This window comes from Monodon monoceros, unplaced genomic scaffold (assembly GCF_005190385.1).
Source record: "Monodon monoceros isolate NGI ecotype Baffin Bay Population unplaced genomic scaffold, NGI_Narwhal_1 Super_Scaffold_22, whole genome shotgun sequence".
NCBI classification, from domain to species: Eukaryota; Metazoa; Chordata; class Mammalia; order Artiodactyla; family Monodontidae; genus Monodon; species Monodon monoceros.
In genome coordinates this window covers 125,516,229-125,586,735 of record NW_021703779.1, presented here as the reverse complement: position 1 = coordinate 125,586,735, position 70,507 = coordinate 125,516,229, and the positions used below count along the sequence as shown (strand labels likewise).

Genomic DNA, 70,507 nt, shown 5'->3' with positions numbered 1-70,507 from the left:
GGCTACAGTAATCAAAACAGTATGGTCCTGGCACAAAAACAGAAATATAGATCATTGCAACAGGGTAGAAAGCCCAGAGATAAACCCACACACATATGGTCACCTTATCTTTGATAAAGGAGGCAAGAGTATACAATGGAGAAAAGACAGTCTCTTCAATAAGTGGTGCTGGGAAAACTGGACAGCTACATGTAAAAGAATGAAATTAGAACACTCCCTAACACCATACACAAAAATAAACTCAAAATGGATTGAAGACCTAAATGTAAGGCTAGACACCATCAAATTCTCAGAGGAAAACATAGGAAGAACACTCTATGACATAAATCACAGCAAGATCCTTTTTTACCCACCTCCTAGAGAAATGGAAATAAAAACAAAAATAAACAAATGGGACCTAATGAAACTTAAAAGCTTTTGCACAGCAAAGGAAACCATAAACAAGACGAAAGAACAACCCTCAGAATGGGAGAAAATATTTGCAAATGAAGCAACTGACAGAGGATTAATCTCCAAAACATACAAGCAACTCATGCAGCTCAATATCAAAAAAACAAACAACCCAATCCAAAAATGGGCAGAAGACCTAAATAGACATTTCTCCAAAGAAGATATACAGATTGCCAACAAACACATGAAAGAATGCTCAACATCATTAATCATTAGAGAAATGCAAATCAAAACTACAATGAGATATCATCTCACACCTGTCAGAATGACCATCATCAAAAAATCTACAAACAATAAATGCTGGAGAGGGTGTAGAGAAAAGGGAACCCTCTTGCACTGTTGGTGGGAATGTAAATTGATAACAGCTACTATGGAGAATAGTATGGACATTCCTTAAAAAACTACAAATAGAACTACCATATGACCCAGCAATTCCACTACCCCGAGAAAACCATAATTCAGAAAGAGTCATGTACCACAATGTTCATTGCAGCTCTATTTACAATAGCCAGGACATGGAAGCAACCTAAGTGTCCATCAACAGATGAATGGATAAAGAAGATGTGGCACATATATACAATGGAATTTTACCCAGACATAATAAGAAACGAAACTGAGTTATTTGTAGTGAGGTGGATGGACTTAGAGACTGTCATACAGAGTGAAGTAAGTCAGAAAGAGAAAAACAAATACCGTATGCTAACCCATATACATGGAATCTAACAAAAAAGTGGTTCTGAAGAACCTAGGGGCAGGACAGGAATAAAGATGCAGACGTAGAGAATGGATTTGATCACACGGGACGGGGGAAGCGTAATCTGGGATGAAATGAGAGAGTGGCATTGACATATATACACTACCAAATGTAAAATAGATAGCTAGTGAGAAGCAGCTGCATTGCCCAGGGAGATCAGCTCGGTGCTTTGTGACCACCTAGAGGGGTGGGATAGGGAGGGTGGGAGGAGACACAAGAGGGAGGGGACATGGGGATATATGTATACATATAGCTGATTCACTTTCACTTTGTTATACAGCAGAAAGTAACACAACATTGTAAAGCAATTATACTCCAATAAAGATGTTTAAGGAAAAAAAGAAACTAACATACATTGTAAATAAACTATGCGTCAATAAAAATTAATTAAAAAAATAAAAAAAAGTAAAAATAATATATTGGGAAGTGGAAGGGGTATGGATGGTAAACACATTTACTGAGTGGAGAATACAAGACAGGGAAACAACTTGGAGAAGACCTTGAGTTTTGCTTTAGACCAATTGGAATGGAACATGATATTATTAACTATTAGGTCTTTAGTGCCGTCGAGGACATTCTGTGTTCCAGACTCCTTTTTCTACATTTTACATATATTACCTCACTCTTCCTCAAACCCTATAAGGTAGATGACGATGCTGCTGATGGTGATGATGAGTTTCATTTTTAAATGAGGTAACTTAGTCCCGTAGATTAAATAATTTCACACCTTGTCAGTGAAGGAGCAAAGATTTAAACTGGGCAGTTGGGCCCATGAGTCTGGATGCCTATGTACCAGGCTCAGTTGCTGCTAATATTGACTTTGTTGCCTTACAAGGCCCAGTAGGTGATTAGAGGTATGGGTCTGGTGATCGGAGGAGAGGTCTTAGCTGGAGCTGGAGGATTAGCAGTCACAGGCACAGAGTTCATCACTGAAGCCACAGGTGGATGTGCTGGCCTAGGGAGAAGTCACCAGCACACCTTGCCCTCAGCTTCCCAGCATCTGCACATCTATTCATCCAAAGATCATTCAGGAGGACCACTCAGGGCAAATCCATGATGAGGCACCATCGTTACCCACAGGAAGGCAACTGTGTTCCTGCCCTCAGCGCACTCACAGACTGCTGGGGAAGACAGCAGAATTCACAGCCAGCTTGAATAATGCTCAATGGCTAAGAAACCTGAGGGTTGGAGTGGAGTTGAAATGTGGTCCCAGAGAATAGAGATATAGATATACTGATTCTGTTTCTCTGGTAGAATCCTTTAGATAGATGATTGATTGATAAGTAGGTCGATAGATAGATAGATAGATAGATAGATAGATAGATAGATAGATAGATGATAGAGAGATAGAGATAGAGGTAGATTTATTGCAAGGAATTGGCTTACTCAATTTATTGCAGTCATTTTATAACTCAATTGTGGGGCTGGCTAGGCAAGTCTGAAATCCATATGACAGGCCATCAGGAAGGGCAGGCTGGAAACTCTCAAGCAGGAGCTGATGCGGCCATCCATAGGTGGAACTTCTTTCTCATGGATAGCTCAGGTTTTTCTTAAGGTCTTTCAACTGATGGGCTGAGGCCCACCTACATTATCAAGGGTAATCTCCTTTACTTCAAGTCAACCAACTGTAGATGTGAACCATATCTACAAAATACTTTCACAGCTACACCTAGATTAGTGTTTGATTGAATAATTGGGGACTATAGCCTGCCCAAGTTGACAGATAAAACTGTCCGTCAACCACAGTGCCCACATTAGGAACATTAAAAAGCTTTCATTTAACAAATACTGAGCAATCTCCAGGCGTTGAGCACACAGTAGTAAACAAGCCAGATGACAATCCCTGCCCGCTTGGAGCTGACAACCCATCCTGGTCAGTGCTTTGGTGATTGTGCCCCATTAGGGAGGTTTACTTTCTATCTCCCCACAGGAATGTGAGCTGCATGCATCTCCAGAGTTGGGACCACGTGTGATTCTTCACCTGTCTTGCCAGGGCTCAGCACAGGGACTAGCAGCTAGAAGATGTTAAGTAAGTGTTGAAGCAATGAATTTGTCTTTGTGGCCATGAGAGAAAGTGAACATAGATCAGTCACACCAGGCATCTTAGCCAACATCCCTTTTTGAACATTCAAGTGGTACAGAGCCTCAGTGATCACTGTGGCACATTCCATTCCTTTGACATCAGATAGCTCATTTCCCTCAACATAGTCTTTCCTTGGCCTGCCCTAGGAGCTTTTGTGCAGCTGTTATTCTGCAGTAAAACCCACCCTAAAGCTCTTCCACCTTCTGGACAACAGCCTCTGGAGTGCGGCCAAAGAAGTTAGGCCTCTGGTTTGGGAACTCCACTTTGGAGACCACAGTGGACCCCTTTGGCCAAGGCCAGGTTTTCGCAAAATCAATGTATGCTTTGTTTAGCACTCACAGTGCAGAATGGGAAGGCCTGGGCCCTCTGAAAGAAAGACTAGACAAGCATCTTGCTCCATTGCTCTTTGAGCTCTGGGAAGGAATTATGGCATCTGCTACCTTCACAGAGTGGGAAATTGAGCAGCCAAGACAAACATAGAGCCAACTGGGTTCTCAGCTGGTGAACCAAGCCCAAAGGCCCTGGCCCCAGGGGAGCCTCACAAGTTGGAGTAGAAGCAGGACAGCCTTTGCTGACCAGAAGCAGAGGCACAGTGGCCTAGAACCTCCAGGTTGGCAGTGATCTCTAGAAGAATGGGTCCTCTACAGTCATGCCAGGCAAAGCTGTCCTGGCTGATAAGGAAGTACAACAATAAGAGTAGGTGTTTAGGTACTCTTTTGGCAACTTGACAGGGCTGCAACAAAGAAAGGTGTGATTTTGTCTTTTGTAAAATATAGATTGTGACAAAATAGAGATTGAAAAACTGGCCTTTCCATCCCAGATAGTTTGAGAAGCACTGCTCTAAACTACTGGTTCCACGGACTAAGGGTGGAATCAGCAGAGTAGGAACTGGCATCTGTGTTTTTAACCCAACCCCAAGGTGAGTCTCAAGTGTGCTTGTGAACCAGTGGGCCCGTGGTGTAGAACGATCTCCACCCCAAACACACGTGTTCATCCTCCACCTTCCTGTGGTCATGCAACCACTCCTTGCACACCTCCAGGGACAAGGAGGGCTGATGAGTAGCTGGGTCCTGTGAGACTCCACTGATCTGCTGCTCAGGCTGAGTTCCTATTTAGATTCCCAGCCCCTCTTCAAGGAACCCCTGCTATGTGCACCATCTCTGCCTGCAGAACCTACTGCTGGCTTTCTCACTGCAGTCACAGGAGCCACCATGTCCTTTTCTCCCTCCTTTGACCCATGCTCCCTGCTTGCCTGCTGAAGTGTAGGAGAACTTGATTTGTTAAGATCCATTAAACTGCAATGTCACTAGCACTGAGTTGCCATGGCCACCCCTGCAATGTCCCCACATCTGGCTCCAGAGCTACTTCCACTGTCTCCCGAACCATCCTCTGCTTTGACCGTAGCCTCCCAACTCTGCTTGATGACCTCCCTTGAAATGCCTATTGGTCTTCAGCTTTTGCCTCTTCAAAGAAATTCTGGCCATACTGTCTCTTTACCTTGCTCATTTGGGTGGAGACTGGGTGGCAAGTATTTGGGCTTTGGAGCATGAGTTGTCTATGGTTGTTGAATGCTGTATGTTAGCATGGTGTGGTGATAATAGCCAAGGACAGAGGCTCAGAAAGCATGGGTTCGAGTCTCACCCTTCTGGCTAACTCACTGTGCATGTCTGGAAATCCCTACCTCTCTCTGAGCCTCAGTGTCCTCATCCATAAAATGGGGTTGCCTTCCTCAGGGGCTTCTTTTGGGTCCTGAAATAAAACAAAAGCTAGAAAGAAATTTGTCATGGTTGAAGCATTAGCTCCCATGAAGGAGTAGCACTACTCAGGACCCAAGAGGAAGGAGGTCTTCCCATTCTGCCAATACAGTGAGCTTGTTTATATGGGAATTAAGAGAAGAAGAAGAAAGTGAAAGAATAAAGACCTTGCAAGAGGTAAGTCAATTTGTGTAGAAGAGGAAAGAGAAAGACTTGTCCTACCAGATATTAAGATATAATACAAAGTTATAGCAATTTCTTAAAAAGCAATATGTACTGGTGTAGGAAAAAACAAAACAGACCCCAAGAAAAATAATGGAGAGTTAAAGCTGGAACCACAAATCAATAAGCAAAAGAAGGGTTTTTAAGTAAATAGTGCTGAAAAGAAAACTGGCTGCATTCCCACCTCACACTGCAAATAAAAATGACTTCTGATGGATTAAATAACCTAAATATAGGGACTTCCCTGGTGGCGCAGTGGTTAAGAATCCACCTGCCAATGCAGGGGACACGGGTTTGAGCCCTGGTCCGGGAAGATCCCACATGCTGCAGAGCAACTAGGCCCGTGCACCACAGCTACTGAGCCTGCGCTCTAGAGCCCGCGAGCCACAACTACTGAGCCCATGCGCCTAGAGCCTGTGCTCTACAAGAAGACAAGCCACAGCAAGAAGAAGCCCGTGCATGGCAATGAAGAGTAGCCCCTGCTCGCCACAACCGGAGAAAGCCCACAAGTAACAACAGAGACCCAACGCAGCCAAAAAGAAAAATTAATGAAAAAGAAAACCTAAATATAAAAGGTAAAACCAAAAAGGTATTGAAAGAAAATGTAGAATACCCTTAGGCCTTGGAGAGGACATGGATCAGACCGAAAATAAACCCTTCAAGCCATATGAATTGATAGGTTTGAATAAACAAAATTAAGGATTTATATTCATAAAATGATATCATTGAAAAAAAAGATAAATGACTGAGAGGTGAATATATTCGTGATGTCTAAAACCAAACCAACAAGAGGAGATCATTCAAAAAGGAGACAGGAATCTAAATTTAAAAAAAAAAAACAGAAAGCATTTAAACAGACAATTTACATAGTAGACAATAAACCTGGGAAAAGATGCCCAAACTCACTGGTAATCAAGCATATACGCAAATTGGAAAAGACTATAAGATTCTCTTGGCCCCTATCAGTTTGGCAAGTATTAGAAAGTTGGAAAATACCAGGTGTCAGAAAGGACTAGGTGAAACCCGAGCCCCCATGCCTTCCTGGTGGGACTATAAACTGACCTCTACCTTTTTTTTTTTTTAATTGGGGTATAAAAGATTTACAATGTTGTGTTGGTTTCCATTGTAGAGCAAAGTGAATCAGTTATACATATACATATATCCACTCTTTTTTAGATTCTTATCCCATATAGGCCATTACAGAGTATTGAGTAGAGTTCCCTGTGCTATATAGTAGGTACTTGTTAGTTATCTATTTTATATATAGTAGTGTGTATCTGCTAATCCCAAACTCCCAATTTATCCCTCCCCCTCTGACTCCCCACCCTGGTAACCATAAATTTATTTTCTACATCTATAACTCTATTTCGGTTTTGTCGATAAGTTCATTTGTATCATTTTTTAGATTCCACACATAAGTGATATCATATGATATTTGTCTTTCTCTGCCTGGCTTACTTCACTCACTATGAGAATCTCTAGGTCCATCCATGTTGCTGTAGATGGCATTACTTTGTTCTTTTTTAACCTACCCTTGTAGAGAGCAAACCGACAGGGCTTAGTAACGTTAAGTACACGTGTACTCTGTGATCCACTGAGCCCGTATCTGGGGGCCTATCCCAATGCAGGTACTGTCGGGACATGTCCAAGGAGGGCCACTGGGGCATGGCATGGAACTGGGGACAGGCCATTTTTCCATCCCCAGGAGAATGGATAGTCCAAATAGAATTCTAAGCAGCAGTTTGAAGTAACCAGATGTATGTGCAACATGGACTGATCTCAAAATTATAGTACTGATTTTTTTCAAGTAAGAAACAGAACAAGATTTATAGCACAATAATATTTACCCAAATTAAGGACACATACACCAAAAAAACACTATATTTTACAAGAACACATACATATTCAGAGACTTATCTCAAATGCATTAGAGTGGGTGCCCATGGAAGGGGGGAAAGGAGGTGAGGATATGGAATAAAGGAGAAAAAACATAAAAGGAGAACGGGGCCTTGCATACCCCGTAGGTGATTCTAGTAGCCAGCCCTGAAATGAGATGTGGATTTAATTCAACTCTCTGTACCTCAATTCCACAAATAAGTCTTAATAATAAGGATTTTTTGTTTTGTTTTGTTTGCGGTACGCGGGCCTCTCACTGCTGTGGCCTCTCTCTCTGCGGAGCACAAGCTCCGGACGCGCAGGCTCAGCGGCCATGGCTCACTGGCCCAGCCGCTCCACGGCATGTGGGATCTTCCCGGACCGGGGCACGAACCCGTGTCCCCTGCATCAGCAGGCGGACTCACAACCACTGCACCACCAGGGAAGCCCAAGGTTCTTTTTTTTTAAGGGAAAAGAAGGGAGAGGAGAATTAGAGTTGGATGCTTCGTGAATATGAAGTTTACTTTTGGGGTGATCAGAATGCTCTAGAACTAGACAGGGGTAGAGGTTGTATAACATCGTGAATGTACTAAATGCTAATGAGTCGTACACTTTAAAATGGTTAAAATTGTGAATTTCATGTTATGTGAATTTTACAACAATACAAACAAAAAGAGGGGAAAAAAAGTAAGAGAAGAAAGAAAGAGGAGCCAGCCATTCAGGGCTCCTTAGAATGCAGTCCACTCCCCTCACCTCTCCTCACCACAACCCTGTCTCCAGTCTACTGGTCCCCGAAGCCAGGTGCCCCACTACGGCGCAAGGACCTCTATGCAAAATTGGCATAGACGGCAGTGCCCTGGACTGGGGGCTTGAGGCCTGGCTTCCAGCCCCAGTTCAGCCCATACCTCCTTGGGTAGTTAGTCCTGGCCCTGTTTACCTTGCAAGCCATTGAGAAGACCTGGCGGGCTGATGTACAGGAAAGATCTCAGCACCCGACAGAGAGCCGTGCTGCTGTGAAGGATTATTGGGGATATTTATGACCAAGCCAAATTGCTCACAAGGCAATTTTCTCTCCCTTATTCCTTCCTGACATGGCAGTCAATTTCCATTTCAGTGACTTGGGACTTTGAGGATGCAGTATCACAATTCTTACCCTCTTCCTCAGGGCTTGCCAAAAACTTGGTCATCCCTCCTGATGTCAAATTAAAACAACGACTGAAAGACTGAAAGACATGTGATGCGGGGGGTGGCCAGGGGCCAAAGCTCAGAGCCCATCCCTCAGACACAGGATGGCTCCTCCAACAAAGGTTGCTGCATCCCAGAGCCCCAGGCCTATAGCGTGTGTGTGCAGGTTCAGGTCCATGCACCAGGCTGCATGCTTAGGGGCCTCCATCCTGACCCTGCATGGAGATGACCTCAAAGGGGCTGGCTCTGGTAGAGTGGGACACTTCTAGGCTGTGGGACAAGCTGGTGAGAGGCATTAGGACATTTCCTTTCTTTAGACGGGCTGCTGGCAGCTCTATATTTGTTTGGAGGCCCCTGCAGTTCCCTCATTGGTACCTCTGGGTCTCAGGGTGCTTAAGAAGGCAGCCCTCCTCCAAGGTCTTGGTGTTCAAGTCCAGCACCTTTGGTCAGGGAAGGTCAAGGCTGGAGCTGGTAATGCTAACACTCTAATGCATATTTCCCTTTATTAGAAAATTCCTGTCCTGCTTCTCTGCCTGGAAAACTCCTAATCATCCTTCAATACCTTCCCTAATTCTCCCAGACAAGGTTAGTCACTGCCTCCCTGGGCTTCACAGCAAATATTCATTGAGCCCCTGCTGGGTGCCAAGCACAGTGCCAGGACTTGGGAATACAAAAGGGATCAAGACGGATGTGGTCTCATACTCACAGAGCTGGCAGTCTAGTTAGGAGAGAGAGAGACTGAACAAAGGAAGAAATAAAGGAGGACAATATAAGCAAGCAGTGCTGGCCAGAAAATTAAGATGGGATGATGTAACAGAGTGGCTGAACAGCCACTTCAGAACAGGTGGCCAAACCTGGTGACATTTAAGCTGAGTACTGAATGCCAAGAAGGAGCCAGTAGAGATTGGGGGAGAGAGGATGCAGGCAACAGGAACAGCACGTGGCTAACCAAACATTATGAGCCTCTGCCATCATGAAACAATGACAAAACACACAATGCCTTGGGCAAAGTGCCCAACAGCTCAGCTTGTAGTGGGGATGAAAGGGAAACAATGAGCAAAAGGCAATCACCTCCCTTGAGCACTTTGGGGGTTTGCCTTCTCACCCATCAAGCTGCTTCTGCTGGACAAGAGCTCAGAGTACACCAAGCTTAGCATCAATATTTTGTATTATGAAAACATTTCCTCTCTCTTTGATTACTTTGTCATAGTACCTGGACAAACATTTGAAAATTAGTAGACATATTACAATGAGGATAATAGTCAAAATGTATCTCTGAACGTATTGTTTCTTAATGGTTAAAGCAAAGGTATAATGTATGTTTAATAGGCCACAAACAGGCTGTTTTAGTTAGCCTAAAGTTCAAATTAAATCATGTATAAGCCAGAATGATTTCCCCATATTTCAATATGTGAACATTTCTTCCATCATTTTCCCCTTTTAATTGCAAATCTTTTCATATAAAGCATTGATAATCAGTATATTTTTCTAGCTCAGTTGGTAGAGCATGAGACTCTTAATCTCAGGGTCATGGGTTCAAGCCCCACATTGGACGCCAAAAACTGTAACCAAAACTGGGGTCTAGCTGCTCGCCGCTCAAAAGCCATTAAAGAGGCAAGGTTGGTGGAAAGGAAAGTTTGCTTTATTTTGGACGCTGGCAAATGAGGGTGGGAATGAAGGTAAGGGTGGACGCCTGTCCAAAGGCCGACACCCCCTCTGACAATCAGTGGGCAAGAGCTTTTATAGGCAGAGGGAGGGGGCTACATGCAGAAACAGCACAGTCAGCTCTGCAGTCATCTTGAAATTGGTCACCGATGGTCTGACCAGCATCATCTTGATTGTTTTAGGTACAGTTAATCTTCAGTTCCAGGGTAGGTTTGTTTCCATTTCTTGATTCTAGTTGTAGGAATTGTGGCAGCTCGTGTCATGGCTACAGTCTGGTCATCATGCAGTTAACTTCTTCCACCTGGCGAGGGTTTCAGTATCTATAAGACAGCTCACAGGCTGTGGCTCAGAATAGGACCTATAGCCCTTGAGAAGGAACTAAAGTCCTCGACTATGCTTAATGACTATATTATTATGTTGTCTCCTTTGAGTATTTCCTTTGTTTCTGCATTTTCTCACTTCTCTGATTAAACTTATTCTTTGGCTAAAGTTTTTCCACAGACAAAAGGCAGGCGGAGGGCCTGAGGGGCAAGAATCACAGGGGTAAGAGTAAGGAGGGGAGAGCAGCCTTGCGGGAGGCCAGGAAGGGGGGCAAGGGAGGCAAAGGGGGAAAGAGGAAGGGAAGGAGAAAGAAGGAGCAGAGGAAAGGCAGAGAAAGGGCCAGAAAGTGCAAAGACAGCAAGAGAGCTATTGAGGGAGAAAGACGAGAGGGGGGGGAGCAGGAGAAAGAGGGCGAGTGATTGAGAAAAAGAGAGGGAACTGGCAGAAGAAGGAAGGAGGGAGACAGGAGAGAGGAGAGCTAAGAAAGAAAGATCCAGGGAAAGGAAGCCAAAGGGGGGGTAAAAGGCAGGGGAGGACCACTTCAGGTGGCACCTGGGACCTGGGTGTGAGGGATGACGGGCCAAGCCTGTGAAGACCCATTTCAAAGAGGACATGATCGTGGCCGGCTGGCCAGGCTCCCAGGAGACAATGCGGCATTTCCCCAAGAGTAAAGCCTGCACACCGGCATGCTGCCAAGATTCTCTCCACTGCATGAGTGACACTTGCGCCACCCTTTGGAGTGAGCCCTGCCACCCCGCAGAGCTGTACACTAAGCACTGGGTATTGGGTGCTGCCTGCCGTAAGCCACCAGGATAGGGGCCCCGAAGTCTCCCTGCCCCTCCCCCTCTCTCCCTCTCTCCTTCCTTCCTCCCTCCCTCCCTCCCTTTCCCCTTCCTCCCTCCCTCCTTCCTCCCTTCTTTCTTTCTCCACTCAGGACTGGCCACAGCCTTACCTCCCCTGCAAGTCCCTCTACGCCCCAGTGAGACCCACAGTGGAAGCCAGGCAGAACCCAGGTGTGTGAGGCAACACCTCACAGCTGGCCGCTCCCTATACAGCCCTCACTCCTCTCCAAGTTGTGGCTTTGCAGGGCCACTAGTCCAAAGGACTAGGTCTCCCCAAATGTAAGGGGGGACATGACACAGAACTAGTTATGGTCACTGGCTATGAAAACTATCCTCTTAAAATGACAGGCAAATACGAACTAGCGGATGGGATTTTCAGGCCATTCAGAAATGATTCAATACACGGCAACATTTGAAAATATAAAACAAAAAGTTTTAAAAAAAGAAGAAAGAAAATAGGAAAAAACCAAGTTCCAGCCAGATCCAACTCAGAATCTTCAAATGTCACCAATCAGCGCTTACTCCATCTGGCTGTGATGTTATCTCTGCAGTTGGGTAAACAATCCACCAGAAACCCGGGTTTGGGGGCCCGCTGTCACTGGAGGATGAACTCAGGAGTAGCTTCCAGGTCGCTTGCCCTCGGCAACCAGCGTGCTGACCTGCCCACACCACGGGGATCTCCTGAGAAGAGTGTCGAAGCTGTCCTGCAGTGGGCACAATTAACTCTCAGCACGTTTGGGTACCATGGTCATGGCCTCACCTGCCTTGTCTCTGGGCCAAGGAAAACTGTTTTCTGTTCCACAGGGTCAGAACTGAAAAGGAAGAGCAGGACGGCGCCTGTGAAATGAGCTAGGTTCCCGGGACCCTTCTCAGGCATATTTCCTCTTTTCCAGACTCTGTTTGCCAACCCCCCTGCCCCCAGCCCACATCTGCACAGAACTGGTTTATTTCCTGAAACCACTGCTATGCTATGTATACACTGGACACACACTTGTTTCCTAAAGGGCTGTCCTTTTATTTCCTAGGTTTAGTAGGAAACACAGACAAAGCCAAGCACGTTTAAAAATAGAGAAATACACTGGTTTCCTCATTCTTACAACAAGTATTTATTGGCATCTGCTCTGCACCAAGCACTGAACGGGGACAAGGAGATGGAGCCACAAGAGGTGACTCGATTCAGCAGGGCTGGGGGATCTCTGGAGTCCCCCAGATCAGGGTAGCTTTAGGAAAGGTCAGTTTCAACTGGAAAACTGGGGAACTGGTCCCAGCCCTTGCAAAAGAGGGGCCAAGGAGGGGAAAGGACAAGGGCCATGGCTTCAGGGTCCAGTATGAGGAGGCAATGTTCCCAGCCCACTGTGGTGCACCCCAAATAGTTCCACTGTCTGGAGACAGGGCTCCAACTTGGCCTCTCTTTCTAAGCACATTGCATATCCAAGTGCTCCGCGATGAATCGATCGGCAGAGGTGACTCACAGGCAGACAGCCAGCGTGGTCACGGAGCCCTGTCTGCATTCCCAATTTGCCTGCTCGGGTTGTCACTTTGATAATGTTATTTACCAAGCCAGATGCCCCGAATGCCTGTCCCCAGCCCCTACTCGAGCCCTCCAGCCATTGTCTCTGTGCGCCTGTCACATCTTGTCACTGCCTCCCTGAATTCAACAGCTCTGGGCAGCCCATCTACAGACTTGCCTGCTCACTTTTTCGGCCTCAGGAGCCAGAAAGGTGGCCTAGGGGCCCCAGCCCCACCCTTCTCAGAGCGGGTCCCAGAGGGGAATGTCCCACAGCTACACCCCGCCTGTCTTTCGTCGCGCAAGAAGGGGGAGTGCCAACAATGGCTCTGCAGCGTGGCACTGTGTCCCTGGCAGATGTGCTCAGGGACCTGGGCAGTGAGAGGAGGGGGCGAGGGGCGAGGCTCCGCTGGGGGGATGGGGATGGAGAGACCTAGGGCAGGCGTCCAAGAGCTTCCTCCTGTCATGCCCTGTGCCCACGGCTGCGCTTCTCTCCGCGCCCAAGCCTCTTCTCGCCCGGAGACCTTGGGGTGCCCCCGCTCCCTGGAGTCCAGGTGGAGCAAAAGCGTTCCCGCGATGTGGAGGGTTGGCAAGGGCTTGGAAAGCGCCGCGGCCCGCTCCACTGGCGGCGCGAGAGCTCCCCCTCTCTGCTTTGTGGCCGGAGGCGGAACAGCAGCTGGGCGAGCGGTCTTGAGCCCGAAGCAGCCTGGCCAGCGGGCACCTCTAAGATGCTGACCCAAGCAGAGGCTGCTGTTCACCCGACCCCGGCCGCCTGCCCACCCCACTTCGCTGGGCCTCCAAGACCTGGGCCCCAAAGGCTGTCCCCTTCAGCACTGGACGGACCAGCTGTACCCTGGTGGGGCTGGGGCAGTTCCCACCTCCCCAGAAGTAGAGTGCCCCCAAAATCCAGAACAGAAGGGTCTCCAGAGACCTTACCTGTCATACAGATAGGAAAACAGAGGCTGGAAGTTCAAGGCAGGGCTTTGTTCGCGGGCAACGCTAAGAACTTCTGATTATTATCGTGTCACCACTGCTCCCATCCAACACTAGTCCCAAAGCCCCTCTAACCCAGCTTGACCTCTTAAACCAACAAAGAGAGTCGGGCTATGCCCTTGGGACTCAGACCCTCAAGAGTACTACAGATCCCAGGGATACCCACTCCTCCAGCTGGCTTCTGATTCTTCCGCTCCGGGAAGAAGTTGGAAGGACTTGGATGTGGCACAAGCCCAGGTTATGAAACTGAGTTGGCATTTAAATGACCTAACAACAAATTGCCCAATTTAATTTGCTTACTCAATTCAATAAAAGAGAAAAAAGAAAACCCTCTAATTAAATACATTGATCCGTAGAAACTGGCAACTCTGAAGTTCTGACTGGATGTTAGCGATTGGACAAACTTGAGTGATGCAGGGGTGTAAGTGGAAATAAGACAAATCAATTCTCCTCCCAACCCCAGAAGGGCTGCAAGGGGCCCTGAGAAAATCGTTCCTTACAATAAGTAGGAAAACAAGCCCAAAAGGGGAAGACCCCCTTAGAGCACTGCCCAGTTTAAGTAATGTGAGTACAACTAGGCGGAAGGTTCTGGAAACGAGCAGAGCCTCGCCAAGCCTGGAGGAGCCAAGAAAGGATGATTTGATTGGAAATAACGATAATGTCTTCTTCCTCAACTTCCTCACTGCGCTGTACTGCAGGTCTCCAAAGGTAGAAATTTCCAAGTCCCCAGCAAGTTCCTGGGCTCCCAGGCCAGTGCCCATATCAGGACCTCCACATGACCCTAGTCCCAGCCACAGCACTGAGCCCCTTTGGACCTGTGCTTAGCAAACCTTTTAGCTCGAAATGCATCTTCATCACCGTTCTGATTGGGGCTAGCTGTAGCAGGCTTGGTGTCGGGTCCTAAATCGGGACTGGCTTGTCCTTCTAGGGAAATGTCTGCCTTGGAAAGAAGCAAAATCACTTAGTCCTTGGCAGCTCTGTCTCTGCCGGGCGGAGGTGACCAGCAGCTGAACCCACAGCCAGTATGGCAAGCCGTTCCTCCCACCGGGACCAGATGGCACCCTGTGCCTGCCTACGAGCACTCCCTGTTCAGCTGTGGAGCTCTGCCTTCAGCGGGGCCCTATGGGGCCAAGTCCCCACCCACACCCCCGGGCCCAAGTAGCCTCAGCTATGGGGAGGGCATTATGAATTCCACACAGACCTCTCCCCAAGGAGCAAGGAGAAGAAAAGACACAAATACAGATGAGCAATGGGGACAGGGGCATTACAACTGCTTGTAAGGGATCAAAGAAAGCTTTGGGGGGGAGGTGGCATTAGGACTGACTTTGAAGGAGGAGAAGGATGTTGCAGCAGAAATTTGAGGGCGGAAGTGGGTGTAAGCTGAATTCCCTCTGGGGCAGGTTCAGGTGGGTTATGAGTCCTATGTGGCCGCAGCATGCCCAGGGCATATGAGGGTTAGCAGAGAGAGAGAAAGGCTGAGGATATGTGATCTAATCCATGAGAGAGAGAGAGAGAGAGAGAGAGAGAGAGAGAGAGAGGAGGGAGCCAGCCCCGCAGAGAGTTCCAGGCATTCAGCATGTAAATAGCACTGTGATGGCTAATGGCTGCTAGAGATACTGGCGACAGGAGGGGGACCAGCAATAATGTCTGCCTCGGGGGTGTGGACAGTCAAATGGGGTTTGAAACAGACAGTAAACAGGGAAACAAATATACAGAATGATGAGAGAGTGATGAATGCCCTGAAGAAAATCAAACAGGGTGATCAAACGGAACGTGACAGAGCAAATGGGAGCTGTTTTCAATGTGGATCTCAGCAAGGGCCCCTTCAGAGCCCTGAAGACAAGGTCCCAGCCACAGCAAGGTCCAAAGGCAGAGGAATCAAGGCAGAGGAAAAGCAAGGGGCACAAAAACAGGAAGAAGCTGGGCATGAGTGTGCAAGGAATTAAAAGGAGACTGGAGGGCCTGGGGTAGAGCGAAGCTGGGGGAGAGAGGAGTCGGCAAGGCCACAACACACGGGAACTGGAGACCATGTCTTGAGTTTGGATTTTATTATAAGAATAATAGAAAACCACTGGCAGGTTTTAAGCAGAGGAGTGATGTGATAGGATTTTCATTTTTTAAAAACCTCGATGGCTGGGTGGAGAGGATTGCAGGGAGGCAAGGTGGAAACAAGGATACCAGTCTGGAGATGACTGCAGCCATCCAGGAGAGAGCTGGTGGCAGCCTGGACCAGGGTGAGGCCAGCGGAGGCGGGAGAAGTGCATGGATTCTGATTTTATTTTGAAAGTTAAGTAGAGAGTGTTTCCTGGATGGTTGGATATGGTGCCTGAAGCAAAGAGAGGAGTCCAAGATAACTCCAAGAGTTTGGCCTGAGCAACTGGAAAGGTGTACGTGCCATGGCTGACACGGGGAGGGTGGGAGGGAGCCGGTTTGGGAGAAAAGTAATTAAGAGGTGCGTTATGACGGTGTTCATTGTGAAACGCCATGGTGGTGTCAGTTAGGTATTTGGATATTTCGCCATCATCCGTGCTCTGCCTTCATGGGCCATTGGAACAGTTATTTACATAATTCTTTTCTTTAAATCAACCTTAAATCGGCTCTCATTTTTCTTTAGCTCCATGCTAAGGAGTAATATCCATAACATCAAGTGTTTTGTGGGTTAGTAGCATTTTTTCTGAATACAGATTAAAATAATAACCACCAGGTCCCCTTGCAGTTCAACCCTGACATTTCCTCCATACCCAGCCAAGTCTGGGCATCTAGCATACACAGACTTGAACTGAGCCATTTGGCTTTGACACGCAGGAACATCTGAGGGCATTTGAAGGGATCACAGCAGGGCATTCGGGAGAGAGACGTGGTCCCACAGCTCAGTGAGGCTCTGTAAGTAGCCACCGAACTGCCTCCACGGGCCCTTCTCAGCCCTCTGCTTGGGGATGGGGGGTTCACAGAGCAGAGCCCACCATCCTTTCCTTAGGTCCAAGCGCCCTCTGGTGGCCGGGTTCCGGTGCACCGGTGCACTGGGGGCTCCCCAGCTCCTGTTTCTGGAAGAGGGGGACCCTCTGCCTTGGCCTCTCCCTGGAGAAAGGGGCAAGAGGTCAGACTAACTTTAGGCTCCAGACTGAGGGACAGATAGATGGTGCTGAGTCTGGGACTCAGGCGGGGCCAAGGTGGGGCCGGCAGTCTGCAAGCCAGGTAGGAGCCACCAAGGGTCAGACCGAAAGGGGAGGGAAAGTGGTGGGTGGGAGAAAGGGCTCTTGTTTCCTATAGAAGTTCACCAATGCAGAGAAATGCAACTTGATTACCATATACAAATAGGGCAATTTACCTTCGGTGGGTATTTTCAGAGGAAAAGAAAAAATATTCCAATGTAACCATTTTTAAATTAAGAGCAGGGAACATTAGACTGTGCTGAATAAATACTATGACCGGTAATGGAAAATGTACTTCTTATATTACAGCCAGTTACGGGAGAGAAGCGGGGTTGGCGGCCAGTGACAAGAGGGAGAGAGTCATGCTCTTGCCGAGAGAGCAACTGAGAAGGTGGCTGGACAGGCTGACGGAGGGTGCAGAGATAAGCACTGTCTGCTTAGGGTGACACCCATGTGCTCACTCAGGCGTCCACGCTGCATCCACACAGGGGTTAACATTGGTGCACGCACACACGCATTCACACACTCACAGATATTCCTGCTGTTACTCCTTCATCCTCTTCTCAATGAACAAACTGTGCTTAGATGAGAAGAGACCAATTGCCAAACAGAGACTGGCAGTCCAGTGTGCAAGGGAGTCTCGCATAGAAGGCTGTGGTGGGGCTGAGGGAAGGAAGAACTGAGTCTTAGAGGAAGAAAAGGCAGAAAAGAATGATCCATGCAGAGGGAACAGCATGAGGAAAGTCCTAGAAGCCTAAGAGAACACAGGCATTCGAGGCACCACAAAAAATTAGCGGTGACTGAACTCGAGGATGTCTGGGGAAAGGGAAGCCAAGGAGAGAGTGGGAGCTGAGAACCCTAAAGTCTGCGTCTCAAACCGGTGGGCTCCCCATGTGACCCAGGTGTGTCACCTGCTTTGCCCTGGGGAAAACCAGATCCAAGATACAATGTTCACCTGACTGATGTGGACTAAAAGTCATGTACCCGTTGGTGCTGGACTGAGGGTGAACCAGGCTCCAGGGAGAAATGCTGCAGATTTCTTGCTGAAACCAGGGCAACATTCTTCAATGCAGTCAGCCCTCTGCCTCTGGGCCCAGTGCCATCCTAGGGCTACAAAACTAACATCTACTTGCGGTTCTAGCACATGGTGGAAACTGACGTCCTTAGCGCAGCCTTAGCCATGAGAGTCTGGGCAAGCAGCTGGCTGGTCTCCAAGGCTTCTACCTCTTAGTGGCTTAGCCTCTCTGGAAGTGAAGGAGATTAAAGCCTTTTCTTCCAGTCCCATACCAAAAGGGAGGGCATACACAGAACACTGGCCTATCACGAATGCTGCCTCCCTACCTCTGCCACTCTCAGGGATCAGGGCCTAGGCATGGGTAATGTTCCAGATCTCTCCAAGTAAGTCTTCCCCTGATTGAGATTTATTACTACAAGCTAGGGAAGAGGCCAAGAAATTACATTAAATTTAAAAAGAAGTCTGGCTAGAAGAATGAATCCCAATAAAAATGAATGGTGACACCAAAACTCAGGCAACAAAAGAAATAAATAAATAAACTGGACTACAACAAAATTAGAATTTTCTGTGCATCAAAGGACACGATCAGCAGACTGAAAATGCAACCTATGGAATGGGGAGAATTTGCAAATAATATGTCTGTTTTGGGTTAATTTCCAGAATATATAAAGAACTCCTACAACTCAACAACTACAAAAAACAAATAATCCAATTGAAAATTGAGCAAAGAACTAAATAGACATTTCTCTAAAGAAGACAAACAAATGGCCAACAAGCATACAAAGAGATGCTCAACATCAATAATCATCAGGGAAATGTATCTCAAAACTGCAAAGAGATACCATCTCACACCCATTAAGATGACTACTGTCCAAAAAATGCAGAAAACAACAAGTGTTGGTGAGAGTGTGAAGAAATGGAACCCTTGTACACTGTTAGTGGGAATGTAAAATGGTGTAGTCACTGTGGAAAACAGTATGGCGTTTCCTCAAAAAGTCAAAAATAGAATTGCTATATGCTGCAGGAAATTGAACAGACATTTGTACGCTCATGTGCATAGCAGCATTATTCATAGTAGCCAAATGATGGAAATAACCCAAGTGTCCATTGTCAGATGAGTAGATGAACAAAATGTGGTCTATCCATACAATGGAATATTATTCAGCCTTAAAAATGAAGAAAATTCTGACACCTTTTACAACACGATGAACTTTGAGGACATTATGCTAAGTGAAATCAGACAGTCACAAAAGGACCAATACTGTAGGATTCCACTTATATAACATATCTAGAGATAAAAGGTAGGATGGTGATTGCCAGGGCTGGAGGGAGGGAGACCGAGGAGTTGTTACTTAATGGGGATAGAATTTCAGTTTCACAGTTTGAAGAGTTCTGCAGATTGGCTGCACAACAATGTAAATGCACTTAACACTACCAAACCGTGCATTTTAAAAATATTTAAGATAGTAAATTTTATGTGTGCTGAACCACAATTAGTAGAGCGATAGAGAGAGAGAGAGAACTGGTATGCACAAAGGCATCTGAGTCTGCACCTAGATATTCCTGCCCACTAATTAGCACTTGTCCTTGGGGTTCCTGACCATCTGGTGGTACCCACTCAAGTATCTGAGCCTTCAGGAGATCCTCCCCAAATCCGCAGACATAGCCGGCGCTTCTGTAAAGACATGGCTTCTGGCAAATGGAAACATAGGAGTTTTGGTGTGTTCACTTATTGCCCCAGTGAATAAACATTCTCCAAATTCCTCCTCTGTGCCAGGCATGTCTCCAAGGCTACAGACAGAGCAGTGAAGGAGACTGCCTTGGCCCTGCCCTCAAAGAGCCCACAGTCTGGAAACTGGATCCATCAAAATGGACCACCCAGTGTGATAAAGAGCCAGGACAGAGACGCCTAGAGAGGGGGTGATTGATGGCCTAGTGTGGGAGCCAGTTCAGTCAAGGGAGCCTTCTCCAACAAGTTGTTACCTGAGCTGAGTCCAGAAGGACCAGTAGGGCTTAGGCAGGCAGCAGAAGGCAGCAGAGGGGATTCCAGGCGGAGTGGGTCCTGGGTAAGGGAAAAAGAGAAATATGGGGAAAAGAGAGGGGTTGAGGTAAGAAGGGAGAGAATGTCAGCAGCGTGGAGCAATAACCACAAATAGTTCAAAGGAATTTATTAACTCGTAAGTGTCTCTACTGCAGATGTTAACTTGAAGAGTCATCCACCCACCACCAGCCTCAGGGCCTCTTCAGAAATGCTCTGCATAGAGATGATGGTCAGAGCTCCTGCCCACCACCTTCTCCAGCATTGCCTGCTGGCCCACTGCTAGTTCCTCACTCCCTGCTCTGGAATGGACTCGAGACCAGGAGCATCATCATCCCCCTGGTCTAGAGAAGACCTCAGGGGTCGCAGTCCTGGTTGGCAGACAGGCAGACGGATCAACAGAGCAGGACTTGGAGTGAGCACCTCCTACCTGCCCCCCTCCATACTTTTGTCTGCCTTGGAAGACAGACACTGAGGCCAGTGCTAAGTGTCTGCCGCCAGTGCTTGAACTACATACTCATGCAGGGAAATGGAGATATTCAGAAGACATATTAGAAAAGAACCAAGTGAACTGTATATAAAATAGATAACCAACAATAACCTGCTGTAGAGCACAGGGGACTCTACTCAATACTCTGTAATGGCCTATATGGGAAAAGAACCTAAAAAAGAGTCGATATATGTATAACTGACGCCTGAAACTAACACAACATTGTAAATCAACTATATTCCAGTAAAAATTTAAAAAGAAATTTTTTGAAAAGGAAAAGAACAAAGTGGGAGGTGACTAGGTACAAAGGAGCCCAGAGAGATGCTGCTCTCCTCTTCCTTCCTTAAACTTGGACAGGCTGAAGCTTCTGGAAGCCGAGCCAAACACGGTCTGCACTCTGCACAAGATGGGCTGTTAGTTGGACTTGGAGAAGGGCTTCTGGATGATTGAGCCAAAAACCTGCTGACAGAGAGGCTTCTGGGAGAAATCAAGGGGACATGGGGGTGATGCATATATATGTGGGGACCTACACAGTTCTTCTAGCCCCCGGGGTCAAGGCCAAGGCTGCAGAGGCAGCTGGGCCCAGGGCATTATGGCTTCTCAGCAGCAGCTGGCTTGGGGCTATTCATTCCATCTGACAGGTAGGTAGTCGTCCTCATTATTCTGCTTCATCTTGGTTTCCAAAACCATGATGCGCTGCTTGAGCTTCTGCTGGGCCCCTGTGTACTCAGCCAGCAGGCAGGCAAAGCGAGTGTACAAGGTCTCCATGTTGGTTTCCAGCTGTTCTAGCTTCTCCTGCACATCTGCCTCGATGCTGGCTGCCACCTCATTCTCATCCAGCAATCCCTCCTTCATCAAGATCTCCCAGCCTCTCTCCTCCAAGACCCTCTTGGCATCAGGGTCCTCCATCACAGCTTCCATAAGGTCATCCTTGGACAAGCAGAAGAGATCTGAGTAGCCAAGGCCTGGAACTCAGCCCGGGTGACGTTCATGTCGGAGATCATGGAGCCCACGTTTCCCACGATGGTGGCAAAGATGAGGACACCAATCAGGAAATCAAAGATGACAAATAGGTACTCCTCATCTTTTACAGGGGGTGGTGTCTCCCCAATGGTGGTGAGGGTCAGTGTAGACCAGTAAAGGCAATAGATGTATTCCCTAGACAGGTAGCCATACTCAGGGTCAGTGACGTTGGGGTAAACCCAGGTGTCGACCCCAAAACCAATGGACTTGGAGATGGCGTAGTAGATGCAGGCATTCCAGTGGATGATGACCAAGATGAAGAGGACCAGGTTGCTGATGTGGAAGATGTTGGGGTGGCTGGTGCGTGTCTCAGTGTGGTCAAAGAACTCAAACATGTGGGCAAAGTGTAGCAGGCGGTTGAAGCGCAGCTCAGGGCTGTGGATGCCCACAGCAAAATAGATCAGGTCTGTAGGGATGATGGAAGCCACATCCAGCTTGAACCACAGGGTGTGGATGTAGTTGTCCCGCAACATCTTGGTATCTTTGACCAGCAGCCCCTGCTCCAGGAAACCTGATGGAGACACAGCCAACATATCACCTCTGCCTTCAGGCCTGTCCCCCCTGGTAGACTAGTGTTCAGCAAGGGACAAAGTGATCACTCGACTCTCTTTCGCAAGGAGGGGCATAGGAAACTCAGAGCCTGGCTGGCCGTAAGTACCCTAAGAGATCACCCCCAAGTCACCACCAGCCTGTGTCCCAGACAAACATTTGAGGCTAACACCGTGCCAAGAGGGCTTCCTGAGAATGTGGATCCAAGCCTTTGGTCTCATGGGCCATGGTCCTGCCTGCACATCCCAGTTATCCACTCACCCGTGCGCAATCGGATGAAGAGGTCTGCGATGTAGACCACATCTGAGAAGTAGTCCAGCACCAGCCACACTATGTAGTAATCTTTCTGTAGGTCACTGAATCAGGCTCTTCAGGAAGACAGGGCTGGGCTTCACCATAAAGCTAGCCAAGGCCCCCTGAAGTCCCCAAACTCTTTGCCCACTGTGAGCAGGGCTTGGGGTGGCCACCAGAGGCGCTGATGAATCAGTCAGTCTGCTGCCAAGAAGACGTTCACAAGCAAGTACTACTCCAACCCTTATTATTATGTAGACATCACTACTGACGATTACTTGTCTGTCTCACCCACTGGACTATGAGCTCCAAGAAGACAGAGGCCACCGCCTCTTAGTCATTACTGCATGCCCCATATCTTAGCCCAGAGCACATCTTAGCTCAGGATTCAAGTGCTCAACAAGAGTGAGTTGACTGAAAAATGAGTTGTTGGAAGAATGCACACAATACACAGCTGAATAGCTTCCATGCTCGGCTCTTCAACACACACCTATTGAGAACCCAACGCAGAGTACTGGCCAACCCAGATGAGAGAGAGAGCAGTAGCTGGGCTTAGACTCGAAGCAGTGGGAATGAAGAGAGGTTGGAGATGGCAGGAGAGTTTTAGGAGGAATTGACGAGACTTGGTGACTGGATGGGTAGGGGCCTCGGGAGAGGGCAGAAGAAGGGACAGAACCCTGGATGATGACTCAGTGAGCATACAAGTCAAGGGAGGAGCACTGAGCTCTGACTACTTGGTTACACTTAGAATAAAACCCAGCCCCCTCCCCTGGCACACAAAGCCTGTCTGATGCTTCACCTGCAGTCCTCCAGCCACACTAGGCCATCCTGAAACGGGCTTGGCACCTTGCTGTTCCCTCCTCCCAGAATGTTCCCTCCACCAACCTGAAGCATCTAAATAGCCGACTTCCTCTCGTCACTCAGGTCTCAGCCAAGGTACCACCTCCTCAGAGAAGTCCACCCTGAATGCCCTTTCTCTAGTAGCTCCCTGCCTCTGGTCCTTGGACTCATCTCGGGCATTGGTTTGTTCATGTTCACTGTCAGTGTCCCCCACTAGCCTGAGAGCTCCAGGAGCGCAGAGACCACGTGTGTCTTTTTCACCGCATTGTCCCCAGCCCTGAGCACTAGGCCTAGCACCCAGTAGGTGCTCAGTCAAATCCTTGCTGAATGAATGACTGAGGTAGGGGATGGGGGGGCAACACTGTCAGGAAAAGCTACATGTGGAGAATGACTTCAGAACTGAGACTGCAAGAAGAATCTCCATAGGTTGAAAATGGGGAAAGGGAATTTTCTCTTGAGGAAACAGCATGTTCTGATCCAAGAATAGTGAGTGCTGGGGCTGGGGTATGTCCAGAAGGTGGAGCTAGAGAGAAAGGCCAGGTCCAGAGGGCCTTGAAGGCCACGCTGAGCTCTTGAACTTCATCCTGTGGGCAATGAGGGACCATTGAGAGGTTTGTGAGGAAGGCCTGACATCATCAAATCCCAGTTTCTATCAATCATGCTAGTTGCAAGTGTGGAAGATGCATTAGAGAGGGCAAGAGTGTCTGTAAGGAATGGCTGCAGGGCTTTTGTACTTGTCCCAGGGAGAGAGGGGGGCCGGCCTCACCTAGGACAGTATCGGTGTGGATGAGGAAGTAGGAGGAGATTACAGACACCAGGAAAAGGATAGACATGAAGCTTTTGGCAGCATATTAAATCGGGATGGGGTTGAAGGAGCTGGGGGTTAATAGGGAAGAGGGAGGGGCCACTGGCAAGCAGGGAATCCAGAAAGAGGGATGGGTTGGGGTGAGCTCTGTGTCCACAACTGGGACTGGGTTGCTTTGGCCACACCCTCCCAGACCACCCCCTGCTCACCTGGCCACCAGAAGGCACCAGTTGTAGAGGACAGGCATGGCGATGACAAATAGTTCACATTTCTTCCTGAGGAGACAGAGGCCAGGCTTGGGAACTGGCTCCCCAGTGTGGCCCCAGCCCAGCTTCCAGTAGCCAGGGGACCCTGAAAAAGCAACACCTAAGGGTATATGTGGTGTGAGGGACGGGTTGTCTTAGGGCCTCATTTTTCAGGAAGCCACAACCTGGCACTGTGCATCTGAGTAGAGCGTGGAGGGCGAAGAGACCCCACATGGGCCCACTGGCTCTTCTGTCCTCTGGAAGTCTCTTGCCCAGAGGGCGCATGAGGGGTAGTGCTTTCACTGAGGCAGGCTTCAGGCCCTGGGAAGGGACGTCCACAGCATGGTAATGAGGGCTCAGGGCCGGTTCCCACATCCCTCCGGGGAAGAGAGAGGAACTCCAAACAAGGAAGCGTCACGTGCTTCCTGTCCCCGCCCCCGCCCCCACTCCCTGTTTAGTCCCCAGCCTCCAGCTCCCAAATCACTTTCCCAGATGCTGTGTCCTGCCTTGGCAAGAGCTCTTTTCCCCTACTGGCCAGACATCCACAGTCGCCTGCTCATTCCTCAAAGAACAGACCTTCCAGCTCCGCCTTCTCTGGCCTCCCCGCTTGTTCTGTCTCGCTCAGTTGTTTCTGGGCCTTCTCCCACCAGGCAGCCCCCCAGCATGGCCTCTTCAAAGACCCACCCCTGTGCTCACATGGGCACCGGTACTGGCATCCCCTCCACAGCATTCCCTATATGCACCGTCCTCTGTATTTACTGACCGCTAGAACCCAGGCTGGGGCTGGCGCACCATTGGCTGAGCCCTCTCCCTGCCCACATTCAGGTAAGCAGCAAGAGGACAGCCGGCAAGAGGCAGCTAAGGTGAGAAAAGCCAGCAGGGGCTCCTGTGGCAGGTGGGCCACTGGCTGTTAGAGAGGGCATAGGCCCTGGTCAGCCCCTGGCTGTGCTATGAGAAACCCCAGCACACCCTCCGACCACATGCTTGGGAGCCCTTCCAGTCCCACAGGCCAGACAGCTATACTTGCTGCCTTGCCTTCGCCCTCGCTGTCCTTGTCGCCTTTGCCATCTCCTTGCTGTGTCATCACGGTCTGGAGCTCAGGCCCACAGAAATGCTCAAGGAACGAGTCAGGTCTGGGCTCCTCCTCGTGGAAATTCTTGTTGGCCCACTCTCTGATGACCCCCCACCAGGCAGGCAATACTAGAGAGGAGAGAAGAGAACTGCACTGTGGAGAGAGGACCTGCGCCGAGGACAGGGGGATGGTGCTCGGGTGTGACTCCCAACACAGCAGCCTGAGGGGTAAGGGGCGAGTCTGGGAAGACTTCCTGTAGGAGGTGCCGTCTCTGTCGATTGTGAAGAACAAACAGGGGGTCTCTGGGGCAAGATGGAGATGATGCTAAGGGAGGACAGGTCAGGAGGAAGGTTGGCTCAAGCTTCCTGAGTTCCCCATGGGGCCTACAACTCTGGGCTGGAGACCTGGGAGCCCTCTACCTATACCCTTCCGCTGGGAAGCATCTCTCCTCCCAACAGTGCCACAGGCAAGTCTGAAGAGAAACCTGCACTGCCACTCCGAGCCTGCTCACAGGAGCCTCCTCCCGAGAAAAAGTTGAGCTAGGACAGCGTTGACAGTACTTCCCAGAGGTCTTGATAGAGAGGCCCTGTGGGACGGAGAGGACCCCATGATCTGACAGGCCCCATGGGACGGAGGGGTTGCAGCAGGGCAGTGGTGAAACCCACCTGCGGAAGCCACCCCTCCTCTGCAGGGGGGCATCCATCTCTGCCAGCCTCTGTAGTTCTGAGGAGGTGTCATCGTCGGCCGCAGACTGTGGCCTGCAGAGGAAGGAGCAGGGGTGACCAAGGGCTTGTTTGTTTCTTTGTTTTTTGTCTCCTATTAGAACTCTCCCCTCCTAGGAGATGCCTAGAAATCCCATCGTCCTTTTAGAGGCTGTCCTTGAGCCAAAGATTATTTACTCTGTGACAATGAGGCACAGTTGGGAGAAAGTCGCAGCCTCAGGGCCACCTCTGCAATGATCCAGCCTCAGCAGACTCACCTGTTGCTGGTCCTGTGGTCATCTTCGCCATTGACCTTGATGGCAGGAGGTGCATGATGGTTGTGGTTATTGGCTAGGGAGCTCTTCTCTCCATTGGCTTTTTCTGTCATCTTCCATGTACAACCAGGACTCTCACCTGCCAGGGAGAGGCCCAAGAGGGAGGTCACAGAACACCCAGGCACCCATATAAGGCGGGAGGGCCTCAGGTGAGCACTGAGAACAGAGCCAGGGCCCACTTGGCAAACCCCAGCTCCCCTGGGTATTGCTGTGGCAGTGCAGGGCAAGACCATCTGCATCGCCAGCGTGGCAGGCTCCAGGCACCCAGGAGATGCTGCTCTTCCCACCCCCATAGGCAATTTCAAAGGCAAACAGTGCTAAACTGCATGACGTGTTTCTTTTTCTTTTACCTCAGTGAACTTTTTGACATATGAACTAACAGAGGTAAACCAAACCAAAAAAGAAACAGTTTAAGCCATCTTCTGTTGTCCGGCACAGGCTGAAGCTGCTGAGCACCTCCAAACTAGCCACTGCCCCCAAATTCCTGCCCTGTGGGAGGAGATGTAGCTCCTTGGCCCAAAGAAGCTGCCCCCATCCCCAGCTCTCTGCTTCTCCTCAGGTGGGAGTCCTATCTCTCACTGACTTTTTCACCAGGGGCAGTGACTCTGGGGGTCCTTCTTTTCTGCTCTGATCACATTCTCTCCGGCACCTCCAAGCTGAGGAACAAACGGTAGCCCGGTGGATGGGGCAAGGAGTGCGGAAGAGAGAAGGGAGAGCTCCCATGGGCTCTATAGGCAGTGGTCCAAACCAGGACTCTCTCCTTTGGGCTATGGGGAGCCTTGCAAGTGCTGAACAGGAGCATGACAAGGACGGCATTATATTTCAGAAAGATCCTTCTGACTGCTAGGTGGAGACTGGATTAGAGGGGAGCAAGAGGGGAGAAGTCTGGAGAAGATGGTGCCAGTGAAGCCCGAGACAAGGGGCAAGGGATTGGGCGTGTGGAGTGAGGGAGAACGAGTGGGTGAGGCCACGCAGGAAGGATCCTGGAGAACCCCAACATTTAAGAATTGAGAAGAGGAGGAGTTATCCACAAAATGGACTGAGAAGAAGCATCCTGAGAGGGAAAAATCCAGAAGAGAGACAGGAGATGGTGTTCCACCGTGTGTTTTGCATGGGGTCAGGGAGGACAGGATGGCTCTTCCCTGCTGAGGCATGCCCCACCAGATTTGGTCAGAAATGATGAGCATACCCCGCGGATTACCTACTGCTGGAGCTCATCATCCCAACCCCCTCCCCAAGCTTGTTCCAGCTTCTGAAGTCATCACCATGGCGATGGCCGGCAAGTCGGGCTCTGCAGTGAGTGGTAATAACAAGCAGCCTCAGAGCCACTCACCTGTTGCTCTCTGTGGGACTGTGGCACCAGGATGCTAATGAGGGAACCCGAGGGAGAGGAACCTGGATCGCTGAGTCCCTGCTTGGACCCTAGAGGTGGCTGACCATGGAGACAGAAAGTTCCAGGCAATGCAAACAAAGCTGGGGCCTCTTGCACTGATCAGGTTTCGGTGCTGGCCTCCTGGAAGCCTGAAGATGAAGACGGGCTGGAACTCAGGCCCAGAGTGGAACACATTAGAGCACTGTCCAGGGGATGAATGGCAGGGGCAGTGAAGGTCAAGTTCACTGCAGGTATGGAGGGGACACTGGTGTGGGAGGGTGGACCCGGACTACAGAGTGAGCTATTCTTACAGCAATAGGGCAGAGGGGTCTAAGGCCACCCAGGGAGGCTGCAAACACCAGGCCGAGGACTTGGGACAGCCTCTTGCTGATAGAGAGCCAGCGTTGGCCCTGCCTGCCACCACTTGGACCCCTCCCCTCCTTACTGATCATCCCCAATAGCAGTGGCACTGAGCCCACAAGAGGGACAGCTCTGGGGGCACATGACAACATTTATGCCCTCGGTAAGTTTCTGGCACCAAGACAGATTCCTCTCCCATGATCCCTGCTCCTTCTCTGCCAGGAACAGGCTCTTCCCTCTGTCCGGCTGCCCTGCATGCTCTGCCACCCACATGCCCCTTCACGAGAAATGCCCCCTCAGACCTCTCACCAGGGAACAAGGGCAGGCAGCTATCCCCAGCCCGCAGGCAGCTAGGCCACTGCTTCCCATCTGCCCGTTTGCTCTGGAAACTTCATCCAGTCCCAGACCTCGCTTACCATTATGTCCCCACCCAGGCGTCTCTTCCAAGCTGCCCACCCATATCTCCAGCTGCCTGCTGGACACCTTCTTCTTTGAGGTGCCTCAAACCCAACCTACCTAAAACTGACCTTGACATTTTCACCTACAAATCAGCTTCTCCTCCAATTTCCTAACTCAGAAAGGGACCTGTCCTCTACGCAGTCACCCAAGCCAAAGACCTTCAGTCATCTGCTCCAAGCAGCCTCCGTTCTCAGTCCCCCCACAAAGTGTCAAAAATCTCCCATTCACTGCCCTCTGTCCCCAAGGCCCCGGCCTGGCCTCGAGCTTTCAGAGTCGCTCTCCAGGCCTGCTGCAGCCGACTCTGACCAGCCCAGCACTCACTGGGGTCTGGACTGGAGGGGAGACACGGACACCACCTGGGTTGCTGGCAGTTAAAGCTCTGAGAGGGGATGAGCGTCACCCCTCACCCACCACAGCATGAGAGCAAGGCTGAGGGGAGAGTCCTGAGGAGACTGCGGAGGACAGGCCCCCAGAGACGGAGTCTCAGGGAGGGAGGAGCCTGCAGGGCCACATCAGGAGAGCAGGGCTGCCGGCAGAGGCTTACCCTTCCTCCCCCTGAGATGAGAGCTGGAGTGGCCCTGCATCGAACGCTAGGGGCCTCGCTGGTTACCTCATCAAGAGCAGCCTCAAGGAGTGCTGGTAGAGAGGTGTTTGTAGGGTTTCAGACTCCTTTTACACAAAGGAGATAGTAAAGCAAGTGGAAGGGATTTTGAGGAGGGATGGTGACAATATCTGTGCTTGTGACCAACCCCGGTTAGGGCTGCAGCTCATGAAAGATGGATAGAACGGGTGGGTCCAGGTACCAGAGTAGGTGAGAGGTGACTTATGAAGAATGCAGAGGGGAGGGGTCCCTGATGAACGGGCCAGGAGGGGAAGGAGGTGATAGGCAGACATGTTAGATGGGGGTAGGGGAACAGTGAGAGACAGGGCAAGAAGCTCACTCATGCCAATCCCCCGCATTCTCAGCAAAATGGGAGGGGGGTTCATCTTCAGAGGCATCAGGCAGTGGTAGATGCGGATCTTGCAGGAGGCCAGAAAGTTTGCAATTAAGGCACCTTAATTCTGTAAAAAGCCCAACATCAATCGTAGTGCACTTCTGGGCCTCCCTTCTCGTCGTCCACTAGTTGATCAGCCAGCCCAAGAAGGAGCAAGCTGGAACTACAACCAAGGCTCGAAGCCAGAGCTGCTACCTTCCAGTCTGTGGCTCATTCTAATCTCACCGCTGCCCAGTGCTTTTAGTCATTCATCTATTCCCTGCGTATGGTCAAGGCACCTGGTGTGCACCAGGTCTCTGCAAGGTGCTGAGCTGAGAAAGATGAGTCTGGCAGAGTCTCTGACCTCAGTGTTGCTTCCAAAATAAAAGAGAAAACCAGGAACACAGTTCATCCTCAGAGTCAATTCTCTGTCCACATCTATTGTGTTTCTCAGCAGCATTTTTTTTTTTTTTTTTGGGACGTGGGCCTCTCACTGTTGTGGCCTCTCCCGTTGTGGAGCACAGGCTCTGGACGCGCAGGCTCAGCGGCCATGGCTCACGGGCCCAGCCGCTCCACGGCACGTGGGATCTTCCCGGACCGGGGCACGAACCCGTGTCCCCTGCATCGGCAGGAGGACCCTCAACCACTGCGCCACCAGGGAAGCCCTCTCAGCAGCATTTGACACAAGTTAGGCACTCTCTCCTTCTTGAAATAATGGGTTCCATGTTCTTGGTTCTGCTCCTGCCTCAGTGGCCACTTCTTATTAGTGTCCTCTGAAGAAATCTCCTCCTTTTTCCTAATTCTAAACTTTGGAGTGTCCTGAACTCAGTGATTGAGTAGATTCCTTATCTCTTCTCTCTTTGTCACTTCTTCATCCAGTCTTCTGGCTTTAAACACATCTGTATACTGATGACTTGCAAATTATAACAACTTCCAGCCTCTCTCCTGAACTCCAGTTTGTCTCCCTGACGTTACCACTTGGATGTTGAATCTCAGGCTGAATATGTCGAAAACCGAGTACTTGATCTTCCCCTCAAAACCTTATCCTCCAGTACTCGTCAGCAACTCAACAAAGGCAATCCTGTTCTCCCAGTTAGTCAAGTCAGAAGCCAACGAGGACCTACTATATAGCACAGGGAACTCTACTCAATATTCTGTGATAACCTGCATGGGAAAAGAATCTGAAAAAGAATGGATATATGTATATGTATACCTGAATCACTTTGCTGTACACCCGAAACTAACACAGCATTGTAAATCAACGATAATCCAATAAAATTAATTTAAAAAACCTTAGAGTCATCCTTAACTCCTCCCTTTCTTTCATACTGCCACACATTGCAAATCATGTGCTAGTAGCAATTCTGGCCATTGCAGTAGAAAAAATTCTGGGCAGCAGGCAGAGAACCGTGCCAAGGGGAGGGTTGTGCACGTCGTGGGTGGCAGGGAGGTGGGCAGGCAGGCAGACATAGACAAGGAGAGCCAAGAGGAAGCTAGAATGGGGAGTGGGGTTGTAGGGGGCAACTTCTCGTTCATTGAGCAGCTACCACTGCTGCTAACACTTGACCTAAGTTAACTCATTTAATTCTCACAAAAATCTGGCAAGGCTGATACTATTACCAGCCCCATTTTACACATTCACACCTAAGCAATCTGGCTCCACATTCAACCACAGGGCCAGCCTGGAAGGTGAACAGAGCCAGGGACTTGGGCATGAGTACCAAGAGGAGAAGTAGGTCAGCACTGCACCAGGCACAGCAGTGACCCCTTGTGCCCCAGGCCTGGAGGGACAGTTGGAAGGGGCTCTGCAGGTGGAGTGAGGGCCTGGCACTCGCTGGGCAGGCGTGGCTCCTTGATGCCAGTTCGCCTGTGGCTATCGATCACCAGCCACCTTGAGGTCAGGCTCGAGGCGAGCACCTCCACGGAAAAGATGCGTGACCACTGTCTTCTGAATGAATGAAATCTCCAGTGGGGCGTACGGGAAACAGGACTCTGCCCAAGAGGTCTGGCAGACCAGCGTGCTTCGTCACTCCTTTGACAAGGGGCTGGAGCCTCTAGTGTGGACACCATTAAATCAGAAACTTTCCAAGGTTGGGCTGCTTTTGCCACCAGAGGCTTTATTTGTTTACAGATAAAGATAGGACTGGGGCAGTGTATCTGACATCAGCCACAGTCAGCCCACACCCCAGGGGAGGCTCCTCCTAGGACAGACGACACCCTAGAGACAGCAGCCCATCCCCCCAGCCCCTGCTGTCCTTACTGAGAAGCCACTCCTGGACTCAACATGTCCCAAACTGACATGACCCTCTGACCCCAGCCCCAGCTCCTATCTCCCCAGTGCCTTATCTTGAGAAAGGCACATCTCTCCCCACCTGCGCTCAATCCAGAAACCTAGGTAGGAGTAATCCTTGACACCCCCTCCCCATTCTCAAATCCTGTTGGTTGTACTGCTGAAATCTCTCTCCGGTACTTTCTTCTCTGTGTGTGCTGACTGCTGCTGCCCTAGGCCTGGCCCCAGCCCGTCCTCTCCTCTACCTTCCGCACCACCAGGGTGAGTTCAGTCAGTCCACACCTGGATCTATCTGTCACTCCTGCTTCTAAAACCTGTGGACAGATGCCCTCACCCTAGAAATAAACTTCATCACGACAGGGACTTGTATGTTTCGTTTTCTCATTAATCCCCAGAGCCTAGCCCCACGGCAAGCACATACATATTTTAGATGTGTGAATGAATGAATGAATTCCCTAAACTTGCTCTGCACATTCCAAAATCCACACCTTGTTTCATGTTCACTTTTTCATTCTTCATTTGTATCGTAGACTTATCGTGTCTTCACAATGATTTATTTGCTTATTTTCTGTCCCCCACAAGTTGATTACATCTATGTGAGCAGGGACCAGGAGCGCCTAGTTCCCTGCTGCGTCCCAGGACTAAAGACAGTGTCAGGTACTCGTTGAATGGATTGAAAGTTCATCTATATAATAAATTTCAAACCCTGTATTTGGGCATTCAAACCCCTTCCGGATCTGAGCAGACCTATACTTTCAGCTTCATCTCCAGTGAGAGCACCTCATGTTGGAGCCTGGTGGGGGGTGGACAGGCCTAGTCCTGGCAGTTCTGAGGCCACCATGGCACCCAAGCGCCCACCAGGTACACACCTTGTCAGTCACAGTTGGGACTCAACTCCAAGCACACGTGCCCAGCCCAAGCACCCAGTGACCCTCCCTCTGGAGAAGGCAGCCCGCACCCTGGAAGCCTCCCTTTGACACGTGGTACTGAGGGCTCTGCCCATATGCTCTGCCAACAGCAGGGCCCAGACCCTGGCAGGAGATATACAGAGTTGGCTGCCCCAACACTAGCTGTCTCCTCTTGGCCACAGTCTGACATGGATGGAGCTGCTACTTGCTGGTCTGGGCTCAAGCTGAGATGCGTGGCAAGCTCAGCTGGACAGCCAAAATAGGAAGCCTATCCCTGCCCCAGGCCTGCTGGCTGGCTCCGGAATCTTCCCTCAGCCAGAAGCTCTAATGGCTTCGCTGCAGATGCATTTGTCAAAATGGCAAAAAGTAAATAAAATAAAATTCAAAAAATAAAAAAATAAAATATGGCAAAGGTGCTGGCCCCCAAAGCCTGAGAGGCGTGCAACAGGCGCTCTCCTTTGAGGCTGTCCTGAGGAGGCCAGGCTGCAGCTCGAAGGGCTGAAAGCAGAGGCTACAATCCCAGCAGGGTTTATGGCAGAAGCACCATATATAACCCCACTCCTACAACCGTTACTCCTCATATGCAGGGATCCAAGGAGCTCCAAGTGGCACGGTCCTCGTGCTCTGAGGCTCGGATGCCCAGAAATGTCCTGGACCAGGCAGGCAGTGGAGGCGGATGCAGGTGGTGAGGCCCACAGACTCCTCCCTCTCTCCCACCCACCCCTCCTGGCCAGGCAGGCTCTTGGCCCCTCCGTTGTCCCCTAGGAGGGTGGCAGGGAGGGTGGCTGGAAAAAGGCTTGGAGCAAAGGCTCAGCTGCCTTGAGGCAAGCCTAACATCACACTCAGTGCCTCCGTGCTCCTAAAGTCCCCAAGATTGCACTCGTGTACTTTGACAAGGGACAAAGTCTCCCCACACAGCCACTTTCGCTCAGCTCCCTGGCAAACCAGGCACACGAAGGCCCATGTCAAGCCCAGCTCTAGGACCTACACACGTTCACGGGCTCTAACCCTGACCCTGTGGAGGCCACCGGCCCTTCCTCACCAGTCAGATGGCTTCAGAGGCAAGGTGTCTTGGCCACAGTCAGCATCTGTTGGTCCGTCCGAGAAGCTTCCAATCAGAGACGAGCCAGTGGGGTCCCCGAACCCCCAAGCAGCTCACAGCCTCTCAGCTCTCAGTCAAAGACCTGCCCACCCTGCCCGAGGCCAGCAGTGGCCCAGAGGAGGTCATGCCCACAGCTGAGGCAGAGTGGAGAGGCAAGTCCCAGAGCGGCACTTGCCCACTGGAGAAGTTGTACTGCCCGCTGGCTGGACGCCTGACCTTCTCACTGTGGGTTCTGCACAGCCCAGGCTGCCAGCAGGTGAGGGTTGGATGCCAGGCTGCCTGGTGTGGAAGCTGCTTGTCTGCCCAGACCCAAGAGCCAGCCCCTCCCAAGCTCCCCGAGGAGGCCTCCCTTACACAGAGCACATATTGCTCAGGGCTTTGGGTCTGGGGACCCAGAGTCACCTGCTCACCGCCCCCATTCACCTGCCTCCGGCCTCGTTCACAGTCCCAGCCTACCTCCCTGGCCAGAGGGCAAACTACGGGGGAAACCTGGGAGAGACAAGAGGTACCTGAGGTGGGGCAGGGTTGGGGGGAATCCATTGCTTCCCCTCCAGGGTTCCCTGGACTTGGCCTCCAAGAGGGGCCAGGGTTGGGGAAGGGAAAGGGGGCAAGACCCAGCCCTCCCTTCAGGAGGCAATTAGGCCAGAATTGCTCGCTGGGGACCCTGGGCAGAGGTCATCCCGCCAGCCTTGGAGCCCTGCGGAGGGGCCAGCAAGGAGCAGCTCGGGCTCCGCCCTCTGGAGGCGTCTGGGGATGGAGCGGGCAGGCAGGGCTAGGAGCAGCGAGCAGTCACAGCACAGGGGTGGAGGGGCAGCCAGGGCCCAGGCCACGGCTCCACCTTTGCTCACAGCCCGGGAGGGGTTTCTCCAGGGGCCTCCACACTGTTTGTCTGCACCTCAGCTAAAGTGCTCCCAAGGGTGAACCTTTGTTTCACAACATATTTTCAAGCAGATTTTTCTGCACACATGTCTGTGCTCGCTCACACACACGCACTCCCACGTCCCAGAGGGTAGACCTTGCCCAGCCCCGCAGAAGCCTTCCCTTCCTCTGAGCACCCCTGCATGGCCGGGTTGGAGCAGAAGAAAGGAGCAGCTTCAGGAGAGGCACCTGAGGGCGGGGGGCTGGACGGGTGGCCTGCAAAGAGGCAGCCCGGCCTTTCTCCAGGTCCTCAGGGGATTCCTGGGGCTCCAGGGCCCATTTGGCGGGGTCCTCCCTGGGCCTCTTGGCTCTCCTGACTAGAAGCGCTTGTGTCCGGGCACTGCCTTCTCCCCACTCTGCAGGGGTCTTCCTCTGGCACCCCAGTACCCTCTCTTCTCTGGGACCAGAGAGGGAATCTTCCAACTGTTTCTTCACCAAATGTTCTTGCTTCTGCTCTCAGCAGAGCCCGAGCTCCAGCAGCCATGTGCACTGGACGGCACAGGGCTGACAGGAGACCCACACCCTGCTCTCAGAAGTACCACAGGCCCCGGAGGCTCAGGAACTCCCTCACTGTGTGGAGCCCACTGAGGGCCAGAGAGGGGCGGGGCAGGGGCAGAGTAGGCTCAAGGACTCAAGTCTCTCTCCCTCTCACCATCCCTCCTCACTTGTGCTCTCGCTCTCTCTCTCTCTCTCTCTCTCTCTCTCTCACACACACACACACACACACACACACACACACACACACAGGGTCATGTTTATTTTATATCTAGTAACCAACACTCTCTCTCACCTTTATAGATGGAGAAGCCTTGACAGACACTTGGGGCCTTGGATAAGGTCCGTTTAGCCGCTAAAGCCAATGACAATGTAATGATCTAGGTCCTTGTCCCTGAGAAATGTGTGTTTATCCTTTGGTCCCAGGGAAAGAGAAGCAGCTCTTCCGAAGGCCTCCTGCAGCCCAGTACATTCGCCCTGAGGCCAGGCCCCAAGCAGTGACACTCCTGCCCTCTTAGGTCAAGTCCCACTGCCCTACCCAGCAATCTGTCCTATATGAGGTGAATGTTAAAGGGCTGTGGACACAGGGGAGAAGGATTCAAAGGCCCTCTGTGTGGCCTCCCATCCAACCTCCAGAGCTGAGTCGGGGCTGGTCCCCGACCAGTCTGTAGGAGGCAGGCTGAGCCCTAGACCCTAGATGGGTTCAGGAGACCCCATCCTAGACCCAACCCTGTCTCAGTCTTGCTAGATGACCCCGGGGCCATGTTTCCCCTCTCTGGGACTCAATTTCCTCCCGAACAAATGGAAAAGTTTCTGTTCCTGTTCAGGAGGTTCCTCTGATTGAGTTCCTGTAACACCCGACCAGGACAAGCTACTGTTGCAGAACCGCTTCCCCATAAGCTGTCGCTGGTGGGAGCCACACAGGAAGGACCTTGCCAAACCCTGCCCATAAGGAGGCCCCCGACTGGTCTGGCGACGGGGAGGGAGGAAGGGGCTGGGAAGAGGGAACCAAGGTCATTGTCTAGAGGGGCTGTCCCCACATGAGTCCCGGATGCAAGAAGCTCAGCCACCAGTGTTTGCTGCTATCACTGAACTTTTATTGAGAACATTCTCTGCGCAGAGTCCTGCGCACAACATTGAAGAAAACGGAGAAGACACAGCCAAGCCCCTGCCGAGGATGGAACAGAAGGGACACTGAGGGCCCGGAGGCAAGGTCTAGCTCTAAGATGGTCACCATGGAGCCCTGACAGGCAAGCAGGAATTACCTACCACTGGTGTTACTGTGGGGACAGGAAGCCACCCTCCTCGCCCTCCAAAGGGGCTGCATGTCAGCCCATTCAGACCTTTGGAATTCCACACTTCCTCCACCTTCCAGCAGCTAGGGCTTCTCTCAGGCAGAGTTGGGAAATGGCTGCTGGGAGTTGGAAGGACGATGGGCAGGGGTGGCCGAGGGAGAGAAGAGAAGAAGGGGAGGAGGGAAGGGCTCCAGTTGCACGGCGGGTCGGCATGAAGCACCACTGGTGCATCCACAGCCAGAGGTTGGCGATGCAGGTAGACAACAGCATGGCGAAGAACACGGCTTCCCTGTGGCGCCAGGTGGCACCCTGGTCCTCCACGGCGCGCAGACCGGTGATCACGTGCAGCTGCAGAGAGACCGGAGCCAGCTGGTGAGCAAGTCTCTTCTGGGGAGGCCCACAGCACACCAGTGGGGGGAAAAGTAGGACGTTAGCACAGGGAGGGCCTCTGCTGCCCTTTGGGAGGCCAAAGTGTCTCTGGGCAAGAAGAAAGCAGAGCATCTGAGACCAGGGGCTTGGGGTGGGCCCAGAGGGACCCGGGGGCAGGGCTGCCTGTGCTTTCAGGCCCGGCCGCCTCGCCCCGACCTTGGTGTCCTTCCCGTTGTCCGGAAGAAGCCAGCCTGTCCCAGCTGTGCCGGGTGGAGCCGGGAGAGGTGTGGGGAGAGCAGCCCCAGAGGGAGGGCCCCAGGATGGGGTGACACGCAGGGGCCAGAGAGGGCCACCAGGGAAGATGCCCCTCCATGCCCACAGCCATGCCTGCTGGGGTCTCTTCCTGAGGAGACCTGGACTTGGCGTGAATGCAGGCGACCCCTCGCTCACACCTCTTGGCCTGCTCTCTCTGTATAGACTTCTCCTATCCTCTGACGCCCCCTCTACCTCCTCCTTTTCTCCTCCCCTTCTCCCTTCCCGCATCTCAGGGAGAGAGACAGGGTTGAGGCCGGGCGTCAAAATCGGACACGAGCCAAGACGGCTGCGAGGAAGGGGAGGCGAGCCTGACTTCACCTCCAGTGCTAGACGGTAAGATGATTGGAGAGGTTGCGCATCCTCCAGGTGGGTGGCCCCAGCCACCCCAAGACACCATGATTCTGCCTCCACCCTCCAAGTGGGTCCTGGACACTCGCCTGTCTTCTCATGACCTCCATCTCCAGTCCATTTAGTTCTTCCAGGCCAATCTCAGCGACCATATCTGCCTCCGGGTTGCTGGGAAGGAAGAAAAGACAGAGACTCAGAGCTTCTGGTGGTCCCACGCCGGGCCCGCCAGGATGCACAGGAGGGCCATGAAGGCAGGCGGGTAAGGTGGGGACAGTGTCCAGCTTCTCTGGACAGTTAGTCTGTCGGCCTGCAGTCCTTCCTTTCCCGGGTAGCTGTCCTCTGCCTGCACTGTGACATGCAGACATCGGCTGAGTCTGAGCAAGCACTGAAGGGGAGAGGAAAACCTCACTTTCAGAGCCAAGGGAATTGAGGCCTAGCGAGGTGACCACACTTCCCAGGGGCACACAGGAAGCGCCGGAGCTCAGGAGAGAACCCTGGCTACTGGGAAACCAGGGTGAGCCCAGTCATCCCCTCAGCCTTCGTTTTGATCCATCTGCTAATGACTCCTGGGACTGGGGTGGGGGGTCTCTGGCCCAGAGCTCTGGGGTCAGAGGGGTCTCATGCCTTGAAGAGCCAGTGTGGGCCAGAGGAGCAGAATATGCCAGACCTGCCTGGGTTCAAATCTCAGCTCTAGGATTCCAGTGCAGTAGGAACTATTTCACCAGCTGCTTGTTTAACACACACTTACCACATGCCAGGGACCATCCTCTAAGCACTTGCCAATACCAAGTCATTAAATCGTCATCAGGAGCCTTTGAAAGGGGTATCACTATCACTTCATTTTGAAAGAGGAAAACTGAGACGCAGAGGGCAAATAACTTGCCCAAGTCACACAGCTGGTAAGTAGCAGAGCAGTCATTGAACCCAGGACGTTTCACTCCGGAGGTTGTGCTCTCAACCATGACACTATCATGCCTCTCCTTTTTGACACTGCTTCCACCTAAGACTCCATTAAAGTGACAGCAAAGACAGGAAAATGGTATAAACCCGTAAGAAACAAGATAACGGGAGAGGCAATGAAGAATGAAAGCGCTCAACAAGATTGTGGAATTCAGAAAGTGCCGATAAAGAAACCCAGCAAAGCAGGCCTCTGCTTGGCTCGTGGCTCTTGGAAGCAAATGGGGAGCAGCTGAGCAGGGAGCCCCCTTCCCGGCAGCCCTCCGAGAGGACCCAGACCTGGAGTCTGCAGGACCACTAGGGTGGAGGAGGACTGAGGTGGAAAACAGGGGCACTAACTGAAGGTCTGGACATGGAACAGTCACCCACTGCTCTCATCCCATCTGGTAGGCAGCCGGGCACTTACCCTCAAGCCCAAACCTGAACTAAATGAGTGGGAAAGCGGAGGTGATGGTGCCTCAAAGTAGGACCCTCTGAATCGCAGTGCTTAAGGATACCGGGCAGGACAGCCAAAGCAGAACCTGCCATCTGACAGGCCTCACCCAGACTCAGCGTTCTGGGCTGCCTCTTCTATTTACCTCATTCTTAGAAGGAAATAGACAACTAAGGCTTACCTGTCACCTGAGAAAGATCTGCAGCCCTCCTCTGTTCCTTAGAAAATGTTAAAGTGCAAGGTGGAACATCTTCTGTCTAAAGGATTCCAAAGGATTTTCATAAGAACTTTGCCACCATGCTCCATTTGTTGTGATAGGACAACATCTCTTTTTCTCAAAAGTGCACACAAATTTTTTTTGTGTGTGATTTTTTTTGTGTGTGTGAACAGTAGTACTTCAAAGCCATAGTATTTTATTTTCTTCTTCCCCCTCCTCTTCTCCTCCTTCTTCTTCTCCTTCTTCTTCTTCTTCTTCTTCTTCTTCTCCTTCTCCTTCTCCTTCTCCTTCTCCTTCTCCTTCTTCTTCTTCCTAAGATACCTCAAAAATAGCATTAAAAGGACAATGTATGTTAACAAGACTCCAAGACTATAATGGGGAATTAGATGGAGAGTTTTCTCCTAGAACAATTTCCACACTATCCCCTTGATTTTCCTATATCTTGGGATCAGAAGGAGAAAAAGCTTTTTGAGAGAGTTGAAGGCAAAATAAGGATCAGTGACTGGGGTGTGCTTGTTCGTTTGTTTGAGATAACATATTTTAACACATCAATATCATAAGAATTAATTTAACAACATCTGTAAGCTCAATGGTAACTTATGATCACCCATCAGATGACAGGTCTAAATGTCCAAAAAGGGTTGCCTTTTTACTCTTTTGCTTTTAATGTTAGAAACCCTCTATTTAGAATTATATACACTGTAAAACATCGGATTTTTATTTACATTTGATGGAGATTAGGAAAATCTATGAACTGCAGCAGGTCCCACCTTCCCTCTGTTAATTATTTCCAAAACTGTTATTTTTATCTTCATGCACTTTTTAAGGCACATTACATTTTTTCCCCCAATGAACAGAACAGTATTATGAATTTTTTGTTCTTTCAGGTTGTGGTTCTCTCAGAGGCAGTAAGAGTTCCATTAACTTTTTTACTCAAAAATAAATAATGAGTAAATAAGTAGAATTGAGAAATTTAACTCTAAATGTCTAAATTTAATTTCCAAATTCAATATAAGGACTCTAGTTTTTAAAGGTGTACTCCCCTGGTCCTAAGAGGTAACGTTAATTAATCCAGAAGTTAATTAAATCCCCCTATAGCACCTCCGCCTCCCATGTCAGTGTCAGGGCATGAACCTGACCTGCTGGAGCATCTTGATTTGAGTTCAGCCTTAGGACACATGAATCCAGTTCAATAGTTCTGGCTTATTTTCATTCCCAGGAGGTCTGTGACCTGGGAGCTCTCTTTCTCTTTATTCATTGGGGGTGGAATAATATCAGCATTTATTGTAACATTCCCTAGAACAATCAGGTCTCCCTCCTCTCAGGTGGGGTTGCCTTTCCCCAGTAACCTTTGCAACAGTATAACAACCATGTTTCTGCAACTTGCCCTCATCCAAGGTGAATGTAGTTAACAGAATCAGCCACAGAACTACCAGACTCAAGTAGTTTCCTAGAACAGTCAGGTCTCCCTCCTCCCCAAGATGGCTGCCTTTCCACAGTATTTTATGCAACAACGTGGCCACCATTTTCTCTAGAACATTCCTTCAGATGGTGAGTGTAGCTTAAAAGATTCATTACAGAACAATGGAAGTCAGGTGATTTTCTAGAACATCAGTTCTCCCTCCTTTCCAACCCGGTTGCCTTTCCCCGGTAACCTTTCCAACAGTATAGCCACCATGTTTCTACAACTTTCCCTCACCCAAATCAAACGTAGCTGAAAGGATTGGCTACAGAAGGACGGAACTCAGGGACTCATGTGATTCTCTAGAACAACCAGGTCTTCCTCTTCTCCAAAATGGCTGCCTTTTCCCAGTATCCTTTGCAACAGTATAGCCACCATTTTTTCTAGAACATTCCCTCACTCAAATTGAATGTAGCTTAAAGGATTGGCCACAATATACTCAGATTCAATTGACTGGATTTCCTAATAACCAGGGAGCATATGAATTTCACTTGCCTTACCCTTGTCCCAGCCCTAAGATATAAATATAGATATATTTATATGTATATCTATATTTACATATTTATATATAGTTTTATTTTTATATTTTATGTAGAAATACATAATTATATATAGAAATAGATAGATATAAAATATAGATATAGAGAGAAAATATACATATATAGATGTACATATATAAACATAAATATATTTATTCATTTATTAATAAAAGAAAGTGTCATTTCACACACCCTGGACTTTTGTACAGTAAAGTATATATGTACTCCCGAAGCAATGTGTGCTTCAGGCATTCTGGGCTCTAGGTTGAACTGCCAGCCAAATAAATAATGGCCCTGACCTCTTGCTGGACCTTGCTGTCCTCGTTTGCCTGCCTAGTACACAGGAGCTTCGTCCTTCCCCCAAAGTCAACATCTGGCCCTGCTCGACCTACTCTCTTCAGACCAGAGCTGGTACTCCCAAACCCAACCCAGCCACCAAGTTTCAAGGGCCCCATACAGTACCACTTTCTTGGACCAGGTTGCAGGCATATTCCAAACCACAGCAGAGCCAGCAGCCTTTAGATCCAATTTCTGTTGCTTCTGAGAAACACCCAGGGGCTGGGAACCCTGCTCCTTCATTTCTAGGGTGAAGAACAGAGGACCCAGGAACAACCATAGAGGCTATACCAAGGCTTCATGGGCACAGAACACACCAGAAAAAGGATAGGATCTCCCAACTTCTTAGGAATCACTCAACACCCATTCACTGATGTCTACCAGCTAATCCCAGGTCTCAGTTTCTTCGTCTATTCAAAATGTAGCAAGTATTTACTGAGTGTCAATATCTGGGCTAGGTTATTAAAAAGCCAGCAATGGCCGAGAGACAAGATGGCAGCAATCAAGAAACTGACCATCTGTGTGTGTAGAGAGAATGGGGGAGGGGCAGAAAATAGTCCACCAGTGTAGATTCAGATCAAGACGTACATACTCCCAAAATGATAAAAACAGGATAACAAGACAGAAGGAAGGGATTACTTCTAGAAAAGTCAGAAACAATATTGAGGCAGAGACCTGAAAAAGAGTCCAGCCATGGAAAATCTGGGGAAAGAGCATTCCAGGCAGAGGGAACACATTGCACAAAGGCTGTGAAGAAGAAACACTCTTGGGGTGTTATAAGGACAGGCATAAAGGCACAGTGGAGTGGGTCAGCAGGAAGTATATTGAGGAGATGACCTTGTTTGGATCTTGTAGATCATTGCAAGGAGTTTGGATTTTACTCTAAAGGGCAGAAGAAGGCTTTGGAGGGTTAGGAGAGAGAGTTGAGTTGATTGATCTTATAAATTGAGCTTTCTGAATGTTTTGCAATAGACACACTGGTGGCTTGGATGCGGTGGCGGGGGGGGATGTTGGTCACAACCTCCTCCCTCACAGGTTACAAAATGCTCACATCATCAATCCCTTTCCCCCCAACTCGCCTGTCACTCAAACCACAAATATATGTGTAGGCACACCAAGGCACAGACACACACATGTATCACACATACATGCAAACACACATGCATGCATACGTGAGTGTCTACCTAGCCACACCCACACGTTTTCCAACACACATGCACAGGTGCAGACACCCAAGGAAAGGGACATTACAGGGGATCCTCACCTGCTGGGATCACGTGCTTTTAGCTATGCCCTTGGCTTCCAGGAACCAGCTCTTCAGCCATGGACATTTCTATGTCTTCTTTGATGTTAGGGGGTCCTCCTGCCATCATAACCAGTTGTTCACTTGTAAGCTGTGGCCAAGAATGCACAGGGAGCAGGGCACAGAGGAGACACTTGGCAAATCAGCTCTTTGAAGGGTAGGCGCTCAAGGAAGATACACCTGGACATGGGGGTGGAGCCAGACTCCCTCTCTGGGCTTAAGCCTTGGACCCAGCACCTTCTGTTCCTGCTGTATCTTGCTGGCTGGGTCTGAGGCCTTCTCCCCTGCTACTCTGTAAGCAACTTAGGAGAAGTGACAAGGCTCGGAACCTTTGCCTGTGAGAACTGCCCTGGCTCTCGGGTCATCTGATTTGACCCCACTGGGGGACAAGTAGGCTCCACCCGGCATCATTTCTAGATAGAGGCAGACTAGCACAGGACTCCAGAGTCAGTCAGTGGCCAAAGCAGGGTTAGATCCCATCATGGCTTCTGCAAGGTCAGCTCTGGCTAATAATCCAGGCCACAGCACCCTTAAGAAAGCTCCTTCTGCAAAGCATCCCCCACCTTCCCCAATCCAGAGTTCCCAGACAGGCGACATGGCTTTTTGATGCCCTGGGTCAGCTTGGACAAGAGCCATGAGAACCGAAGGAGGGACGGGCAGGAGAAGAAGGACCTGCCTACGGCCACCGAAGCCCCAAGTGTCCCCAGCCCTGCCCCCCCTGGTCTAAGTTCAAATTCTCCCTCAGCTTCCCTACTGATTAAACCTCTGTGAGGGTCAGGCTTATGTGTCCACTTGGCTAGCCTAAGGCCCCCAGTTATTCCATCGAGCACTAGTCTACGTGTTGTTATCAAGGCATTTTGTAGCTGTTGTTAATATCTACAATTGGTGGACTTTAAGTAAAGGACATTATGAATCCTTGATAATGTGGGTGGGCCTCTTCCAATCAGTTGAAGGCATTAAGAGCAAAGACTGAGGTTTCCCAGAGAAGAAATTCTGCTCAAGACTGCAGCATCAACCCCTCCCCAAGATTCCAACCTGCTGAACTGCCCTGCAAATTTTGGCCTTGCTAGCCCCACAGTGGCATGAGCCAATTTCTTAAAATAAAATTTTCTATACATACACACATATATATGCACATTTATATACATACACATACATCCTATTGGTTCCATTTCTCTGGAGAACCCCGACTCATACAAGCACCAAAGGTGAACCCTCAGCTCTTGGGAACAGCCCCAGAGCCCCTGGGGAAGAGGAGGTTATTTGCAAAAGAAAGCAAGCACAGCTGGGACCAGGTGGGAGGGAGAGGAGGAAAGGGGGGGGAAGAGGAAGGAAGGAAGGAAAGGGGCAAAGGAGAGGAAGGGGAGGGGCCGGGCTCGCTTAGAGAGGGTGGCAAGATGTGGGCTGCCCGACCCCCTCCCTGGCCCCACCTGTCCAGCTCTGGGAACAAGCTGTCCGGAGCAGAGCTGACAAAGGCCCTGCCTGCATTCCTGAGGACCCTGGGAGAAGCCCTCTCCAGCTCCAGGAGAGCAGCTGCAATGAAATCCGAGCTTTCTGGAGGGCCACCTCAGGAGCCGAGAAGTGTGGTCTGTGGGACTCGGGAGCCTGGGAAGCAGGAGCCGTGCGTCTCTGGCAGGCCAGGGTGGCCAGACTGAACAGATAAAAATATAGGATGCCAACTGAATTTCAATTTCAAATAAACAACAAATAATTTTTTAGTGTAAGTATGCAGTATTTGGGACTTACATACACTAAAAATTTATCCATGGTTTATCCGACATTCACATTTAACTGGGTACCCTGTATTTTAGCTGGCAACCCTATGCCCTGCCCATCCTCCACAAGAGTTCAAGATTTGACCTTGGGCAAGTCTTTGGACCTCAGTGTCCCCATTGGACGATGGGTGGAACTTACAGTCCCTTCCCTACAGGGTGGCTGATTGATTGTGAGAGCAGTCAAGTCAGCTGGATAGGTATGGGCATGACCTTGCACTATTGACCTCAGACCAGATTCCCCTCTGACTACCAACTGGCCTTGACCAGTTTGGGGCTTCCTGGGCCCTGGGTCACCGGGTCCAGGTGTATGCAGAAGAACTGACCCCTGGTGGCAAAGGACCCCACCACCTAAAGCCAAGCAGAGAGGGTGGGGAGACTTCCTTCCCAATCCCTAGGGCCCCCAATGCCACCCAGAAACCCTGGTATTTCACCACCTTAGCCTGTCTGCCTCTCTTGAATTGGGCACCAAGGATGGCTGGGCTGTGGGAGACTAAATTTGCTGTGTGACTTTGAACATGCCCCTTACCATGTCTCTCTAGCATGCTGAACTTTTCTCTCCAACAGCATAATTTCCTTCTGAAATTGCCCCAAACCCTTACTCCAAACACTCCCAAAACCCCCCACTGTCTGGTGTGACAACCTCAGGGGCCCAAAGGGCTAGAGAACCGTGGGTACAGAGTGATCTGGCAAGTCTTGCGGGGGCCAGGAGGAGGGTCCATGGCCAAGTGTGAGTGGGGGGCTGAACAGACCTAAACCCCAGTGGAGGGATCCCAGAGAAGAGAGCCAGGGAGCCCGAGGGTCTTCCCCACATGGAGGTTAGACAGATGACTCTGGGAGTGGGGAGGAGTGGTGCAGAGAGCATCTGGCTTAGATGTGTGTGTGTATATGTTTGCAGTGTTTTACATAAATGAGATCATACATCTGAGGTACGTGCTGTTCTGAAACTTACTTTTTGAAGTGAACAATGTGCCTTGGGGATCTCCCTTGTCAGAACAAATCTACCTCACATCATTTGAACACAGTACGGTATTTTGCTGCACGGCCGCACCCCTGTTTATTCACATGCTCGTGGACATCTGGGGTGTCTAGAGCCTTTTGCTTTTATAAACAATGTAGTGGGGAACATTCCTGGACATGCCTCTTTGCACATGTGTCTACATGTTTTTGTGGAGCTGGTGCCTAGAGGTGGAATTGTGGGGTTCTAGAGCACGTGTGCTGACAATTTTGACCAATATTGACAATGTCCCCTCTGAAGAGGCTGCACCAAGGGGGACCTCACCAAGGGGAAGAAAGTGCTGGTTTCTTCACAGACTTGTCAATAGAAGATATTATGAAACTTTCTAAAAGGCATCATTGTCATGGGTGAAAAATTATCTCTATCTCATTGTTGTTTTAATTCATATTGCTTTAATTATGAATAAACCTGAGCATTTTTTCATATGTTTATTGATCTTCTGTATTTCTTTCCTCTGAACTGTCTGCTGGAGGGCTTCAATCTTTATTAAAATAGGAGCTGTTTTATTAACAGAAAGGGATGGGGGCGAAAGCTCTCCCTCCCTTCAAGCTAAGCGTCTCCAAAGAAAGCATATCATCTTTTTTTCCCTAAAGGTGATGGTGAGCTTAGAGCCTTCACTGGGGACCAAACAAACCCAGTTAATTGCATGCAAGTTTGTGTTGAAATCTAGAGGGCATCCAGCCCCCTCCTCCCCACAGAGCAAGTGTTCACCTCGGGCTGTTGCCTGCCTGTCTGCCTGTCTGCCCTCGTCTGTCTTGTGTCTGTCTGTCTGTCTGCCTGCCTGACCACTTGCCTCCACCAATACCTTCCAACCACTGGCCTCTCCCAGCTGTTCAGATAGCCACGCACTCCTCAGACTCCTGACCGGCTTGAGGTCTCATAGCCATGTCTGCTACCTGCTCCCACTTCCCTTGCAAGCAGAAGAGGGAGGTAGAGGGAACCCAGGCCCGGGGTCAGTACACCTGGGAGTGTCTCCTACCTCTGACACTGGGGCATCTTAGGCAAATTGCTTCCTCTGCTCTGAGGCTGTTTCCCATCTCACATGGAAGTTTGGGCTAAAATCTTGTTTCCAATTGTTTCATGGTTTCAGGGAAGTGTGTTAGGGCTATTCCAGCCTCTCTTCACCCAGTGCAGCGCTGTTTTTTATCACTTGCTTATGTTGGGGTTCTATGGGAGAGGCCTTTCAAAGCCAGTGGGTGCGATGGTCTGCTGCCCCCCAGCTCTGTTCACAGCACAGTCTCAGGCAGCTAGTCTCAAGCCCCAGTAAGTGAGCCTGATTTTGGCTGCAAACCCAGATCTTCCAAGCATCTGGGAGCTTCCTCTCTACTTGCTAACGAAACTTAGGAACCTGTAAACAATTCTGCTTCCTGCTTCTGGAAGCAGCTGGTACTGAGGTCATCCCTGGAGCCCCAGGGCCCTCCCCAAGACAGAGGGGAAAGGGAAGGGGGACTCACAGAGCCTGGCAGCTGTCCTTCCATTCCTTAAAAAGACAGGAAGGACAGAAAGCAAACGTCAGGGACTATAGCTGGCCCAGGGAAAGAGGGCCACCTCATGAGCAGAGAGAGGGAAATAAGTGGCAGGGCCACCTGGGGAGCCCTTAGAACCCACCCCTCCTGGGGACAGGGCCATCAGCAGGAGGCTACAGGAAGCTCCTCGCTTTCCACATGTGGGCTTCTCTCATCCAGAGTGACCACCTTGAGTCAAGGCTGCTGGGTGCCAGGCACTGGGGCTAGGGACGAGGTCCCCTTCCTCGCGGAGCTCCTGCTCTCGAGGGCACATAGAAACAGATGGGCCAGAAGTCCATGCGTCTGTGGCGACAGTAGCAGGGGATTGTTTTGTGGCGGTCCTGCCCTTAATCCTGCCACCTTCTGCTTCCCTGGGAGTGCGGTGGGTGCTCCCTAGAACTTTGCCTTCCCAGGGTACTCAGGTTGATAGAAAAGTCTTCTGTGCTTTGAGTGGAAATGCTGGTCACGCCTCCTGAACTCTGGTCCAGTCTGGGAGGGAGCAGCTCCAGCAAAAGTGAGTTAAAGACATTGACACAGCTCCAGATCTGGCTGACAAGCCTACCGGCAGAACCGTGCTGCTGAGATGCTCTGGGTCGCTTCAGATCAGCTACTAAAGTTTCCCCCTGTGAAGAGCAGCTGCCCGGACAAGGCAGGGGGAGCTGCAACCACCTAGTTTAGGGTGATTGTTGCTGGCTGATGGCCTGAGGGATAACCTTGGACTGCCCCACAGGTGGGGCAAGAGCAGGACCAAGAGCGAAGCATGATGACAGGAAACCTGCCCTCTGTCCCCAGACCCCACCCCACCTCGGTGTAGCAGCTGCCCCCACTGTTCCTTCTTCCTTCCTGTGTCTCCGTTGGCCCACGAATCCCTTCCACACAAAGCTGGCGGTAGATTCTGAAACCCGGAGGGCATAGGCACTTGCCTATCGGTCAGTTGTGCCTCTGGTGCAGGGAACCCTTGTCGTGGGTGGGGAAGGACCTCTCTCCTGATTCCCCAGGGATGGGATTGGATAAGTTGACCTTGCAGAGTCCTCGGCTTTGCCTGCCAGGTGATTCCTCATAGGGCACTGCGTCTGCTTTCAATTGTCTCCATAACCAATGACTGAAATGTGACGTGTATGTAAAATTCAAGAGAGTCGGGGGCCAAAGGAAAATGTCCAACGCAGCCGCAGCCCCTCTGATCTGGAGGAAGACACAGAGAGGAGAGTCCTGCGTGAGTGAGAAACAGTCCCGGTAAACTAACGACAAGCTCTCCCATCCACGAAGCCGATCCTCTTCCCAGTATCCCCCATTGTACAGATCGACAATTTGGAGCCCATGGAGGGCCGGGATGTGAGCCAGTTCACTTAGCCAGTTCAGTGGCGGGGGCTTAGATGCAAACCCATGTCTTCAGACTGGCCACCCAGGGTCTTTGTGGGAACAGGAGGAGGTCTGAGGGAGGAAATGGCTCAAGAGAGTTCCAGCAAACATCCTCTAGCCCCTGACCCACTCTGCCCTGCCCTTCACTCTTGGAAGATGGGGCCAGCAGTCTGGCTGCTCTCGGGCACCCCTCCCGCCATGGCTCCTCATTTACTGGCTGTGTGGCCCTAGGCAATGTGGCTTGCTGATCCCACCTGAAAACAATGGGGAAGGGGCCATGGAATGTGAGGCACTCAGCTCCTAGCAGAGTTCGAGCTTGAAGCTGGAGCTGTGGGATTTGCACACCGTCCTCAAGACCATCCTGCTTGTTCACTGCTGGCAGAGCTGGTGGCCCTCGAGCTTGGGCCCCGGCTTCGGTTCTATCAGTGACCTATCTCTGCATCCTCCTGGGCCTTTGGCTACTCCCCTCATGAGGGTGACTCCCTTCAGCCCAGAAACATTGCCGCATCTTTCTCAGCTCTAGGATAGCAGTTCCATGAGGGCAGAGACCTTGTGGGCTTTGCTCACCTCTCTCTGTCACCCCTGCACTTAGTGCACTGCCTGACTCGTGGTAGGAACTCATCAACTGTTGAACAAAAATGACCTGAATGGTAAACTAACAAACAAACATAAAAAATCCCAACTGTCCTCCCATGGTGTTTGGTCTCCCTCATGCCACCGTCCTCCCATGGGGTTTGGTCTCACTCATGCTAATGTCCTTTCTCAACTCCTGGAAAGTGTTGCCCCCACCACAGACTCTGTCTCCACTCTCTTACCTCCCAGATATTCCTCTCCTCATTCGAGTCTGGCTTACTACTCAACTGAAAGTGCCCCAGGCCAAGGTCACCAATGACCTCCTAGCATCTCGATCCAATGGACCCACCTCACTCATCTTACTTGATTTCCTGGATGCATTTCATATCATTGTCTCGTCTCTTCTGCTAGAAACCCTCTCCTCCCCCACTTTCCAGGACTCTATACTCCAGTGGGTTCCCCCTGCCTGTCTGTCATCTCTCGTGGCCCATTGGGCCCATACCCAGACTTCATTTAGCATCTTTGTGGTAACACAAATGACTCTGCTATCTGCTGCTTCACCCTAGTCCTCCCTCTTTAGTCCCCCTCAGACACACTCCACACCACATGCTCAACATCCTCCCCGCAGCCTACTCTTCCTCCAGGGGAAGTGAACCTATTCTACCTTCGTGGAAAATGGTCCCACCAGCTAACGCACTGTCTGAGCCCCCAAAGCTGAGAGTCATGTGGGACTCCTCCCAACCCCCTCCCAACCCAGTCAGTGACTATGCATGGTTCTGTTCCTTCTGTGATGGTTAATCTTTTGTGTCAACTTGACTGGACTACAGGGTGCCCCGATATTTAGCTAAACATGATTTCTGGATGTGTCTGTGATGGTGCTCTGGGTGATATCAACATCTGAATTGGTGAACTGAGTAATGCACATGGCCTTCCCCAATGTAAGTGGGCATCATACAATCCATTAAGGACTATGAATAGAACCAAAAGGCAGAAGAAGGGGAAATTTGCTTCCTCTGCCCCTCTCTCTGACTACTTCAGCTGGTACATTGATCTTCCCCTGCCTTTGAACTGGAACTCACACCACTGGCTTTCCTGGGACTCCAGCTAGCAGAGGGCATATTGTGGGACTTCCCAGGCTCCATAATTGCAATTGCCTGAGGTGATTCCTTATAATACATCAATCTCTTTCTATATCTATCTCTATATCTATATAGAGATAGATATCTATAGAGATGTATATTTATATCTCTATATCTATCAATATATCTCATATGGGTTCTGTGTCTGGAGAACCCTCAAACAACCTCCTAAACATGTAATTCAGTGTTTGAAGAAACATCTTCTCCGTGGTTTACTTCTGTCCGTCTCCTCTCTCAATCCCATCACCATCTCTTGCCTGGATGGCTGCCATAGCCTCCTACCTTATCTCTTGGATCGTGTTGAGCCCGTTCTCCATACAGCAGGCAGAGAGATTGTTGCCAATATAATAGGCGTGGTCATGGCCTCTTGCTCCCACTATCCTTAAAGACTACAATACTGAGTGTGGCTTGGGGAGCCCTACATGGACTGACTTCCCTCTACCTTTTGCAGTCTCATCTGGCACAAGTCTTTCCCCTTCTGCTACCCTGGCTTCTCCTGTTGCCTTAAAAACATGATGGCCTTGCTGGCCTCCAGGTCTCTTCACGTGTTCTCCCTCTGCCTGGTTTAATCGTCTTCTGTTCTTTTTGCCTGACTGATTCCTACTCATCCTTCAAGCTTTAGATTGGATATGGCTTCTTCAGGAAGGCTTTCTCTGGCAGCCCCCGGCTCCAACCTAGCAGAAAGTTCCACATGCTCTGTGGCTATGGCTTGCCTCATGCCTCCCCGACCAAGCTAGGCCCAGAGCTCCAAACAGGTAGGGCCCTTCCGGAGCCCCATGGCATGGGTGGAAGCAGGGACACCCCCAGGTTGGGGGACACAGTGCTCTGCCAGCACCCCTCCCTCCATGCCCGGTCAGCCCCAGGACTCTGGGATGCTGGCATCAACCAGCCCACCCACTGTGCTTCTGTGATTAAGTGTAACCAGCCTGATATGAACGTTACCCAGCCTCTATAGCCTCTATTTTTATAGCACATAAAGCCCGGTGAAACTGAATCCATCACACAGTTTGAGCTCTTCAGAGAAATTGTTGAAAGCCACTGTTACTGGAGCTGCTAGGCTTGTGATTCATGAAAACAACATGTTTTGTCTATTAAAAAAATTTGAGAGGGCACAAATATTTTGTCTATGCTTCAGGCTTTGGGTTCTCCCATCACTCTCCACAGAGAGACCCTGGGAAAACCATTCTGAAGCCCACTTCGCCTCTCCCAACCCCACCTGCCCTGTGGGGGCCTTCGGCAGCTGTCCCAGGCCCATCCATCTGTGGCAAGTAAGAATCTGCTCTGGGGCACGGTTTGAGAATGGCAAGGTGCCCCTGTCTTTGTCGGCATCTCAGAGAAGTCATGATGTCCACGCCCAAGCTTTTCCAGAGTGTGTATGATGTGCTCAGGGTTGGGAGAAGGGGCAACAAAGACTCCCCCTGCCATGAATAGAGTGGTATGGGCTGAACTGTGTCCCCCCTCCACAAGTTCATATGTTGAAATACTGACCTCCAGTACCTCAGAATGCGATTATATTGAGAGGTAGGGTCTTTAAAGAGGTAATTAAGGTTAATGAGGTCAATAGGGTGGTCCCTGATCCAATATGACTGGTATCCTTATAAGAAGAGGAGATTAAGATACAGACATGTACACAGGGAAGACCACATGAAAACACAGGGAGAAGACGGCCATCTACAAGCCAAGGAGAGAGGCCTCAGGAGAAACCAACCCTGCCGACACCTTGATCTCAGACTTCCAGCCTCTAGAAATGGGAAACAATACACTTCTGTCATTTAAGCCATCCAGTCTGCAAACTAACACAAGGAGCTTGGGTTATGACTGGAGAATAAAATCAGTCAACACATTTTATTTAATTTAACACTGACTGTGAGGCAGGCACTGTGCTGAGTTCTGGGGAAGAAGTGGTGAGAAAAAAAAAGTTATACATGGCCTCTGCCCTTGTGGAATTAACAGTTGGGCAGGAAGCGGCGGGGGGTGTGCTGGGAGGATGAACAGTCAACAAGAAAACAAAAGCAAAGTGATCTCCAAAGGAGACCAGCCATGCCATATGAGTGGCCTGCGCTGGGACAATCTGGACAGACTGGGGTTCACACGATGAGGCCGGCAATTCTTCCCTGGGAGGCCTTGGTCGAATGGCATGCCTTTCGGGCCTTGCTTCCCTCAGATGTCACGGGTTTATTGGGAGGATCATCTCAGTTAATGCATCTACAGGGCCTGGCGTACACTAAGTGCTCAATAAATTCTGGCTTTGATCATTTCCAAGCACAGCTCGTGGCTCCTCTCCACTGCCCTTCAGTCCCTTCATTCTGTGAGATCTCAAGCCAGCTGCTGTAAGGGTGTGGCCATGGTACAGGATGGGGTCTGGGGGAAGGGTGAAAAGAGGGGTCCCCCCTTCCCAAGACCTCATGTATTAGCTTCCTTGCATGGACTAGGCTGGGACCCGAGGTGGCTGCCTAGAGTGCTAGTTTCTAACAAAAAGAGCCTAAAGTTCAAAACCTATGTTCATAACATGATCCCATCTGTGTGCTGGAGTCTGCCTGAAGAGTCTTCATTTGACTTTCCAGCATCTCCAGAAGCTTGGCATCACTCAATAAGCCAGCTCGGGATAAGAATAGAACCTAAGGCCTCTGGCTGTCGTTCTTGGCATTGAGCCTCCACGTTCAATCCTTGAAAGAGGCCCTGAATTTCACTGCCATTGTCTCATCACTGCCATGACTTTTCCTATTAAAGGGTGGATTACTTTCATTACTGGGGATGGGCACAACTTTCACCAACAACTTCCCATGGCCATACCTCACTCCACACCAACAGCTGGGAGTGCTCGGGGCTAAGACCACACTTCCTCCAAGGGGAGGCTAAGGTATCATTGCCCTCTGGACAGTCTTGTACTCCTGCCATCCTCAGAATTCAGGAAGCTGAGCCAGGGCAAAACCTGAGTATTATGTCCCCCCTATGTAGGGCACAGAGAAATTTCTCCTTTCCACCCCTCCCCCCAGCGCTGAAACCAAGCAGGACATCTTTTCTAGTAAAGGACACCTCTATTAGTAACCAGGGATCAGGTGACAGGGAACTTGTTAACATGATTTGTGACAGACCTTACTAACCTCATCCCAGTGGGATGGGTCAGCAGATCATCTTACACGTATGGGTCAAACTTTAGGAACCAGGACTTCTCTGCTTCCTGCTTCTAAACTGGTTTGGGCTGTTTCCTTATCTACAGCCTGACTTTTGGAAAAACAAGTTTGGCCCACAACCATCCATGCCCCATGGAAGTTTGAGAGTCAGCAGGGATCCAAGATGGGTGAGGACAGAACACAAATGAATACCATTTGCTCTTTATTATTATTCATTATCTTCTGGTACAGAAAGAGACAAACTTAACAGCTAAACCCAACAATTACAAAAAGAGAGAGAGAGAAAGAAATCAGAAGTACGTTTGTTTGTTGCCCCCAGGCTCCAGTGAAATCCTGACATATTACTGAATGTACAGATTTCCCAGCTGACATGGGTCAACACATGAATTACGAGCACAGTTTAAAGTGGTACCAAAATTAATCCATTTCACAGTAATCTTGTCTATAAGCTCAGTTGCACATATCAGGGTTTCCACTGTCACAAATTCACGACCACAGAGTGAAAGAGCAGGTGTGTTCAGGCCTGGGAAAGCGGCATCCGTAAGGGGAGACAGATTGGGAGGCATAAGCAGCTGTGGGATTTGTCCCAATCTTGAATATCTGTGTTAATACTTGGGCTGGGGGCGGGCGAAGGGCAGGCACTGGGCAACGGTCACATAGCTCGGTACAGTGGGACAACTGTTGAGGCACTGAGCCCGAGGGGGTGTGCTGCGCTGTTAAGGATATCTTTGTCAGGAAAATTCTTGCTCCAGAGAGACTCACCGCCCACAGCCTGTGAAAGGAAAAGCTCGATATGTTTGAATATTTGGGGGCGAATGATGGGAGCGGCCGGTCTTATAGCGAAACATCTGCTTTACAGACTATTTAGCAAGATATACAGTTATATTACTTTAAACTGCAGTTTAGTTCACAGACTATTTTATTCGTAGAGCAAATAAAGGAGGAGGATGAAAAGCTGCCATACCCAACATTCCCACAGTAGACAGAGAACCAGAGATCATCCTGTACACGAAGAGCCCGACAAATGAGAACTGCCGAAGGCACGGTGAAGGGATCCGTAATACCTTGAGCCTTTTATTTGAAAAAGGTACTCATTTTACACTAGATCCCTCTTACACATACGACCCTGAAAACTACCTGAAGGGAAGAATCTCTTGAATATTTCTACAGAGTGAGAATCGCAGATACCATGAATTATCTCAAGTTGTGATTTTCTCTAAGTTTTGAATTAGTGGGCTTTGAATGAATGGGCTTTTATCACAGTTGCAGGCAGTCTGATTAAAGTACTTTTAAATTAGCTAATTATACTGATTAGTACGAGTAGAGTTCAGTGGGGAGGATGTGCTTGTTTCTGAATCGGTGCAATCCTGAGATGGAGCTGCGCTCTTGTCAAGCTGAAAAGCAGCTTAGACAGCAGCTTGGTTGCCCAGCTCTCCATCTCAGCCTTGAACGTGAGGGCACACGCATGACACACAGCACACACACGCACACTCCTAGAAACAGAGAGTGTAGGTAAGAGAGTTAAGAGAGTTTCTCTTAATAATCTCCCTCTCTCCCTCCCTCCCCCCCCACAAAGGAACAATCTAGAGGCAGTGTTGTTTTCAGTTCTTGTGGGATGCCATTTGTTGTGAAAAGATCAACCCCCCCCAGCCAGAGAAGAACCATGCGGCTCCAACTCCTTAGCAAAAAGATGCTTTCCTGACCCGGATCCGTCATCTTCAAGCTACCAAAAACACAAAGTCCAACAAATTGGGCAGAGTCCTATTTTCCGAAGCGCCCTAAGGAATTCACACTAGTGGCAGTGTTGCGTGTCCGTCAGCCAGGGCGCGTCACAGCTGTGCAGGGCTGCACACACTGGGCACCTGCGCACTCCACTTCCGGTTGTGCTTTTGTTTTGAAAACCCCCAGGTGATGGGGAGTAGCAGGGGAGGGACAAGATTGTGATGCTTGTTTGAAAAAGTCTTTAAAAGATTTTGGTTGAAAACATGTGACAGTCACATTCCAAGGAATTTGTCAAAGGCTTTTCTATTTCCTTTTAAGTGAAAATTATCTAAATAACCAGCCCTGCCATTCCGAAAGTCAACAGTCACACATCTTTCCACCAAAAATAAAAATAAAAAACAAAAAGGTCCAGGAGTGCTCAGATTTCCTTCAGCTGCTGATACCCACAGAACAGAAGCCAAGGCTGGGGGCACTGCTCCAAAAGGGCGTGTGAGCGGGGGGGGGGGTCCCACAGTGGGACTCGTGACCTGGCGGGCTTGCTCCAACAGCTAATCTTGGCTTTCCTGACTCAGGGTCCTGTCCTCAGGCTGCCTAGCCCTGGGAGGTGACATTCCTCCCTTCAGACCGGAACCCTCCTGGTACAAATATAGCCACACGCCGGCTATTGTTTCAGACAAGCATGTGAGAAAAGGCAACGTTCACACGTGTATACACACACACACACACACACACACACACACACACACACACGCAAAGTCCAAAAACAATGAAAATGTGGCTACTGCAGATTAAGCGCTGTATCAAATCAAGAACCATACAAAGACAGAGTTTGAAAAGATATGTACAGGGCATTCGTAAAAGCCAAATGTGCACCGCGAGGAGTTATGACCATGGTGTACTGTACAATCTTTTTTTCTATGATATACTGCGAAAAACGTCCCAGAGACCACGGTGGCAACCCCACGTGGAAGAACGCTGCAAAGCACCTGAACCGGAGAGCTCGGCGCCTGCAGGATGCAGGCCGCCCTCCAACGGGCCGGGCTCCTGCATCCCACCCGCTCCCACCTCCAGCCAGCTGCAAACAGCAAGCAGCTCAGCAGAGAGGGGCTCGACGGGGGCCAAAGGGAGCAGGCAGTCCCGGGCAACCTCCCTCTGGCTCTGGTGAGTGGGGCCCACGCCTGGCTCTCTCCCGTGCTCCCGGGTCACACGCAGGCACGGCCCCCGAGGAAAGGCTGGGATGGCAGGGACCGGCCCCGGAGCCTCAGGCTGCCCCGGGTCCTCCAACATGGCTGAATAGGATGGACCCCAGCATCCCTCATGGACAAAGCAGGGGCTTTCTAGGCCCCAAATGCCTTTGTGAGGAAGGGCAGGATTGCGGTGCTGGAGGCCCAGAGGGAGGAAAAGAGGAAGGGAGGAAAGGTGGAATGCCACCTGGTCAGCACCTCTGGCATCAGGGAGCTCTCGGGGAAGGGAGGCAGGGGTGCGGAACGGTCCAACTCGCAGGAGACTGACTCCCCAGGTTGAGACTCGACTTCAGAGTCCTACAAAGACCTCCACTAGAACTGGTCCCTTATAACCTACATATTTCTAGAAGAATCTTCCTAAGGGCGAACTGCACTGGCTTCCCGGTGTCTCAAGCACTACACAGGCATTAGCTCAGTCAGCCTCCAGGAGGCCTGTGAGGTAGGGGTAAGGATGGAAAACCCCGGCCACAGGGTTGTGTTGTCTAAGCTGGTGGCCTCGCTGGGGTAAGAACACTAAGCCTCCTCGTTTGAAGCATGTTCCTGGGTGAGTGCCCAGGACTGGAGGGGCCTCCAGAAGTCATCTGTGGCCTCTAGGCAGGGCCGCATTCAAAGAACGAGGCCTGAGGCCTGCCTTGGAGAGCGGTTTAGACAGAGAGAAGCTTGTCTTCTCAGTGGGTTTTAAACTGCTGTGGTTGCCAATAGACCCTGGCTGTGCACTCTTTGGGGCCCCACAAAAATTTGCTACATTTTTTAAAGCACCACAGAGGAAAAATGGTTTGGTGCTGAGGCCAGGAGGATGAAGATGGAGGGGTAGGGAGGCGGTATTGACGGTGTCTGTTGCGCGGTCACTGACAGTTAAAGGGCGGGTCACCTCTGCCCCGCTGCGGCCCGAAGCCTCACTGAAATGGAGAGGTGGGCAGCTCCTGGGCCACAGAAAGGGGTTACTAACAGTGGACCAGCATCTGCTAATGACAGAGCAAATCATTGATGGGCCGTCAACCCCAGGTCACGAGCTTCCCCATCTCCCCCACAGAGAAATTTCTAAAAAGGGACACTTTTGGATCTTCTCCCCAGGTGGGCACCATCATTAAGAAGAAATCAGCCATCTGAAATTCAAGTTCATCTCAACACGCCCACTCAGGAAAAGGGCAGTAGCCTAAAAGTTCACAGCCAGAGAGCACAGTGCTGAGGAAGCCCAGTTTGTGGGTTTAATCATCCTACGGGCCAACCTCACAAGGAGAAAACTTCAGCTCTCTGCCCTAGCCTGGACCCCGCCCGTTCAAAGGCCATGGGCTCCACAGGCAGGGTCAGCAGCATCCGTTTTCCCGAGGCTCTGATAGGGCTCGTGCCAATGGGTAGCGGCTTTGGCACAGCTGGTACGCGTGCCTGGAGAGCCAGGGTCTAGGGGAGGCCCAGCACAGTAGGATCAGAGCTGCCCTCCAGATGGCAACGTCCCCAGTCTGAAGGAGGCAGCTCTGTCGGCCAGGCCCTGTCCCTCGTCCTTCACACACCCCGTAGTCCTTCCAGGTGACTCCAGACATTCCTTTGAACCTGGTCGGGAGTGTGGGGTGAGTGTCGGGGGAGGGGAGTGTCACAGATGACCTGCGTGACTGATTTCCCTTGAACCCCTATGAGTGGCCCGGGTGATATCGTTTTGTTTTATTGTGTTCGTTGTGTTATTACTCTTTTTGTTTCTGTTCTGTCCTTGTCCTTGCCAAACGTGAGCAAGGACAGAAAGCACAGGGCTAGTGAGGGAAAAGGGCGCTGAAGGGCTGGCTTCTCTCCCTCATCTCTGTGGCGAGGCTTCAGACAAACAGGTCTTTGGCCAGCTGCGTGGCCCCCGGGCCCGAGCCTGTGGACGTTCTGGCCACAATCAATTCAATGGGGTGATTCCTTTGGCATAAGAGAAGCCAGTCCCTGACAGGAGGACAGGATGGCAGGGGCGTGAGGGCTTCTGGAGGAGCTGGGCTCTCTGGCCTGCGGCTCTCCCCAGCGGTGATACATATGCATATGATCCCTACCCCCTCCACCTGTCTTTGACAACCGACTTCCTACAAATCCACGGATAGGGAATTATTTGGCAACAAGGAGGCTAAGGCTGTTTTGTGGTGGCACAGTCTTAAAAAAGTTAAAAAGAAAACAGGAGGCCCCTGAACGAGACTTTCACACCGGACAGGACACGAGTCCTACTACTTGTCTGAGTCAGGGTTGGCGGCCACTATCTCCTCATACTTTGGGGGCGGGTCACTGTAAGAGACGCTCGCTTCCTCACTGCTGCTCTCCTGGGGAGCAGTCACCTCCTCATAGGACGGGGGAGGGGTGGCACTGGACAGCCTGGAGAGAGACAGCTCAGGAAGGTAGAGGGTGCTCTCGAGGCGGACCGTGGTTCTACCCCCGCGACTAGGCCCCAGCACCACCTGCGGGGGGCTCCCTGTCTCCCGGTGCCCAGAGGCCTCCCCCTGGCTGTGCACGGTGCCCCGGTAGACCATGACCCGGGGCAGGCTGTGCCCCGCGCGACTCGCTAAGTACCGGTTCTGAGCGTATGAGGGGTGATGACGGGTGGCCTTCTGCAGCTGACACCTCCAGATGATGAACAAGGCAATGACGATCAGCAACGCCACCCCCAGAAGGGGCACCACCACGTACATGGCATCTGAGCTCTGCGCAGGGTCTCGGACTGAATAGACTGCATTCGGGTACCCTTTCCAGAACTCCATCTGCAAACGAAGGAGGAAGGCGGCTGACACTTACACGTAAGCTCTCGTATCCCAGATGGAGCTCAGAGCCCTTCAGCAGGTCTGGGTTTACGTTCAGCGGGGTCTGCGGCTGCCCCCGCCCTGCCCTGTCTGACTAGCCTCTGAGAGCCATCAAAGAGGCTGTGGAATGCCCCGAGGACAAAGGACACCACTCACAAGTCAGGAGGCCCCCAGAGTCAGGCAGATGGGACTCTAAGGACAGGTGATCTGTTCTTCGGTGGTCCCAGTGGCCCTGGCCTGGACTCGGCTGGATTCCCTTCATTGCTTCCAATTCGTCTGAGATCCCCAGGGCCCACTCTGCTTAATCCTGAGGCTATATCTGTGCTCCCGGCACCCAGCCCCAGGGTGGTACATGCCGTTTTCTCCTTGTCCTCAAACACCTCCTTGACCTCCTCGTAGCTGCAGATCTCCTCCATGCACTCCCGCTCAATGGTCCCCTGGCGCAGCTCCTCCAGGAATTCATTGGCACGAGGGAACCGTTTCAGGACCGAATGGGCATTCTTGGCCTCCAGAAACACTGAGGAGAGAGTCACACTGAGGTCTGGAATGGGGAGGGGCCCAGAGGCTCCTGCCGACCAGACTCAGCCCAGGCACAGAGGCACCATTATGGAGGGAAGCAAGACAGAGCCAGCAGGCAGGACACCACCCCAGACACGTAAGAGGGATGGAAGGGCTGACTTTCTGTGATGCCACAGTATATCTGCCTAGAATACCATGGACCCAACAAGACTCTGGAGGAGAATGGGGCCCTTCTGAGAGTGAAGTGCATGTTGCATGGGAACCATGCAGTGTTTCAGTGAAAAAGTACCTAGTATCTTCTGCCTTGCCTCAAAAAGAGACAATCAGGGCCCTTATCTTAAGAATGTATTCCCCTTTGAGGCTGACGCTGTAACCAACACCAAAGAGCCCCAGAAGACGCTGCCAGGGTGGTGTCCCTCCACCTGAATGGACACCTGTGCCGTCAGGTGGCCTGGCATCGATAGTCTTGCCCCAGACAGTCTGGTACAAACCCAGGCTGCGGTAGATCGGAAGACTGGACGCACGTGAACCGGAGAATGCCTCTGGGAAGGGGGGTAGCAGGGTCTAGATGGAGAATCTAGGCTTTTGGAGACTGGGCACAGATGCATCCATCAAAAATGTCATGGAGTGGGAACCGTATCTACTTATTCTCAAGGGGAACCCCAGCTCCAGCTGAGCCGACTGGCACCCCTATAAGCCTGAGCTGAGACTTCAGAGGATGAAAGAAGAGGTGACATCTGCTCCTGGTACTCCCCTCGAGGTGGGACTTCCTAGTCCTCATGTCAAGCAGCCCCTCTTGGTGCCCAGGCAGGCACCCCCTCCCCAGGCTCCATGGCCTGCCATATGAGTTTCTCTCAGGGTGGCCTGGGGAGCTGCGCATCTCCAAGGGAGCACGTGCTCCAGAAGGGAGCCAAAGAGTTGAGAGGGTAAAGATGTGAGCCAGCCAACTGGACAGGGGCCACAGGAAAACCCCCAGGGAGAGGAAAGCTGGAAAGGACTTGATAGTTAGACTTGCCCCTTTCCCATGAGCCCCTAGGCATGGCTCTTCTCCCCGTCAGCCTGGGCCCGGAAAAACTCACCTGCCATGGCGCTCCCTCAGATCCAGTGTCTCACTTCCCTGACAAAGGAGAAAAGCAGAGTCATGGTGAAATCACACCCCGAAACCTACAGGGCACCCTCTTGGTCCTGGGATGTGACTCCCACCCACACTGGCCGGGTCAGAGGGCAAAGCAGCACCCCACGGAGCACATCACCCTCTGTGCAGCCACTTACAGCCCTGCCGCTCTCATCCTTTTCCAAGAACACGCTCAGAGAGTCTAGACCTAAGGGTTGAGGGTTTCTTTTCAAAAAAGAAAAACTCCTACAGGCTGAGGTTCCGCCTTCCTCACTCTCCTCGATGAATCTCTGCACTTTTGAGCTGGAAAAGACCTCAGAGACAAGGGGCAACAACAACCATCTCCAAAGTCATGGCCCAAGCCCAGATGACCTGCTGTGTTCGTCTTCCACAGACAGGGCGGCAAGGATCTCCTGAAACAGACTCATCTCTCTTCTCTTTGCATTAAATAACACGGCAGCAACGCACACTCCCACTCATGCACGTGTTCCAGAGCACTGGCCAAGCCGTCCACATCTGGGAGCAATCACCCCACTGCTCCCCTCCCAAGCAGAAGCTCTGGTTTTATGACTAACTGGACGTAAGACACAGGAACGGTGTAACCCTTTTTGCCTAGGCTGCCAGGAAGTTCAGTCTTAACATTAACCGTGAAGGACAGGCGCCCTGGAAGCCCAGCTGTTAAACACTTATGCGTTCTCCCCTGTGACACAGTATCCACTTTTCTACTTACGTTTTCAATCTTATGTATATTTAAACTATACCCTCTAATCCTTTTGGCAAACAGGTAGAATAGTAATCATAAATAAAATTAAAACTCAAGGAAAACTAGCAAAGGTAACATCTGTCTATGGAAACACTGTGTTAAGGGAGCCTTTCTCTTTTGCACCCTACAACAATCCCACCCAAAGCTATCAGCATGGGACTTTGTCAACAGACGGGCCTGCCATTGTGAGAAAAGTTGACCCCAAGTGTTTGCTTATAAGAGAGAAGATGTAATATTATCTCAAAATCCTGCTTCTATTATGGATCTCTGAGGTTCCCCTAAGGCCAATGCCAGTCACGTGTCTAGGGTGTGGGTGTGGCATGCCTGACAGCAAGGTTTTTGACTGAAGAAAAATGGAGCTGTTGTGTCAGGGTTTGAAAAGAATGAGCAAAGGCTTTAATAATAAGTGATGACGGAAAAATACATGTTTCATTGCTTATCAATGAGAACTGCATTTAGATTTTTTCTGTGGAGAAATTACGTAACAGCTTCCATATAGCTATGTCTTATCCCAAACACACCCGACTGTGGTGCATGCACACCCACACGTATCATAGGCCAGACTGTGTTATCCTGACACCTGCATAAGTCATTAGTTCATTTTTAAGCTTCAGACATGCCAGGAACTCCTCCAAACAGCTCCCAGGCATGGCCCACTCCATTAACAATTCTGTGGCCACCCTCACTACTGCTGCTGCCCTAAGGCCTCCTCCCCCTCCTTCCCCAAAATTTAGCGCCTGCTTCTTCCCCTATAAATACACCATCAATAGGCCGTTACTATGGCAACAGTGAGGAAGCGCGAGGGCTCCACGACAGAGAATACTGCTGCAGTCACGCATGTATATGTCCCTCCTGCCCCTGGTGGATACTGTAAGGCTGAGTGGAGGCCGGAGGAATTTTTAACCCACTCCCCACAGGAACACAGCTGAATCCTGACGGCCTGGAAAGGAAGGAAGGCAGGGACTGGCCACCACAAAGACCTTCCTTAACCCCCACCCCCACCCCCGCCAGGCTGCAGCTGACCCGTCCCACCACTCTGGGACATCACTCCCAAAGTCCCTCGCATGGGGACTGGCAGCCATCTGAGCATCTAGTGTCCCAAGACGTGGCCTCAAAAGCGTTTCTCCAAATCCCAGCCCTTTTCATTTCCCTCACTCAGAACTGATCACTAGGAAAGGCTTCTGTGATCTCCAAATCTCATGACTCATCAACCCACCCGATGACACGGTACTCCCAAATTACGCTCCAACTCAAACTCTGGGCCCTCCTCGTCCCCCTTCCACTCATGCCAGCCCTGAAAGTGCCCGTGCTCGCCCACCGTTGCCCGCCACCAGTGCCCGCCACCAGTGCCCGCCACCAGAGCCCTGCCCAAGAACTCCTGCTTCTGGCCCAGCAACTGGGTCTGCTGGTGAACCCCCAGCGCCCTGGCCCGACCGAGCCTCCAGATCCTCCCCCAACAGGGCCCAGCGCCCAGCTCAGTGGCCCTGGACGCGGCACCGTGCCCTCGGGGCTGGGGCGCCCAACCCCAGCGGCCTCACCGTTCTCCGGGCCCAGGAGGCGGCAGCCCTGTTTGCGCACGCAGCCCGCCACCTCGCTGCTGCGCCTCTTCCAGCAGGGCCCCTGTCCCCGCCCACCTGCTCCCCGTCGGCCAAGCCCCCCGGCCCGGCCCAGCCGTCTCCTCCCACCCTCCCTCCCCGCCCCGCTGCCCTCCCGCCGCCCCGGGCGCCCCGTGGCTCAGCCCGGCCAGGGCCGAAATGCGCCTGGAGCTCCCGCCCCTCGCAGCCGGACGCCCAGGCCCTACCCATACCTCGGTACCCCCCTGGCCCTGCTCTCCTCTGGGGGCTCCGCCGCTGCCCGCCCCCCACACCCCGCCGCGCCAGGTCTGGCCTCGCGCCCCGCGCCTTGCGCGCCACCCTCGAGCGCCACGACCACCGCGCCCCGGGCGCCAGGCCGCGATCGTCGCGCCGCACCGCGCCACGGGCCGCCGGGCCGAGGAGAGTAGAAGGAGTAGGGGGCGACGAGAGCGGGCCGAGGGGGTAGGGAGGGCGGGCCGGCGAGCTGGGCCGGAGGGGCGGTGGCGCGCACCGAGCACCGCGCGCCCGCGCCCCACTCCGCCAGCGCCGCCCCTGCCCCCGCCCTTGCCGCCGGGGGGCGGGGCCTGGCCGGCGGGCCCGGGGCGATCCCGGGACCCTCGGCCGAAGGCGCGGGCCCCGTCGTGCCCCCGGGCGTGGGCCCTCGGAAGCCCGGCGCTGCAGCGGGCTCGGGCAGCCGCACCCAAAGCCAGCGCGCCAGGCGTCCCCGCGCAGCCCAACCCCCCAACTGTCCCCCACCCCGGCTCACCTGTCATTCCGGCGGGCCCGCCCCCGACTACCAGCCGAGAAAAGAGGGGCGGGTCCCGCAGCCCGGGCCTTCCTCGTCAGGGTGCCAGCGGGCCTGCAGAAGAAGGGCCGGGTCGAGGCCGCGTTCAGCCAATGACTGGGTGACCTTGGCTTCGTCACTTACCTCCCCCCCACCCTGTCCCAGGACGGCAGTCTTCTCTCTGGTCAAATCTGGGAAATGGGGAGCATCCTGCCGCCCTCGCGGGGCTGCAGCGAAGTAGTGGAAGAAATGGGCTTGGGAAACTCTCGACGCGTAGAAATGGGAGAGGATGGAATCTTCTGGGCCTGCAAGGGGAGCGCTGGGTGGGGGTGGGGCCCTCAGGAGGCCGCGATGTGGGAGGTTCAGCATGACAGGACAAGACGCTGGTAGCAGAAGGATGACACTAGTCGTGGGAGAACCGCGGGAAGAGGTGGACTGCTAAAGGAGGGCAGGACGGTTCCAGGGGAGCTCAGGGTCTCGGTCTGCCAAAGCCTCCCACGAGGGGCCCTGTGCGGCCTGCTGGGTTTTCGGGGCTCTTTTTGTTCTCTGCGCTTCTGGAGCCCAGCCCAGCATGGGAGTTGACAAGCCCACCCCCCTAATTTGGTGTTTTGGGGCAGAATGAGCCTGGAAGGCGTCACCCGAACTACCTCCGCCCCCCATTCCAGGCAGAGAAATAGCAACTTGCCCACCACCCTTGGTTTGGTGAAAATAGGGAGGGAAAGCTTCCATCATCCCAGCGGCTTCCAGTTCAGCTCTGGGCTGGCAGAAAGCAGCCTTGGCCAGGGCCCAGCTCCCCATCTTCCTCCCCTTTCCCCACTCCCAGTGGTGCTTTCCTCTCCACCCCTGCCTCCTGTTCGCAGAGTCCTCCCCTGGCTTGCTTGCTCTTCCAAGGCGGCAGGAGCCTTCTTTTCCCAGCACAGACCATCTGAACCCTCCCCAATGAAGAAGGCAGCAGGGCCGGACCCCTGGCCTGTGGGGTGGGCTTCCACAGAAAAAATCAAGTTCACCTGGGATTGAGAATGGAGCTCCTTTGGGGCCCAAAGGGCTATTTATCTTTTCAAAGCACCCTCAGATCAGAGGGTGAGATCCTGGGCCCTGATTGGTGGGGGAAATGGTCTGAGGCTCTTCAGGAACTGACTTCCTGGGTCTCCTAGTCCACCACCCTGTCCCATCCTGATCTTAACATCCACTGTGTTCACAGATGACTTTGTGTAGCTTTCAGGGTGAGGTGAGGGTCCATGGCTTCCACCGCCTTCTGGCATCCCCAGCTAAGCTTCTGGCTCCAGCAAAGCCAGTCTAATTCTAGTTCCCTCTCTGCCCAGGATGCCTTTCCTCCCACCGTCAGCCTCTGTGCGTTTGTATTCATTCTTCCCAAATAGCTCAGATGACATCTCTACTCTTGAGGTCTTGTGGGATTCTCCACCCCCACCTGTGTTGACTGTTCTATTCTCAGCTCTCTGTCTGCAGAGACTATAAACGTGCGGGCTTCTGTGGATGCCAGGGGCAGGAAGGAGCAATAGCAGTGCCTCTGCAGCACACTGCCTGCTTCAACTCTTGGCGGTACCCCAGATCAGCTCTCTGATACTCAGCAAGTGACTTAACCTGTCTGCATCTCAGTTTCCTCATCTGTCAAATAGGAGTGATGATAATAGTACCTGCCTCAAACGGTGAGGAAGAGCGCAAATGGGACAGTCATGTCAAGTGTTCCTGGTGCTTAAGTATGAGTGTGACGCATGCTGGTTTTTGCCTGCCTCCAGCTGCGTTGTGTTCATTTGGTTTCTCACTTGTGTTGCACACTTGCCTCTTCTATCTCGAGGCCAGGGACCTTGCCTCTTCGAGTGTCCCTAGCATCCAACAGAGAGCCTCATCCACAGCAGGCTTAGTAGACGCTTGCAGAGCTGAGGCAGGAGAGGCTGGGCTGCTATGAGAAGCTGGAGTGGGGGTCAGCCTTCAACTTACCACCAAGATATTGTCCCCAACACCACCAGCAGCTCTGGCCCCTGAATCCTCCCTGTGGGGAGACTGAGTCTTGGCTTCCTCCAGATTTTGGCTCCCTTAGAGGGTTTTCTGCCACCCCTCAAGATGGCTACAGGCACTCCCAAGGACTGGCTGGGGAAGGCTGCAACTCTTTGACTCCTCCCCTCCTGCTTCCTGCCAACATTGGCCAGTCTCTCCTGTCCTCACCCCTCAAGTGCACTGACTCCATCAAATTCCTCCACATGGCCTCTCCCTTTGACTGAGAGAAGTACCCTCTTCCAGCCTCATTCAATCCTGGCACCTCACTCTCTACCCTACCATCATCCAGCCCAGGATTGAACCCTCCTATAAGCCCTGTTGACCCCCATCCTCTTATGTCCTCACTGACCTTCACCCCATTCCTGAGTCTAAACACTGGTCCTTACTCCAGAAGAGTCTTAATCCATCTCTGTACACTGATCAACAAATCAAGCAAGTATTCTGGACTGAGTTGCATCCCCCCAAACTCATATGTTGAAGTTCTAATCCCCTCAGAATGTGCCCATATTTGGAAACAGGAACCTTACAGAGGTAATTAAGGTAAAGTGATGTCATTAGTGTGGATCCTACTCCAATCTGACTGGTGTCCTTATAAGAAGAGATGATTAGGACACAGACATACACAGAGGGAGACCATGTGAGGACACAGGGAGAAGGCGGCCGTCGACAAGCCAAGAAATGAGGCCTCTGAATAAACCAACCCTGATGACACCTTGATCTCAGACTTCCGGCCTTCAGATCTGTGAGAAAATAAATGTCTCTTCTTTAAGCCACCCATCCTGTGGGACTCTGTTGTGGCAGCCACACTAAGACATCAGGTATTCGCACAGTGCTACTATGTGCCAGGTACTGTTCTAGGACCTGGGATTACAGAAGCCGACAAAACAAACAATTCCTACCCTCATGGAGGTTAGACAAAAAAGCAAAGAAGTCAAAGATACAGGATGTTGGGTGATGATGAAAATGAAATAGAGAAGGGTCTTGGCTCAAATGCCATCTTCTCTGTGGGGTCTTCCCTGCCCACTGCATGTAAACACTCTCCACCCTGATGCCACGGCTTTTGCATGTCCTCGTGTCAACCAAGAGGCCAATGTGCTGAAGTGGGGCAAGTGAGAGAGGAAGATGGTAGGGGATGAAGCCAGAGAGGCCACGATGGGGGTGGTGAACGATCATACAGGGCCTTAAAGCCTTTGTAATGACTTGGACTGTTCAAGTGAGGTGAACAGACAAGTACGGAAGCAGGGAGACTATTTAGGGACTATTGAAATAATCCAGGTGAGAGACAATGGTGATGCAGTGGAGGTGGTGAGAGGTCGGCCGATTCTGGGTCAATTCTGATGGTAGAGTCACTAGAATTTGATGACAGATTGGTATTGGGCTATGACAGAAAGACAGGAGTCAAGGACAGCTCTCAGGATTTTGGTCAGAGGAACAAGAAGGATGGAGGTACATGAACTGAATTAAGGAAGACAGCGGTGGAGTAGGTTGGACAGAGGACTCTGGAGTTCAAGGGGTAGAAAAAGAAAAGCAACTCAAGAACCAAACCCTGGGCAGGCCAACATTTAGAAGGGTCGTAGCTGAGAAGGAGCCAGCAAATGAGACCGGGAAAGAGTGATCAGTGGGGTAGGGGCAAACCAGAAGAATGTGAAGCCAACTGAAGAAGGTGTTATCAAGAAGGAGAGAGTCATCAACTCCTCAAGTCCTATTGTCTGGACAAGCAAGAGGAGGACAAAGAATTGTACTTAGCAATATGGAGGTTATTGATGATGCTTAAGAGCAATTTCCAGGGAGACATGGGGGCACAAAGGCAGGTGAGAATGTTTTCAAGCCATAGTGGGAAAAGAGAAATGCCAGTGAGTAGCGACTGGCCGTTCTCTTGAAGAGTTGTGCTGTAAAGGAGAGCAGAGAAGTGGGAGAGTGGTGGTTGTAGGGATACGTGGGGACAAGATGAAAGCGGTTTTCTTAATATGGGAGAGACTACACCACAGTAACGTGTGTGTGCTAACGAGCCAGTAAAGAGGGAAAAATTGATGATGCAGGAGAGAGATGCCCAGATGCAGGTAGGTGGGAGAGGTGATGGCGGAGCTCGGAGCAGCTCTCTTCTGATGGCTCCTATTCTCTCAGTGAAACAGGAAGCCAGGCTACCAGCTGGGAGTGAGGGTGGGAGAGGGGTGTCAGCAGTTTGAGGAGAGAAGGTTTGAAATGGTCTTCTGGGAGATAGAGAGGCTGGATGTTCTATGGAAATATAACATGATTGCTGGGCTGCGCTAAGGGCTCACTTGAGGCTTAACGGCCATTAATTTAAAGTGAAATTACTCAGCATGTCTGCATGGTTTTCTCCAGCCACGTTCAACATCACGGACGCAGACCCAGAGTAGGTGGAAAGTTGGATTTTATCAGGGCTGAGTTTTGCTAGCTGAGTACAGAGAAATGGCAGTGGGACATGGGAGTTTCCTGTGGACTCTAGAGAGAGGTGATGATTGATCGTGGACTCTGGGCTGTGTAATTAGGGAAGGTAAAGATAGAGTCAAGGTCTGGTGAAAGTTGGAGTTCTTGTAGTACTAAAAGGAATGAGCTGACATTCGGAAAGCAGGATGTAATGGTGATTATGGAGGGGTGATGGTGACAGATAAGGCAAGGTATTAAGATATGACCAGAGGAGTAAGTGGCTGCGGTACATAGGGAGAAGGGAAAGAGCATGGGTGGAGAATAGGTCAATGGACTGAGAGACCAAGGAGTTGAATCATCTACGTGGATGTTGAAGTCACCGAGAAGGCACATATTTAAGCAGCTCTTGTACCAGAGCCTTTGAAGCCTTACCTTCTCCCCGACCCCTCACTCCATTCCTTGGACTCTTTGTGAACCTGAGGGGCACCTCATTGTGAGCTTCACCTCTTCCCAGAGCCTCACGCCTCCTTCAAACTCACTTGTCCTGGAGGTCAGCTCTCCTGAGCCTACACGCTAGCGAGAGCCACAGCCCAGCGAGAGCCACACCCCATGTGCTAATCCATCATCCCTTCCCTGAGCCTTGCCCCTGAGCATTTACTGAGTACCTGTTAAGTTCCAGGCACTCTGCCTCCTGCTGGTGACATAAAGGTGAATCAAATGGACCAAGTTTCTGCCCTGCTTCCTTTCTGGTTGGAGGAGAGAGACAATAAATTAGCAAACATGGAGAAGACCTAACAAGGCAGTTGGTAGAGGTGCAAAACTGGGAAGGGGGACAGGAACACTGACTGTTACCTCATACTGATTCTAAGCCCAGCCTGATGGGGTTCTCACCCCAGGCCAGTTCATGGTGGCAATAGAGAGCTTCAATCACTCCCCCAGAGTCTCCCCACTCCAACCCCAGCACTGACCTTCACCTTATTCCTGGCCTTGACCTCAGAACAGCCCCCGATGACATCCCTCATCTATTCCCCAACCGTCAGCTGGTTCATGATCTACTCCTGAGCCCCACTCCAATACTACCCATCCTCCCACTCAGACTGGACTCCATCTGCTGTCTCTCCCTTCCTCCTCTCCCAGCTCCTACTCTAGCTCCTATTCTCGACCACTTACATCCCCCTCAGTACCCCTGCCTGCCCCTCACTTCATCTTGCATCTTCTCACAACCCCATCCTTGATCACACAACACATCTCTAAGCTTCCTGCATCCCCATGTCTTCCACCATTTCTGGCTAGGAGCACAAGCTCTGGAGTCAGACCATCTAGGTTCAAAGTCAGCCTTTCTATTTGCTAACTGGGTGCCTTGGGCAAGTGACTTTACCTCTCCAGGCCTCAGGTTTCTCATATGAAAAATGGGAATAATAATAGATCTCAGTTTCAAAAATCCGTGTGAAGACTGAACGAGACAAGGCAAGCCCAGACTTTAGCACAGCACCTGGTTCAAGGGGTCTCAATCAACGTTAAGTACAAAATTACACTAGTCTTGGGCAAATGGCCTGGCACAGTGGATGCTTCCGGGTTGATTTCTTTCATCCAGCCTGGAAATCTGCATATACCATCACAAGGGAAGGTCTACCTTTACCAGCACTACCCTCACCCTGGGCTTTGGAACGGTCCCAGCAAGTCCTGATGCTCTTCTGACAAACTCTGGCAGGGCAAGTGGGACAAGAAGAGAGGCTGTTGATCTTGAGCTTGCAGGTCTAGGGGGATCAGAGCAGCTGGTGTCGCACTGCCTCTGAGAACTCCCCGCCATGTGGCCCGGGGTGTTCCTTGGGGAGCCAGGGTCTGCGGGCCCAGGGTCCTGGGGGCTTGAGGACAGCTGAGGAACTGCCTGAGATTAGAGGTCGGTCCTTCTGTAAAGAGGAAGAAAAGATCCCTCACTGGCTGAAAGGTCCCTGGCACCCCTGCCCTGGTAGTGGAATTTCCTCCCTTTCACTGACCGATCATTTTCCCTTTGGCCATCTGCCCTGACTAGGGGTAGAAGAACCCCAGACCAGTATTTCTCAAAGACTATGATGCACAAGAATCCTCTGGGATGCTTTTTAATCATGGCAATTCTCATGGCTTGCTCTGTATCCCATACAGAAACAATAGGCCTGATGGGAAGCCCGAGGTCTGCGTGCTTACCCAATATCCAGCGTGCTGGTGGCTCTGTGATGTGCATGTGGGGCCCGGGTGAGCCACACTTTCAGAAACACTGCTCTGATCTTGACTTTCTGCTCGGCAAGTGCCCTCCCCCCTTCTCACACACATACACCCCAGCAGAGGACTCCCAGAGGATGGACTGTAACATGAGCCAGCACATGAGGTCCTCAGAAAGCCTAGGAGCCAGCAAAAGCATCTCAAGACCTGGGACAGGGCTCCTGAGGGGTCTGAGCAGGGTTACCTGGGCGAGCCAGGTTGTCTAGGGC

General features: G+C 51.2%; 3 protein-coding genes across 3 annotated transcripts; all 3 read right to left on the bottom strand.

Moving 5' to 3' along the window:
* Window positions 1-20,936: 20,936 nt before the first annotated feature.
* On the bottom strand, window positions 20,937-26,260 carry CNGA2 (cyclic nucleotide gated channel alpha 2). The gene is given in 8 exon segments (XM_029241205.1): window positions 20,937-20,993; window positions 20,995-21,307; window positions 21,310-21,880; window positions 22,180-22,286; window positions 24,064-24,129; window positions 25,077-25,324; window positions 25,833-25,929; window positions 26,151-26,260. Coding segments are annotated over 8 exon segments (1,569 nt in total).
* Window positions 26,261-35,119: 8,859 nt separating this feature from the next.
* Window positions 35,120-42,726, bottom strand: FATE1 (fetal and adult testis expressed 1). The gene is made up of 6 exons (XM_029240251.1): window positions 42,657-42,726; window positions 41,483-41,601; window positions 37,628-37,797; window positions 37,502-37,580; window positions 36,601-36,728; window positions 35,120-35,174 (listed from the first exon to the last, which is right to left on the bottom strand). The coding sequence occupies exons 1-6, from the start codon at window positions 42,724-42,726 to the stop codon at window positions 35,120-35,122; spliced, it is 621 nt and encodes a 206-aa protein (XP_029096084.1).
* A 15,588-nt stretch (window positions 42,727-58,314) lies between these two features.
* Window positions 58,315-62,833, bottom strand: PRRG3 (proline rich and Gla domain 3). The gene is made up of 4 exons (XM_029240891.1): window positions 62,816-62,833; window positions 60,480-60,517; window positions 59,238-59,398; window positions 58,315-58,842 (listed from the first exon to the last, which is right to left on the bottom strand). The coding sequence occupies exons 2-4, from the start codon at window positions 60,484-60,486 to the stop codon at window positions 58,315-58,317; spliced, it is 696 nt and encodes a 231-aa protein (XP_029096724.1). The 5' UTR covers window positions 60,487-60,517; window positions 62,816-62,833.
* Between the last annotated feature and the right edge of the window lie 7,674 nt (window positions 62,834-70,507).

Bases quoted from the DNA above. Each gene is read 5' to 3' on its own strand.
- FATE1 (XM_029240251.1), bottom strand. From the start codon at position 42,726: ATGGCAGGAGGACCCCCTAACATCAAAGAAGACATAGAAATGTCCATG. The intron at 37,581-37,627 runs GTGGGACCACCA...CTTCCTTCCCAG, and splicing joins TGCATCCTGGCGGGCCCGGC to CAACCCGGAGGCAGATATGG. The intron at 36,729-37,501 runs GCGAGTGTCCAG...GTCTCTCTGCAG, and splicing joins TGGAGGTCATGAGAAGACAG to CTGCACGTGATCACCGGTCT.
- PRRG3 (XM_029240891.1), bottom strand. The intron at 58,843-59,237 runs GCATGTACCACC...CTTCGTTTGCAG, and splicing joins TTGAGGACAAGGAGAAAACG to ATGGAGTTCTGGAAAGGGTA.